Source organism: Hemitrygon akajei, chromosome 5 (assembly GCF_048418815.1).
Source record: "Hemitrygon akajei chromosome 5, sHemAka1.3, whole genome shotgun sequence".
NCBI lineage: Eukaryota > Metazoa > Chordata > Chondrichthyes > Myliobatiformes > Dasyatidae > Hemitrygon > Hemitrygon akajei.
The window spans coordinates 144,811,322-144,883,410 of record NC_133128.1 but is presented as its reverse complement, the minus strand read 5'-3'; the positions used below and the strand labels follow the sequence as shown (position 1 = coordinate 144,883,410).

At 40.9% G+C, this 72,089-nt stretch overlaps 2 protein-coding genes and 1 pseudogene across 4 annotated transcripts; all 3 read left to right on the top strand.

Annotated features, from left to right (window-relative positions):
• Positions 1–2,091: 2,091 nt before the first annotated feature.
• Positions 2,092–8,870, top strand: LOC140727384 (secreted phosphoprotein 24-like; annotated as a pseudogene).
• Positions 8,871–16,794: 7,924 nt separating this feature from the next.
• LOC140728264 (secreted phosphoprotein 24-like) lies at positions 16,795–58,989 on the top strand. 3 transcript variants are annotated; one of them, XM_073046756.1, is made up of 10 exons: positions 16,795–16,958; positions 17,108–17,211; positions 17,909–18,037; positions 18,250–18,381; positions 18,496–18,540; positions 20,877–20,921; positions 21,742–21,786; positions 22,411–22,455; positions 23,056–23,100; positions 23,223–23,488. In XM_073046756.1, the coding sequence occupies exons 1-10, from the start codon at positions 16,907–16,909 to the stop codon at positions 23,253–23,255; spliced, it is 675 nt and encodes a 224-aa protein (XP_072902857.1). In that variant the 5' UTR covers positions 16,795–16,906; the 3' UTR covers positions 23,256–23,488. The 3 variants fall into 3 exon arrangements, with proteins under 3 accessions (XP_072902857.1, XP_072902858.1, XP_072902856.1); XM_073046755.1 differs by lacking the exons at positions 17,909–18,037; positions 18,250–18,381; positions 18,496–18,540; ... (3 more) ...; positions 23,056–23,100; positions 23,223–23,488 and adding exons at positions 54,581–54,709; positions 54,914–55,045; positions 55,160–55,204; ... (3 more) ...; positions 58,549–58,593; positions 58,716–58,989 and having other exon boundaries at positions 16,797–16,958; XM_073046757.1 differs by lacking the exon at positions 20,877–20,921.
• LOC140728265 (secreted phosphoprotein 24-like) lies at positions 33,370–39,283 on the top strand. The gene is made up of 10 exons (XM_073046758.1): positions 33,370–33,517; positions 33,667–33,770; positions 34,457–34,585; positions 34,798–34,929; positions 35,044–35,088; positions 35,661–35,705; positions 36,517–36,561; positions 37,202–37,246; positions 38,831–38,875; positions 38,998–39,283. The coding sequence occupies exons 1-10, from the start codon at positions 33,466–33,468 to the stop codon at positions 39,028–39,030; spliced, it is 675 nt and encodes a 224-aa protein (XP_072902859.1). The 5' UTR covers positions 33,370–33,465; the 3' UTR covers positions 39,031–39,283.
• Positions 58,990–72,089: the final 13,100 nt, after the last annotated feature.

Genomic DNA, 72,089 nt, shown 5'->3' with positions numbered 1-72,089 from the left:
CCAAACTCCTTGCATCCCCGTACCGATCCAAACTTGTCTTAAACGTTGAAATCAAAATCACATCCATTGCTTCTTCTATGAACACCCTCTGAGTGAAGAATATTCATCTCATATAACCATTAAATATTTCACCTTTTATCTTTAACCCATATTCTCTGGTTGTAGTCTCACCAACCTCATTGGAAAAAGCCTGCTTGAATTTACCCCATCGATACCCCTCACAATTTTGTATACCTCCAGCTATTCTAATTTATTCAATCATTCCTTATATCTCAAGTTCTTCAGTACCAGCAACATCCTTGTAAATTTTATCAGTACTCTTTCAATTATACTTTCATCTTTCCTGTAGTAAGTGCAAATTAGTCCTCAATAACAACTTCAACATAGCATCCCAACTCCTGTACACAATACTTTGATTTATGAAGGCCAACATGCCAAAACTTTCTTTCCGAGCCCATCTATCTGTGACACCACGTTCAATGAGTTACGGACCTGTATTCCCAGATCGTTTTCTTCTACTGCATTCCTCAGGGCCCCACTGCTCACTGTGTAAGATCCTCCCAAAGCGCAAAACGTTACATTTGTGTGCATTGAATTCCATCTGACATTTTCCATCCCTTTTTGTTTTCAGCTGTTCCAGATTCCACTGGAAGAAGTGGAACAAGTGGTGGATATGATTTCGATTTCAGTGTTTAAGAGAGGTTTGGATAGGTACATGGATGTGAGGAGTTTGGAGGGCTATGGTCGGGGTGATGGAACAAGGTAAATTGAATGGTTCACCATAGACTAGATGGGCCAAAGTGCCTGTATCTTTGAAGTAGTTTTCTTTGATAGTCTTTTTTGTTGTCACTACACTCTCAATCTTGTTGTCATCTGCAAATTTGGTGATCCAGTTAACAACTTTTTCATCCAGACCATTGATACAGATGGTAAACATCAAAAGACCCAGCACCGATCCCTGATAGTCTGTGAACCTCTGCTGAGGAGGTCAAAGCCTGGTGCTTGTACTGGGTTTAAAGGAGGGTACATGTGCCTGGGTGGGAGAGGGGAACAGGGCTTGTTTTTGCTTGTTGTGTTTTGTATTGTTCTGCTGAGTACTGTGGGCCTGCTAAACTGATGCTGGAATGTGTGGAGAAACTTGGGGGCTGCTCCCAGCAGAGCCTCAAGTGTGTTAGACAATTCGATGTACACATGTGAAATCAACTTAAATGTATTTGAATCCATATTGTGACAACCAGAACTGACAACAATATTTGAAGTGTGATCGAAGTGTGAGGGGTTTTTTGAGCATTACCTCATGGCTCTTGACCTCAATTCACCAGCTGATAAAGGCCAACACACCAAGAGCTTTCTTAACAACTTTGTCAACTTTTACTGCAACTTTGAGGTAATCCTTGGGCATGGATTCAAGATTCCTCTGTTCCACCACACTTCTAAGAATCCTGCCATTATTACTGTAATTTGCGTTGGAATTCGCCTTTCCAAAGTCAGTTACTTTTCAATTGTACACTCAGTTTGAAGATATTAACTCTGACTGGTGGATACTTCTGGAGCAGTCATTGCACAACTTCTCCCAACTACGCACAGAGATTCTTTACCTTAATGATGTCATCAGTATTATATAGAAACATTGATAGAAAATGAAAAAGATAGAAGATTTCTCTAAACATACTTCGGATTTTTCACTCAGGTATCTTTCAGCAGTTTGCTGGTAATTCTATCACATTTCTTGAACATTGGATGTGCACTGGAGGTAAATCATCACGGAATTTAGTTTAACGGTATGTGGATGTTGTACAAGTTTGTGATGGTTGTTTCTCTGTAAATTTATTTTTTCATATTCCAAGAAATGAACATGATCTCACCCCATTTCCACCAAATCTAAACATGATGACGATACCGGGAGGAAGCTCTGCCCATAATTAGAGCCCACATTTCATCTGGTTCCGGTGCCCACGGTCAGCAAGCTGAGCAAACACAAGTCAGCGTTTGAATATGGTGGGGGTGCAGGATATAAAGACTGGAGGCAGCGAGGTGAAGGCAGATCAAGAGAGAGAGAAGCAGTTCCTTCACTGTGAGAAACTAGCTGATTCCACGCAAACCAGAATGAAAACATTCCTGCTTGCCATTGCTGCTGTGCAGATCCTCTACTGCTCAGGTAAGTACTGGGGAGAACGGAAAACCAGAAAGCAGAAAGTTGTTGGTACTGAGATTCAAGCAACAACATTTCACCCAGGTGTGAGAAGAATTCACAGTATATTTTTGGGATACCTTGTATGACTTCCCCTCTCTTTCTGCAGGAGTGCCAAGCACCAAGGAAGCTCTGAGGGCTTCAGTATAAAGTTGAATGAAATCTCCGAGATCACCAACCTCTGTGGAGTCACCAGGGGGAGGTGTGACAAATGTAAGTGTGCCTTTGGCTAATTCTGTTTCACAAACTATGGATGTGTCTGAGTGCAGGTCAGGTTGGCTCTAAAAACTTACCCTACGAGTAGTTTAAACAGCAAAAAAACAAATCAAAGGAAAGACAATGTTATGTGATAGGGAGAATAAGTTGCAACATTATGGGGATTTTGATGTGAGGGAGAGTGGGATTGATTGGATTGGTTTGCTGGGAGCCAGTATAGGCCTGAGGCTGAGTGGCCTCAAACTTGATAATTCTAAGTAAGAGATATATTTTAAGATAAGATGAAGTCTTAAGTGTTCGACATGAGCTGAATATTATATCATGTACAGAGTGGTCTGCTATTTAACTCGCCATCAGTATTTGAGTTGTGGAACTTTGATTGGACCAAAGCTTTGGAATTAAGCTTGGAAGTTCAATCAGTCTTTGATTTGGAAGTCTCTGAATGCTTTCCCAATTTTATTTGCTAATTTCCTCCAATAATTAAGTGTTCCTGAAAACTATGTAACTATCATGATGGTTTAAATGGTAATTTTATCATTGGGAAAATTAACTGCTTTGTCCATTTTGGTTGATTGCTCAGACACTATCCATGTCATAATTTGCTGGAAATAAAGCCCTGTGTAACTCTAAGTTTTATCAATCACTGTAAGAACACCAGACATGATAATTCACCAATAATCTTATTTCCTTTCTTCAGACATATCGCACGGGTAAACTGTCCTACAGCATGGATTTAACATTCTCTGTGAAAGAAACTGTCTGCTCCAAGAATTCTGGACAGGAATTTGATGATCCCAGTTGCTCCTTCCGCCCTAAAAACATTGCGGTGAGTCCAGAGTTATATTAGATCTTGCAAGTGTTTGTATACTGTAGCATCAAAACACAGGCTTTAATTACAACCTTTTTCATAAAAATGACCATACATATGCAGTTATATCAAAGTAAAGGCTAGGAATTGAGTTAAATCATAATCATGTTGGTTTTGTGTCTTGCTTGGAATCATGAATAATTTCCATTCATTATGCTTCATTCTAACAGGAGAAAGGGTTTTGCAAAAGCCATGTGGAATTTTTTGCTGATAAGGTAGCTGACGTTGATGTGGAGTGTGAAGGTCTGAAGACAGTTGACAGCGACAGTGACTCGACAGAATCGAGTGAAACCAGTATTGAGGTAACTGCATTCATACAATTCAGGACAATTGAATTTCTAACAGAAGATCCTTTACTGAACATTGCACTGTTTATGTATGTTGAAGATCTAAAAATAAATATCTTAATCTTACAGGCACAAAGCAAATCAAAAGAAACATTGCCTGAGGAAACCTCAAATGTGAGTATTAATCAGTAATTTATCAGTCTTTTTTCTTGTTGATCTCAATTGTTCGTGATGAGGTGATTATAACTGCAATGAAATGTTAAGTTCTCCATTAGGAATAGTGGATGAGACAGCTAGTCTGATGTTTATTACATTTCAGTGCATGATGAGATTGTTCTCTACTGAAGATGAACTGAGCATCAGCAGAACAGGACTACAGGAGAAGTGTCTGTCAAATTCTCATCACTGAGAGTCATTAAATACCAATCCTTCCATGGATTCAATAAAAAGATGGCATGATGCCTGCGCCACCTATTGTAGGAATATCCATTCACTCTGCTCCAAGCATTTACTGTAGCCAGGCACTTTTTTTGAATAGCAGTTTACTAGATAGATAGATAGATAGATAGATACTTTATTCATCCCCATGGGGAAATTCAACATTTTTTCCAATGTCCCATACACTTGTTGTAGCAAAAACTCATTACATACAATACTTAACTCAGTAATAATATGATATGCATCTAAATCACTAACTCAAAAAGCATTAATAATAGCTTTAAAAAAAGTTCTTAAGTCCTGGCAGTTGAATTGTAAAGCCTAATGGCATTGGGGAGTATTGACCTCTTCATCCTGTCTGAGGAGCATTGCATCGACAGTAACCTGTCGCTGAAACTGCTTCTCTGTCTCTGGATGGTGCTATGTAGAGGATGTTCAGGGTTTTCCATAATTGACCGTAGCCTACTCAGCGCCCTTCGCTCAGCTACCGATGTTAAACTCTCCAGTACTTTGCCCACGACAGAGCCCGCCTTCCTTATCAGCTTATTAAGACGTGAGGCGTCCTTCTTCTTAATGCTTCCTCCCCAACACGCCACCACAAAGAAGAGGGCGCTCTCAACAACTGACCTATAGAACATCTTCAGCATCTCACTGCAGACATTGAATGACGCCAACCTTCTAAGGAAGTACAGTCGACTCTGTGCCTTCCTGCACAAGGCATCTGTGTTGGCAGTCCAGTCTAGCTTCTCGTCCAACTGTACTCCCAGATATATTGTACTATTGAGGGTAGTCCTTTTTATTGAAGCCTCTGCAATCTAATGCTAAGTAATGGGATCATCATTCAGAAATGTCAAGATCAATAATTCCTCATTCATAATTTAGCATTCTGGTGTTAATTGCTGGTCTGGTATCTTCAGTTTCTCAATAAGATGTGAAACCTAGGTTGATCTGTCTAGGCCTGTTCCAGACAGTGGGGCTGAGAAGACAGAGAATATTGAATATTAGCTCATGCCCACCTCAAGCTACTTTCCTATAGTAAAACTGTAAGCCTTGATTCCCTTAACATCCAACAATCCACCAATCCCTGTCTTGAATGAACTCATGACTGAGCCTTCACAGCTCTCTGGGATAGAGAATTCCAAAGATTCACCATCTGAGTTTCAACTCATTCCTCATTGGACAAGCACCTATTTTGAGACTGTGAGCCAATCTCTCAATGCCTTAGACTGACAGAAACATATCTACATTACCAACCAAACCCTCTGATAATCTTGCTCGTGGTCAGGCAATCATCTCTCATTGTTTTAACCTGTAATGATTATCCAATTTATCCAACACAATTCATCCAACTTAATCTCTTCTCATGTGGCATATGCATCTTCCCAGGAAACTATACCATTGCTGTATCCACTGCCTCATGCAGATCCTTTTTCAGAGAGCAGACCAAAACTACACAATACAGGGATCAATACAATTGTAGTATCCCTCTTTTCAAATCCTCCTGCAATAAATGCAATATGCCTTCCCAATGGCCTGCTGTATTTGTTGCTGAAATGCCCAGAGAGAACAAAAACTCCTTGATAATTCAATATTTAATACTTTACTTTTATTGTCACCAGACAATTGATACTAGAGCATACAATCATCACAGTGATATTTGATTCTGCATTTCGTGCTCCCTGAAGTACAAATTGAAGTAAATATAATAAAAATTTAAATTATAAATCATAATTAGAAAATAGAAAAGGGAAAGTAAAGTAGTGCAAGTCAGGTCCGGATATTTGGAAGGTACGGCCCAGATCCGGGCCAGGATCCGTTCAGCAGTCTTATCACAGTTGGAAAGAAGCTGTTCCCAAATCTGGCCGTACGAATCTTCAAGCTCCTGAACCTTCTCCCGGAGGGAAGAGGGACAAAAAGTGTGTTGGCTGGGTGGGTCGTGTCCTTGATTATCCCGGCAGCACTGCTCTGACAGCATGTGGTGTAAAGTGAGTCCAAGAATGGAAGATTGGTTTGTGTGATGTGCTGGGCTATGTTCATGATCTTCTGCGGCTTCTTCCGGTCTTGGACAGGACAACTTCCATACCAGGTTGTGATGCACCCTAGAAGAATGCTTTCTACAGTGCACCTATAAAAATTAGTGAGGGTTTTAGGGGACAGGCCAAATTTCTTCAGCTTTCTCAGGAAGTAAAGGCAAACTGGGGATTTTTACTTGTGCAAACTGGGGATTTTTCCATTTATATGTTATCAAAATTCTTCACTGTCCTGTACTAAACATAAAAATATTATTTCCATACAGGAAAAAGACAAATCAAAAGAGACATCTCTTGAAGACTCAGCTGATGTGAGTATAAATGGGAAAAAATTCAGATGATCTTTTCGATCTACGTCAAAAAGATGCCACGTAAATATGTTAAACATCTTAGATTTAATTATGCCAGAATAGAGGGAGAGTGGGCGATTTAGACTATAAGATATAGGAGTAGAATTAGGACACTTGGCCCATTGAAACTGCCCCACTTACTCTAGGTCAGTGCATTGTGAAAGGTATTGTGAAGTTTGATTCCTGTGGGGAAGTTTGACTGAGGGGCTCCAATACAGAGAATGAGCTTGCTTCCCCTCTAGGATAAAGTATCGACAAGTGATATCGACAAGATTGGGTGCTGGATATGAAGGCAATGTCTGTAACACTCACCAGTTACAGGGACCAAGTGTTGACGCAGAGCAGCTTCAATATATCCAGTGCCAATTAATGGATTGAGAGTGACATTTTCCCCAAATTATCTACTGATCCCCACACCTCACATTACCTAGGCAATGTTGATTATTGTACGGAATGTAATCATTGTGGTGAACACTTCTCCACTGCAATACTGAAGCACAAATTGTGATAAATCTAGGTTTACATGTAATTAAATCATTAAAGGCTTTGTTCAAAGGTTACTGTACAAATTTTCATTGATTAACATGCTGAGCATATAAATATTGATATTTTCGTGCAGGTAAAGAGCAAGTCAAAAGAGACATCAGCAGAAGAGTCTTCCAATGTAAGTCTAATCATGGAATTTTTATCCATTGATTTTCAACCAAAATACATGGTGAAACCTAATTTGGGCAAACATAATTAAATGACTACCTAGAGCAGGGAGAGGATGGCATATTAATGCACAAATTCTCCAAAACATTCTCTATTCATTTCCTGAGGATGACCAACTTCACCCTGAATGTGAGTTAGTTCTTCACTTTATTTTGAAATAGAATTTGAAAGGGCGCTGTTACCTGGGGTCAATCATGGTTTGTGGGAAGACATAACTGGTGTTTTCATGAAAGGGGGATCCATTGCATTTTCCTAATTTAATTGAATAATTACTGGCTCAGTGTCCATATATGTATGGTGCAGGAAATATCAGAACTGAGGATGTCTGTTGGTCAGGGTCGACTATGAAAGTTACGTCCCAGTTGTCTATGTGTTAAACAAGCCAATACACAAGCCAAGGCAGTATGATATGGAGAGCAGACTGTTGTCCATGTAGCAGGCTCATCCTCCTCACGCAGTTGATGAATCAAAAGAAAAGGACGGCGGAGACTGATACAGATTGGCACCATTGGTGTTGCAGGAGTTGCTAGCCAGCTTTGAACTCAACATAGGATTTCCTTAGAGACTGCAGCTCCAAAGCTTTTCTTGTGGTTTATTCCCGCACCCTGTCCTGTGAGTCGCTATAACCACAAAGCAGTGGAGGTTTGAGGTCAGAGATTTCCTTCTCCAAGATAAGCTGCCAAGCACAGCTGACATGCCCCATCTGGCCAAAGGACTTATTTCAAGGTACCAGTAAACCACCTTTGCCCCTTCTCCTGTCAGTAGAAACGGTTCCACTGGGCTTAGTAGCTAAGGCACGCATGAAGGCCAGGAGCTGAACTTGGTTGTCAGAACTATTTGAGATGCACACCATTAGTAGCATTTAATAGGTAGTGGGAGCTTGTCTCTATTATACGCTCCATTATCCAGCTATAACAATCAAAAAGAACCGATGTTAGCACATCACGAGCCACTGAAGGAATAAATCATGTGTCTTAGATTAATAGAGTCATAGAGTTATACAATGCAGAAACAGTTCCTCTTGCACTCCATGGAAACAACACCTCACCTATCCAGCCTCTCCTTATAACAAACACTGCAGTACAAGTAATACATTTATAATTTTTATTGGCACCTTCTCCAAGATGATGACGTCCTTTGTAATAATCTATCTTAGAGTCTTATTATACTAACATTTTGCTGAAATTCAGACTGATTGTATGATAAGGATCTCTCAGTGCTGTGCAATTCTGATTTTAAAGTGGTTCTACTTAATAATTTACAAACTAAATCTCATTGAACTGTGCATCTGGAAACGTTCTAAAATGCAAAATTTCTTCTTGTAAAACAGATGAAAAGCAAATCAATGGAATTATCGCTGGAGGAGCCTTCAAATGTAAGTATAAACTGAAGTTTTGTGTCTGACGTGATCATCATTAAAACTAATGACAGAACATTGACGTCAGAGTGAGCTCAGTCCAGCTGAAAATTACAAATCTGTCACCTTTCCATTTCAGGAACAAAATGAGGACTCGAGATCCCGTCACTGACTATGAATGAAACTCCACAGAGTCTGAACTCAATATGAACACAAGAAGACCTCATTCAGAATCTACAAGATGTTAACAATTGTACTGTACTCACTCATATTCAATACTGAGGGGCCTGGAGCTCCTGACTGTACATTTTGTTGTAAATTGGGGATTTGATTGTTTGTAAATGTTCTGTCCTTTGCTGTATATTATTGTTTAATGTAGTGTGGATCAAAATAAAGTAATAAATACTGTATGGTATATTCATGGAACTGCTTCTGGAAGTTGTTTTGTTTGTCACTGACCTACGGAGTTCATCCAGTTATTATGCTCAGGTTCACCTGTCCCTTGCCGATAGTGTATCTGCTTTGGTGGGACCTCCTGATGTGGGGCCACCTGCTGGTGCAGATACTTTGTCTGGTGGGACCTCCAGATGTGGGATCTCCTGGTGATGTATCTCCTTTATCTGTTGGAATCTCCTGACATGTTGGCTAGTTTGCTGCTTTAAGATTAAGGTCAGGCACTGAATGAGTTGGCATGCATCCTGGGCTGCTTATTTCAACTGCAACAAATCTGAAATCTTTGGAATGTTCAAATTGTTTTTTGTTTATTCTGGTTAATTCTCCAATTAAAGGAATGAGACTGTGGGTTCCATGAGATTGTTTAGACATATTTTGAAATGAGATATAATTGAAATGAACTCTTACCTCATTACAGCAGCTCTAATGTTAATAAACAAGAAATTCTGCAGATGCTGGAAATCCAAGCGACACACACAAAAATATTAGAGTAAGGCATCTTCTATGGAAATCATTAATCTGTTGCTGTTTACCAGTTACACTTTTTCTGGACTGGAAAGGAAATGGGAAGTTGCTAGAATGAAAGGTGGGGGGAGGGGGGAAGGAAGTGATAAGCGAAAGCAGGTGGGTTGGAAAGGGAAGGGCTGGAGAGGCAGGAATCTGAAAGGAGAAGAGAGTGGGCCACAAGAGCAAGGGAAGGTGTAGGGCACTCAGGGGGAGGTGATAGGTAGGTGAGAAGAGGTATGAGCCAGAGTGGGGAATAGAAGAAAAGTGAAGGGAGGGAGCAATTTATTTTTTTCTTGTTTGGTGGGTAAATATCCAAAAGTGTACAGTTGAGTATATCTCTTCAGGTTCCTGTACCTCCTCCCCAATTTCAGAAATTAAAGGACAGCAGATGTCAGATGGTTAGGGTCTTTTTGAAGGATGCCACCATCTTGAGGCCCTGCCTCTTGAAGATGTCCTTGGCAATGTGAGGGATGTTCCTGTGATGGAGCTTTCTGGGCTTACAACTCTATGCAGCATCTTTCAATCCTGTGCCTTGGAGCCCTCATGCTAGGTGCCAATGCAACCATTTCAAAAGCTTGTCTTTCTAGATCTGTAGAAATTCACAAAAATCTTTGGTGACGTACCAAATCTTCTCAAACCACTAATGAATTGGAGCTGCTGGAGTGCCTTTCTAATTGCATTAATGTGTTGGGACCAAGATAGATCCTCTGAGATGTTGATGCTCAGGACCTTGAATCTGCTCACCTTTTCCACCACTAACACCTGAATGAGGACTGGTGTGTGTTTTCCCGTCTTCCCCTTCCTGAAGTTAACAATCAGTTCCTTGATCCCGATGATGCTGAATGTCAGTTTGCTGTTGTGGGACCATTTAACCAGCTGATCTATCACAAAGTCACAGAGTCTTAGAAAAGTACAGCATAGAAACAGGTCCTCATTCTATCTAGACAGAGCCAATCATTTAAACTATATACTCCCATTGACATACATTGGGACCATAGTACTCCATACCCCTACTTATCTAATCTTCCCTTGATTGTTGAAATTTAGCTTGCTTGTCCCATTTCTTCTGGCAACTTGTTCCACACACTGATGACACTCTGAGTGAAGAAGTTTTCCCTCATGTTCCCTTAAAATTTTCACCTTTCACCCTTAACCCACGACCTCCGGTTGTTGTCCCACTCAACCTTAGTGGAAAAAGCTTGCTTTCATTTACTCTATTGATACCCCTCATAATTTTGTATACAGGTGTCCTCCGCTTTATTAATGTTTGCTTTACGCCACTTCGCTTTTACAAAAGACCTAGATTAGTAACCTGTTTTCGCATTACAAAGAGGATTTTCACTTTTACAACAATATTTCCCATATAAATTAATGGTTCTTCACTTTACGCCATTTCAGTTTAAGAAAGGTTTCATAGGAATGCTCTACCTATGTAAAGGAGGGGACACCTGTACCTCTATCAAATCTCCTCTCTATCTTTTCCATGCCAAGTAATTAAAACCTAATCTATACCATCTTTCCTTATAGCTCAGGTCTTCCAGATATTGAAAAATCCTTGTAAATTTTCTTTGTTCTTTTTCAATCTTAATTACATCTTTCCTGTAGGTTGGTGACCAAAATTGCACACAATACTTCATATCAGGCCTCACCAATATCTTATACAACTTCAACATAATATATGAAGATCAATGTGCCAAAAGCTTTCTTTATGACCCTATCTACCTGTGATGCCACTTTCAATGAATTATGGACCTGTATTCCCAGATCCCTTTGTTCTATCACACTCCTCAGTGCCCTACTGTTCACTGTGTAAGGCCTATCCTGGTTGGTCCTACCGAAGTACAACACCACACACTTGTTTGCATTAAGCTCCATTAACCATTTTTCAGCACATTTTCCATCTGGTTCAGATCCCACTGCCAGCCATGACAGCCTTCCTCACTCTTCACTGTATCCCCAAACTTGGTGTCATCAGCAATTTTTTTGATCTAATTAACCACATTATCATCCAGATTATTGATAGAAATGACAAACAATAATGGACCCAGAACTGCTCCCTGTGGCACACCACTAGCCACAGGCCTCTAGTCAGAGAGGCAATCATCTACTGAACTCTTTGACTTCTCGCATAAAGCCAATGTCTAATCCAATTTACTACCTCATCTTGAATGAAAAAGGCTGAAAATCCTTGATCACTTTCCCATGTGAGACCTTGCTAAAGCCCATGTAGACAATATCTACTGCCTTGTCTTCATAAACTTTCCTGCTAACTTCCTCAGAAAACTTCATAAGGTTAGTTAGATAGTTAGTGTGTTAGATAGTTAGTTAAATTAGATAGGTAGCTAGTGTGTGATCTACCACACATGAAGCCATGTTGACTGTCCTTAATCTATCCAAATACTGATATATCTGGTCCCTCAGACTACCTTCTAATGTCAGGTTTATCGGCCTGCAATTTCCTGGTTTATTTTTACAACCTTTCTTGAACAGCGGAACCACATTAGCTACCCTCCAATCCTCTGGCATGTCACCTGTCACTAAGGATGATTTGAATATGTCTGCTAGGGCTGCAGGTGGGGCCACAGGGTCCGCAGGAACACCTTGTCACACCCAGAGGATTTATCCACTCTAATTTACCTCAGGACAGCAAACACCTCCTCCTCTGTAATCTGTATAGAGTCCATGAAGTTGATGTTGCATTCCCTCACTTAGATAGAATCTGTGTCCATCTCCTGAGTAAATATCAATGCAAAAGAAATTATTTAAGATCTCCCCCATCTCTTTTGGCTCCACACATGGATCTTCCAGAGGACCAATTTTATCCCTTGCAATCCTTTTGATCTTAACATATCTGTAGAATCCCTTAGGATTCCCCTTCAACTTGTCGGCTAGAACAACTTCACGCCTTCTTTTAGTCCTTCTGCTTTAAGTGTTTTCGTGCATTCTTATACTCCGTAAGTACCCCATTGGTTCCACCTGCCTATACCTGTTATGCACCTCCATTTTTTCTTAAACCTGTATTTCAGTATTTAAAGAGCACCTGAATGGAGGTTCAGTGCTCAGTCACAAACCCAGCTTTGGTTATTGTCTGGTGTCTTGTTTAATGTTCTTTTTCCACATGAGCTCTGGTGTCAGCATGCAGCCCAGAAGCCAGGACCCTGACCACAGCTTTCATGACCACGGTCAGCAACTCCCAGTCCAAAACAACATCCTGGGTGAAGTGCCCATGCTCAGAGAACTAAATAGCTTCTGCTATCAGGAACATATTGCAGAGAAATCTTTGTAATGGGGTTGATCCTTTATTCAGACACTAATCTGTAGTAATACTACAATAATATGAATGCAATATGTGTAGAGGCAGCTGGTAGATATGAAATAGTACCTTTATTCACCAAAATGAGACACAGCAGGCATTATATTTACAGCCTTTCAGAAGAGAAGGTCTGCTCGACCCAACATTACATGACATTTTATATGTTAAATATTAAAGGACAATTCTATATTTATGATGTATCTACAATACTTCCTTTGAATTACATATATCTTCCACACCTCCTTCTCTTCATCCACACTACAGACACCCAAATGAAAGTTAATTCAGCAATATTTGGTTTTCCAATTAACTGTGGTTCACAGCTCTTTGGAACCCATTGCCCAGCGCTGCATTTTAAGTTTAATTTACAGTTCATATACAGATCTGAACTTTGGTGGCTACAGTTAGATGATGAAGTTAGTAGTTAATGTTTTTCCATATTTGTCCTAACCCCAAAAATGCCCAAGCAGTGGTTTGAGGAACTACTCCACACATTGTGGATCAATGCATGACTACGGTCAGAACTGTCCCACAGACCTGTGATTCAAACTCTGAGGTAAAGTGAACTCAGGACCATAAACATATTAGCTGTTTACTGCACTATTGCTATTGTTGACACAAGGTGGTATGAACAGAATGACACATTCTGATATCACTTTCTCAGGAACTTCATTGGGGTTTTGCAGCATCTTGTTTGCCTGCCACAGTGTGAATGCTTCAGTTTCTGGGTGCTGGATTACTCATAATCCTTGATTACTGTTTATCAGCACGTTTGTTAATTTATTTATCAGCAAACTGGATTCTTGGGAGTGAAATGGGGAATTTATCCCACACAAACTTGGCCGGTAGATAAAGAGACCATCAGCTTACGAGCTTCCCGCAAAACCATGCTGGACGTGCCCAACGTGTGCACACTGCCCCTGCATCAGTGAACTGGTACTCCCACACACGGCACAGTGGATCACCTCAACGGTCAGTGCTGCTCAGAAATACTCAACTGTGGGAAATCGTCATTCTGTTTACAGATCTGATTAACCAAACACTGACATGTTTGCTCCAAGTTTAACCCATTGAAAATGAAAGAGTTAAGGTTAGTGTTACTGGAATGATGCCTGGAAAATTGCGGCAGGGCTAAGAGATGTGCAGTGCACCACAAATTGGAGTTGAATGTTATCGAATGCTCTTACGTCAGAACTCTGCAGATGATGGAGCGGAACGATATTGCTTCAGGTCTGTGTTCTTCTCTCAGACCTCACCCTTGACGTTGCCTTCCGGTTGGTGACCAAGTAAGCACTGGATTGGTGATGCCAGGAAATGATCTCAACAGCAATAAACCTATTGAATAGCCATGTGTCACTGGCTCCTGCAATATCTTGTGTTGGGCTCTGCTGGTATCAAGAAATCAAACTACCAGAGTGGGAGAAAGGACATTGAAACTACAACAAGTGGATCGAATGGAATTTCCGGCATGTTAGGAATGATAAGAAAATGCAGTTAGGAAATTTGAGATTTCAAAACAATTTTCATTGGAGCGGAAAAGGATTACTTTAATAGGAGGTTAACAGATCAATTCAGAAATTTGTTGCAGTCAAAGGAGAGTATCAGTTTCTAAAAGTGAAGAGAAGGGTGTGGTCCATTGATTTAAACCTGTCACAAAGCAAATGAGAGTGAAGTGAAATCAGACAATATTGGAAAAAAATACCAGGTCAGGCTATGGAGAAACAGTTGACATTTCAGTTTGATTACCAGTTAATAAGAGCATTACCAACAAGGGACGTCCCTTTAGGTCATAAATGAGGAAGATTTCTTCAGGCAGAAGATGGTGAATCTGTGGAATTCATTGCTACAGACAAATACGGAGGCCAAGTATTGGGTATATTTAAAGTGAAGGTTGATTGGTTCTTGATTTGTAACAGTGTCAAAGGTTACTGGGTGAAGGCAGGAGAATGCATTTGAGAAGGATAATGAATCAGCCATGATGGAATACGGAGCAGACTTGAGATACCTAATGGCCTAATTTTGCTCCTATGCCTTATGGTCTTATGGGACAGCAACAGCAACTGTCTGTCTCTATTTCTCCCTCCCTCCCCCTCTCTCTGTCTCTGTCCCCCTCCTCTCTCTTTCTTTCCCTCCCTCTCTCCCCGTCTCTTTCTCTCCCTCTCTCTCCCCTTTCTCTTTCTCTCCCCCTCTCTCTCTGCAGATGCTGCCTGATCCACTGACTTTCTCTCATATTTTCTGTTTTTATTTCATATTTCCAGCACCTATATGGGAATTCTTGTTTTCGTCTTGTGAGAAGTGGGGGGGGTTGGAGACATTCCTTCATGTGGAGCAATTGGAACATTCATTGTATTGCCAGTTTAAAGATCTATATACTTTAAAGTAAAGATTTAAAAGCAATAAAGGAAATTAAATAATTCTAATAATGATTAAACCAGGCTGTAGTGGGGTAGCCTGTCAGCTCTTGCTCCGCTTTCATCACTTTTTATACTATGTCCTCTCTTTATTTCCAGCCCAGATGAAGAGACTTAAACTGAAATCTTGTCTATCCATTTCCCACCATAGATGCTGTGTGGTAGTCCAGATTTCTACCATCCACAGACTCTTGTGTCTTCAAAATTAGAACACAGTACATCAGAGCTCAGTACCAGCCTTTTGGCCCACAATGTTGTGTTGACCATCTAATATACTGTAAGATCAATCTAACCCTTCTCTTTATTTTCTATCCTCTATTTTTCAATCATCAATGTGCTTTTATCAGTGTTGCTTAAATATCCCTGATGTAACTGCCTCTACCACCATCCCTGGCAGGCCTTTCCATGGATCCATCACTTTCTTTATAAAAAAAACTTACCTCTGACATCCCCCTTATACATTCTTATACATTCATCACCTTAAATCTATGTCCACTCATTTTTTGCCATTTCCATCCTGGGAAAAATGTTTGTGGCTACCCACTCGATCAATACCTCTTATTGTGTACATCTCTATCACTTCATGTCTAATCCTCCTTCAATCCATACAGAAAAGAGGAACAGGGCTTGCTTTTGCTGTTGCTGTTTTTTGATTATTGTGTTCTGTATTGTTTTGCTGAGTACTGAGGGCCTGCTAAGCTGATGCTGGAATGTGTGGCGACACTGTGGGCTGCTCCCAGCAGAGCCTCAGGTGTGTTGGTTGTTCATGAAAGACGTATCTCATTATACAAACTTTGTATGTTTCAATATACATGTGCCAAATTAACTCAAATCTATTTGAAATCTATTTGAATCCAGATTGACTCAACCAGTACTGAAATCAATATTTGAAGGATAGTATGATCAGGGACTTACTTCACTGCAAAATTACCTCTTGACTCTTGAAATCAGTTCCCCCAGACACTAAGTGCCTTCCTAACAAACTGATCAACTTTCATGGCATCTTAGAGGAAATCTACAGACATAGCACCAGGATACCTCTGTTCTTCCAACACTGTTAAGATTCCTGCCATTAACACCACATTTGCCTTCAAATTTGACTTTCCAAAGTCAAATATTTCACAATCAAGTTGAAGATGCTAACTGATGAGAGATATTCCTGGAGCAGTCATGACACAAACTCTCCCTACTGCCCACAAAACTCCTTTACCTCTAATAATGTCATCAATATCACTGTACATAGAAACGTTGATAGAACATGGAAAAATACAAGATTTCTCTCAACATACTTTGGATTTATCACTCAGATCTTGCAGCAGTGTGCTGGTAATTCCAACACATTCTTGGACCACTGGTGGTAAATCATCACTGAATTTAGTTTAAATGCACAGTGATTCTGTACAAGTTTGAGATGATTGTGTCTTCTCCTCTGAACATTTATTATTTCATATTCAAAGGAATGAAACATGATCTCACTCAATGCTTCACCAAATCTAAACATGATGACGATACCGGGAGGAAGCTCTGCCCATAATTAGAACCCACCTTTCATCTGGTTCCGGTGCCCACGGTCAGCGAGCTGAGCAAACACGAGTCAGTGTTTGAATGTGGTGGGGGTGCAGGATATAAAGACCGAAGGTAGCCTGGTGAATGTAGAATGAGAGAGAGAGAGAGAGAGAGAGAGAGAGAGAGAGAGAGAGAGAGAGAGAGAGAGAGAGAGAGAGAAGCAGTTCTTTACTGTGAGAAACTAGCTGATTCCACGTGAACCAGAATGAAAATTTTCCTACTTGTCGTCGTTGCTGTGCAGATCCTCTACTGCTCAGGTAAGTACTGGGGAGAACAGAAAATCAGAGAGCAGAATGTTGTTGGTACTGAAGTTGTTGGTTCAGTCAGCAATATTTCACCCAGGTGTGAGAAGAATTCACAGAGTTTTTTTGGGATACCTTGTATGACTTCCCCTCTCTCTCTGCAGGAGTGCCAAGCACCAAGGAAGCTCTGAGAGCCTCAGCTATAAAGCTGAATGAAATCACCGAGATCCCCAACCTCTGTGGTATCACCAGGAGAGGCGTGACAAATGTAAGTGTGCCATTGGCTAATTGTGTTTCACAAACTATGGATATGTCTGAGTGCAGGGTAACTGTCCACTTAAGCCCACCCTAAGAGCAGTTTAACATCAAAAAACAAATCAAAGGAGAGATGACATTTTGTAATAGGGAGAATAAGTTGTAATATTATGGGGATTTGATGAGAAGGAGAGAGGGATTGATGGGATTTTTCAGCTGAGAGCCAGTATAAGCCTGAAGAGCTCAGTGGCCATGAACTGCATATATCTTATTGTGAGATGCATTTGAAGATAAGATAGAATCTAGGTATTCAACAGGAGCTGAATTTCATATTATGTACAGTGTTCAGCAATTTAGTACTCAATCAGTGTTTGAGTTGTGGAACTTTGATTGGACCAAAGTTTCAGAATTAAGGTTGGAAGTTCTACCAGTCTTTGATTTGCAAGTCACTGAAAATTTTCCCAAATTTGTTAGTTAATTTCCTTCAGTAATTATGGATTCATGCAAACTTAGCATCCCTATCATGATAGCTTAAGTGACAGTTTTACCATTGGGCAAAGTAATTCTCTTGTCCATTTTGGTTGATTACTCAGACACGACCAGTGTAACCATCAGCTGGAAATAGAGCCTCCATAACTCTGAGTTTTCTCAGTTCAGTGGAAGAATACCAGATGCAGCAATTCACCAATGATCTCTTTTCCTTCCTTCAGACATACCATACGGGTAAACTGTCCTACAGCGTGGATTTAACGTTCTCTGTGAAAGAAACTGTCTGCTCCAAGAATTCTGGACAAGAATTTGATGATCCCGGTTGCTCTTTCCTCCCTAAAAACATTGCGGTGAGTCCAGAGTTATATTAGATCTTGCAAGTCCGTGTATGTTCTAACATCAAAATACAGTCTTTAATTACAGCCTATTTCATAGAAATGACTATACATACGTAGTTATATCAAAGGAAAGGCTAAGAATTGGGTTAGATGCTAATCATGTTGATTTATTGTCTTGCTTGGAATCATGAATAATTTCCATTCATTATGCTTCATTCTAACAGGGGAAAGGGTTTTGCAAAAGCCATGTGGAATTTTTTGCTGATAAGGTAGCTGACGTTGATGTGGAGTGTGACGGTCTGAAGACAGTTGACAGTGAGAGTGACTCGACAGAATCGAATGAATACAGTATTGAGGTAAATTCATTCATACAATTCAGCGCAATTGAATTTCTAACAGAAGATCTTTTACTGAACATTTCATTGTTTATGTATGTTGAAGATCTAAAAATAAATGTCTTTCTCTTACAGGCGCAAAGCAAATCAAAAGAAACATCACTTGAGGAAACCTCAAATGTGAGTATTAATCAGTAATTTATCAGATTTTTTTCTTGTTGATCTCAATTGTTCACGATGAAATGATTATAATTCTTAGCAATGAAATTTTACTTTCTCCATTAGGAATTGTGACAGCATGTTATGGTAGTCATGGGAGATTTTAACATGTAGGTCGACTGGGAAAATCAAGTTGGTAATGGATCTCAGGAGAGTGAGTTTGTTGAATGCCTAAAAGAAAGCTTTTTAGAGCAGTTTGTTGTTGAGCCTGCTAGGGGATCAGCTATACTGGATTGGGTGTTATGTAAAGAACCAGAGGTGATTTGGGAGCTTAAAGTAAAAGAACCCTTAGGAACCGGTGATCACAATATGATTGTGTTCAACTTGAAATTTGATAATGGGAAAGTAAAGTCTGATGTAGCACTATTTCAGTGAAGTAAGGGAAATTACAGTGGTATGAGAGAGGAGATGGCCAAAGTAAATTGGAAGGAGCTGCTGTCAGAGATGTCAGTAGAATTGCAGTGGTGTGCGTTTCTGGGAAAAATGAGGAAGGTGCAAGACATGTGTATTCCAAAAATGAAGAAATACTCAAATGGTAAAATAGTACAACTGTGGCTGACATGGGAAGTCAAAACTATTGTAAAAGCAAATGAAAGGGCATATAACAAAGCAAAACTTAGTCATAAAATAGAGGATTGGGAAGTTTTTAAAAATCTACAGAGAACAACTAAAAAAATCATTAGAAGGGAACAGATGAAATATGAAAGCAAGCTAGCAAATAATATCAAAGTGGATAGTAAAAGATTTTTCAAGTTAAAAATAAAGGAGAAATGTGAGTGGATATAGGATCACTAGAAAATGAGGCAGGAGAAATAATAACGGGGGACAAGGAGATGGCTGCTGAACTAAATGAGTATTTTGCATCAGTCTTCACTGTGGAAGACACCAGCAGTGTGCCTGATGTTGTAGTGTGTGAAGGAAGAGAAGTGGGTGCAGTTACTATTACAAGGGAGAAGGTGCTCAAAAAGTTGGAAAACCTAAAGACATATAAATCACCCGGACCAGATGAACTGCATCCTAAGGTCTGAAAGAGGTAGCGTTAGAGATTGTGGTGACATTAGAAATGATCTTTCAAAAATCATTGGACTCTGGCATGGTGCCAGTGGACTGGAAAATTGCAAATGTCACTCCACTCTTTAAGAAAGGAGGAAGGCAGCAGAAAAGAAATTATAGACCAGTTAGCCTGACCTCAGTGGTTGGGAAGATCTTAGAGTTAGTTGGTAAGGATGAGGTGATGGAGTACTTGGTAACACAGGACAAGATAATACAAAGTCAGCATGGTTTCCTTCAGGGAAAATCCTGCCTGATGAACCTGTTGGAATTCTTTGAAGAGATTACAGTAGGATAGATAAAGGGAATTTTGTGTATTTGGACTTTCAGAAGGTCTTTGACAAGGTGCCGCACATGAGGCTGCTTACCAAGTTAAGAGCCCATGTTACTACAGGGAAGTTATTAACACGGTTAGAGCATTGGCTGATTGGTAGGAGGCAGCAAGTGGGAATAAAAGGATCCTTTTCTGGTTGGCTGCCAGTGGTGTTCCGCAGGGGTTGGTGTTGGGACTAGATCTTTTTATGCTGTATATAAATGATTTAGATGATGAAATATTTGGCTTCGATGGTGAATGTGGAATTTATTGCCACTTGCAGCTGTGGAGGCCAGGTTGTTGGGTGTACTTAAGGCAGAGATTGATAGGTTCTTGATTGGATGTGGCATCAAAGGTTACGGGGAGAAGGCTGGGAACTGGGGTTGAGGAGATAGAAAAAAGGATCAGGCTTGATTGAATGGCAGAGCAGACTCGATAGGCTAGAAGGCCTAATTCTGCTCCTATGTCTTATGATCTTATAGTCTATGGTCTTATCCCAGTCTGATGTGTAGGGAGGGGATCCTAATATTAGATTTCAGTGTGTGATGAGTTTATTCTCTGCTGGAGATGAACTGAGCATCAGCAGAACAGGACTACAGGAGAAGTGTCTGTCAAATTCTCATCACTGAGAGTCATTAAGTACCAATCCTTCCATGGATTCAATAAAACAAACGGTAATGATGCCTGTTTCACTTATTGTCAGAATATCCATTCAATCTGCTGCTGACATTTTTTTTGAATATCAGTGTAGTGTAGAGAGAATTTTTATTGAAGCTTCTGCAATCTAATGCTAGTTCATGTGATTATCATTCAGAAATGTCAGGATTAATAGCTCCATCCATAATTTGGCATTCTGGTCTATTATTTGGTGATAATGCTTTAGATTTACTAAATATACCTTGCCCTAATGCTATAAATGTACATTTTTATATAGGCAAAAAGCAAATCAGAAGAAACTTCACTGGAATTATTAGCAAATGTAAGTCTAATTTGGGAGTTGATATCTTCAGTTTCTCAATAAGTTGTGATACCTAGATTGATTTGTCAGAATAGAGTCTAGGGATCTTAATTCATTCTTGGCCTGTTCCAGACAGTGGGGGTGAGAAGACAGAGAGAATATTGAATATTAGCTAGTGCCCACCTCAAACCATTTTCTTATAGTAAAACTGTAAGCCTTGATTCCCTTAATATCTTACAATCCACCAATCCCTATTTTGAATGAACTTGCAACTGAGCCTCCACAGCTCTCTGGGGGGTAGCAAATTCCAAAGATTCACCATTTGAGTTTCACCTCATTCCACATTGGCCAAGCTATTATTTTGAGACTGTAAGCCAAGCTGTCAACTCCTTAGACAGGTGAAAACCCTTCCCCTGATATCCAATCAAACCCTCTTATAATTTTGCTTATGGTTAGGCAATCATTCGTCCTATCTGTAATGAATAGTCTATCATAGTTAATCTCTCCTCATGCGACAGATCCACGTTCATGGGCACTATACTAGTATAACTTTGCAATATCCTCTGTCTCAAGCATATCCTTCTTCAGATAAGCAACCATTTACACAATCCTCACAGGGCTCGATACAATTGTTGTACTCTTCTTTCCAAGTCCTCTTGCTATAAAAATAATCTGCTTTCCTAATGGCCTGCTGCATTTGCTGCTGAAATGCCCAGAGTGAACAAAGTCTCCATTATATTTCAATATTTGATACTTGAGCAAATTGGGGATTTTTCAGTTTATATATTATCAAAGTTCTTCACTGTCCTGTAGTAAACATAAAAATATTATTTCCGTACAGGAAAAAGACAAATCAAAAGAGACATCTCTTGAAAACTCAGCTGATGTGAGTATAACTGGAAAAAAATTCGGATGATCTTTTTGATCTTGTCGTTAAGTAAACACGTTAAACATATTCGATTCAGCTTTGTCAGAATAGAAGGAGAGAGGGCAATTTAGACCATAAGATACAAGACAAATGAGCAGAAATAGGCCATTTTGCCCATCAAATCTGCTCCACTAACTTTAGGTCAGTGCATTGAGAAAGGGATTATGTTGTTTGATTTCTGTTAGGAAGTTTGACTGAGGGGCTCCAATACAGAGAATGAGTTTGCTTCCCCTCAAGGATAAAGTGAGCTGGAAATCAACAGGATTGGGTACTAGGCGTGAGGGCAAAGTCTCTAACACTCACCAATTACAGAGTTGAAGTGATGGTGCAGAGCAGCTTCAATACACCAATGTGATTAATTGTGTGAGAGTGACATTTTCCCCAATTTATATGCAGACACCCCACACCTCACATTATTTAGGCTATGTTGATCATTATACGGAATGTAATTGTTCTGGAGAGGACTTCTCCAGTGCAGTAATAAATTAAAAATTGTGATATTCCTAGTTTTGTTCAAAGGTTACCCCACAAACTTTCATAACTTAACATGCTAAGCATATAAATATTGATCTTTTCATGCAGGTCAAGAGCAAGTCAAAAGAGACATCAGTCGAGGAGTCTTCTAATGTAAGTCTAATCTCTGAAATTTTATCTATTAATTTTTAAACATAATGTACAGATAAAACCTAATTTGGGCAAACATAATTAAATGACTACGTAGATCAGGAAGAGGATGGCATATTAATGCACAAATTCTCTGTGGATGCCCTGAGGATGCCCATCATTAGCCTGAGTGTGAGTTTGTTCTTCACTAAGTTTTGAAATAGAATTTGAAAAGTCTATTGGGGACAATCATGGTCTGTGGATTGATATTTCTGGTAGTTTCATGAAAGGAGGATCCATTACATTTCTCTCATTTAACTGAGTTTAACTACGAGCTCAGGGTCTAGAAGTGTATGGCGTAGATGTCAACACTGAGACCTTCGTTCATCGGGTTGAACAGGGACCAACTTGTGTCCCAGCTGTCTATGTGTTATGCAAGGCAATACTAAGTCAGGGCATATCACTTAAAAATCTTTCTTATCTATGGAACTGGCCAAATGCATTTTAAATGTCACATTTCAACCTGTCTCTACCAATTCTATTGGCTGTTCCTTCCATAAGTTGTAAAGTTTTTGATGTGGATCTATCACTGATGTGAAAATCTGATTTTATCTCATAAAACAGATGAAAAGCAAATCAATGGAATTATCACTGGAGGAACCTTCAAATGTAAGTATAAACTGAAGCTTTGTGACTGATGTGATCATCATTAAAACTAATGACAAGACATTGACGTCAGAGTGAGCTCAGTCCAGCTGAAAATTACAAACCTGTTCATCTTTCCATTCCAGGAACAAAATGAGGACTCGAGAGCCCAGCACTGACCATGAATGAAACTCCACAGAGTCTGAACTCACTGTGAACACAAGAAGACCTCATTCAGAATCTACAAGATGTTAACAATTGTACTGTACTCACTCATGTCCAAGTCTGAGGAGCCTGGAGCTCCTGACTGTACGTTTTGTTGTAAATGGGAGATTCGATTGTTTGTAAATGTTCTGTCCTTTGTATATTATTGTTTAATGCATTGTGGATCAAAATAAATTAATAAGTACAATATGGTATATTCACGGAACTGCTTCTGGAAGTTGTTTTGTTTGTCACTGACCTACGGGAGTTCATCCAGTTATTATGCTCAGGTTCACCCATCCCTTGCTGATAGTGTATCTTCTTTGTCTGGTGGGACCTCCAGAGGTCTGATCTCCTGGTGATGTATCTCCTTTTTCTGTTGGAATCTCCTGTTACATTATCTAATTTGCTGCCTTAAGATCAGCATCAAGCATTGAATGATTTGCAGCCAGTTTAAAGTCCTTAGATTGTTCAATTCTACCTTTTAAATTTTGTTAAAATCTCCCAGTGGTAATGTTTTGAAGGAATGAGACTTTGGGGCCCAGGAGACATTTTAGACGTAATTAGGAATGAGGTCTCAATGAAATGAACATCTGCTTCATTGCAGCAGCTCTAATATTTATAAACACAAGAAATTCTGCAAATGCTGGAAATCGAAGCAACACACACAAAATGCTGGAAGAACTCAGCAGGTTAGGCAGCTTCTATGGAAATTAATAAACTGTTGAAGTTTCTGGCCAAGGCCCTTTATCTGAGCTGGAAAGGAAGTGGGTAGATGCCGGAATAAAAAAGGTGGGGAGTGGGGAAGGAGCTGACACGTGAAGGCAGGTGGGTTGTAATGGGAAGGTCTGCAGAGGAAGGAATCTGATAGGAGAGGAGAGTGGACCACAGGAGCAAGGGAAGGCAGAGGGGACCCAGGGTTGGGGGGAGGGTGGGGTAATCAGCAGGTGAGAAGAGATAAGAGGCTAGAGTGAGAAATAGAAAAAAAGTGGAGGGGAGGGAAATGTATTTTTCTCTTATTCAGTGGTTAATTATCCAAACATGTACTGTTGTGCGTACGTCTTCAGGTTCCTGTGCTTCCTCCCAAATTTCAGTAACTAGTTGACAGTATGTGTCAGATGGTTAGGGTCTTTTGTGAAGGATCCCGACTTCTTTAGGACCTGCCTCTCAAAGATGTGTTTGGTGGTGTGAGGGATGTTCCTGTGATGGGCCTACAACTCTCTGCAGTCTCTTTCAATCCTGTGCCTTGGAGCCTTCATACCAGCTGCCAATGTAACCATTTAGAAAGCTCGTCACTCTACATCTGTAGAAATTCACAAGAATCTTTGGTGACATACCAAATCTTCTCAAACTACGAATGAAGTAGAGCTGCTGGGATGTGCCTCCTTTGTAGTTGCATCAATGTATTCGGGCCAAGGTAGATTCTCTGAGATGTTGACACTCAGGAAATTGAAACTGCTCACCTTTTCCACCAGTAACACCCAAATGAGCACTGGTGTGTGTTATCCCGACTTCCCCTTCCTGAAGTTAATCATTTCCTTGATCTTGTTGACTCTGAATGAGAGTTTAATGTTGGGGCACCATTTAACGATCTGATCTATCACAGAGTCATAGAGTTATAGAAAAGTACAGCACAGAAATGGTTCCCTCCAGACTGAACCATTTAAACTGCCTACTCCCAGCGAACTGCATTGGGATCATGGTCATCCATACCCCTACCTGTCCAAACTTCTCTTGAGTTTGGATGCCCCATTTGTGCTGACAGCTTGTTCCACACTCTCACGGATCTCTGAATGAAAAGATTCCCTATCTATACCCCTCATAATTTTGTACACCACTGTCAAATCTCCTCTCAATCTTCTACATGCCAAGGAATAAAATCCTCATGTAGTCAATCTTTCCTTATAGTACAGGTACTCCAGATCTGGCAATGTCCTTGTAAATTTTCTCTGTACTCTTTTAACCTTACTGACATCTTTCTGGTAGGTAGATAACCAGAACTGCGCACAATACTCCAAATAAGGCCTCACCAATACTTTGTACGTCTTCAATATAACAACCCGTCTCCTGCACTCAATACTTTGACAGGCAAACATCTACTACCATTTTCTGGCTCTTGCTCAAAGCAAAGTCTAATACAATTTATTATGTCATCTTGAATGCTGAGAGACTGAAACCTCTCATGTTGGACCTTGTCAAAGGCCTTACTAAAGTTCATGTATACGACATTCAGTGCCTTGCCTTCTTGAACTTTCCTGCTAACTTCCTTGGAAAATTCCATAAGATTGGTTAGACATGATTTAGCACACACAACGCCATTCTGACTACCTTAACCAGTCTATGTCCATCCAAACACTTATATATCTGGTCCCTCAGAATCAGAATCAGGTTAATTATCACTGATACACGTCATGAAATCTGTTGATTTGAGGCGGTAGTACTGAACAACACATTAAAAATAACAACAATTGTAATTGGAAATATATTTAAAAAAACAAGAAGTGTAAGAAGAGAGCAAAACGTGGGGCAATGTTTATGATTCATTCTGAAATCTGATGGCTGAGAGAATGAATCTATGGATACTATCCAGTTGAAGCATTGCCTTTCAATATGTCCTTGATGGTGAGGAGACTAGTGCCCATGAAGGAGATGTAGATGGTGATGCAACCAGACAGGATGCTTTTGATGGTACATCTGTAGAAATTTGTAAGAGTATTTGGTGTCATGCCAAATCTCCTCAAACTGTATGAAATATAGTTCTTGTTGTCTCTTCTTCATAATTGCATCAATATGTTAGGTGCAGGATAGATCTTCAGAGATGCTGACAACCCGGAGCTAGAAGCTGCTCTCCCTTTACACTGCTGGCCACTCGATGAGGACTGGTATGTGTTTTCCCAATGGCCCCTTCCTGAAATCCACAATAAATTCTTTGGTCTTTCTGATATTAAGTGCAATGTTGTTCTTGTGGCACCACTCAACTAGTTGATGTCTCATGGTTGTATGCCTCTTCATCATCATCCGAGATTCTGCCAACAACAGTTGTGTCACCAGTGAATTGAGAGACGGCATTCTGGTTTTCCTCCAGATTCAATCCACCTTATATAATGCATAGAATGTAAATTGCTCATACTTGGTTTTCTCTGCAAATGCCAATCACCAAACCTTTCTTGGGATGCCATCCTTCTTAGAAAGCAGGGTCTGCACTATCACATACAGCTACAGGAAAGTGGATTGGGAAAACCAGGTCAGTACTGGACCTCAAGAGAGAGAATATGCAGAATGTCTAACAGATGGCGTTTTGGAGCAGCTTGTTGTTGAGCCCACGAGGGGATTGGCTGTGCTGGATTGGGTGTTGTGCAATGATCTGGAGGTGATAAGAGAGCTTAAGGTTAAGGAAACCTTAGGGAACAGTGATCACACTATGATCCAGTTCACATTGCAATTTGAGAGGGAAAAAATAAAATCCAATGTGTCGGTGTTTCAGTGGAATACAGGAAATTACAACGGCATGAGAGGAGAACTGGCTGAAATTGACTGGAAAGGGAAATTTGCAGGAAGGACAGCAGAGCAGCAATGGCTGGAGTTTTTGCGAAAAATGAGGGAAGTGCAAGACAGACATATTCCAAATAAGAAGAAATTTTCTAAGCGAAGAAGGACACTACCGTTGCTGACAAGTGAAGTCAGAGGCAAAGTAAAAGCAAAAGAGAGGACATACAAGGAAGCCAAAGCTAGTGGGAAGATAGAGGAATGGGAAGCTTTTAAAAACTTGCAGAAAGAAACTAAGAATGTCATTTAGAAGGAAAAGATGAATTATGAAAGGAGGCTGGTGACTAATATCAAAGAAGATACTAAAAGCTTTTTTAAGTATATAAAGGGTAAAAAAAGAGTCGAGGATAGATATAGGACCAATACAAAATGACACTGGAGATAGTGTAATGAGAGATGGCAGAGAAAATGAATGCATATTTTGCATCAGTCTTCACAGTGGAAGATGTCTGCAGTATACTGGACATTCAAGAGTGTCAGGGGAGTGAAGTAAGTGCAGTGAAAATTGTGACCAAGAAGGTGCACAAGAAGCTTACTGGTCTGAGGGTGGATAAATCTCCTAGACCTGATGAAATGCACCCTTAGGTTCTGAAGGAAGTAGCTAGAGAGATTGTGGAGGCATTAACAATGATCTTTCAAGAATTGATAGATTCTGGCATTGTACCGGATGACTGGAAAATTGCAAATGTTACTCCACTTTTTAAGAAGGGTGGGAGGCAGCAGAAAGGAAACGATAGACCTGTTGGCCTGAAATAAGTGGTTGGGAAGTTGCTGGAATCAATTGTTAGAGATGATATTATGGAGAACCTGGAGGCACATGACAAGATAGGGCCAAAGCCAGCATAGTTTCCTGAAAGGAAGATTCTGCCTGACAAACCTACTGCAATTCTTTGAGGAAATTATAAGCAGAGTAGACAAAAGAGATGCAGCAGACGTGGTGTACTTGGATTTTCAGAAGCTCGTTGACCAGGTGCCACACATGAGGCTGCTTAGCAAGGTGAGAACCTATGGAATTACAGGGAAGTTACTAGAGTGGGTGGAGCATTGGCTGGTCGGCAGAAAACATTGAGTGGGAATAAAGAGATCCTATTCTGGCTGGCTGCTGGTTACCAGTGGAGTTCCACAGGGGTCGTTGTTGGGACCGCTGCTTTTTACGATGTATGTCAATGATTTGGGCCAAGGTATTGATGGATTTGTGGCTATATATGTTGATGATACAAAGATAGGTGGAGAAGCGGGTAGTGTTGAGGAAACAGAGAGCCTGCAGAGAGACTTAGATAGTTTAGGGGAATGGGCAAAGAAATTGCAAATGAAATACAATGTTGGAAAGTATATGGTCATGCACTTTGATGTAAGAAATAAATGGGCAGACTGTTACTTAGATGGGGAGAGAATTCAAAATGCAGAGATCCAAGGAGACTTGGGAGTCCTTGTGCAAGATACACTAAAGGTTAACCTCCAGGTTGAGTCAGTTGTGAAGAAGGGGAATGCAATGTTGGCATTCATTTCTAGAGGTATAGAATATAAGAGCAGGGATGTAATGTTGGGGCGCTATAAGGCACTCGTGAGACCACATTTGGAATATTGTGTGCAGTTTTGGGCTCCTTATTTTAGAAAGAATATACTGACATTAGAGAGGGTTCAGAGAAGATTCACGACAATGATTCCAGGAATGAAAAGGTTACCGTATGAGGAATGTCTGTCAGCTCTTGCACTGTATTCCCTGGACTTCAGGAGAATGAGGGGTGATGTCATAGAAACATTCCGAATGTTAAAAGGCCTGAACAGCTTAGACATGGCAAATTTATTTTCCATGGTAGGGGATTCTAGGACAAGAGGGCACAAATTCAGGATTGAAGGACATCCTTTTAGAACTGATATGCAGAGAAATTACTTTAGTCAGAGTTTGATAAATCTGTGAAATTTGTTGCTACAAGAGGCTGTGGAGGCCAAATCATTGGTTGTATTTAAGACAGAGATAGATAGGTTCTTGATTAGCCAGGGCACTAAAGGGTATGGGGTGAAAGCAGGGGAGTGGGGATGACCGGAAGAATTGGATCAGCAAATGATTGAATGGCGGAGCAGACTCGATGGACCGAAGGGCCTACTTCTGCTCCTATATCTTATGGTCATTTGGCTTTATTATTGACTGAAACTTTGCTTCAATGAGCAACATGAAGATGAAACACCAGCCACAACTAATGAATCTAGGCATGAAAAGGGTTAACTTAAATGCACTGCCCTGTAAAAACTGGGGATAAATAGACTTCTTACAAGATAACTTAATTCAGATTTTCCTACTTTAAAAACATTAACCCTAACCCACCTGGACAAAAAAGACACGTATGTTTGAATGCTGATCATAGACTTCAGTTCAGCATTCAACACAATCATCCCTCAGAAACTAATCGGAAAGCTGAGCCTATTGGGCCTGAACACCTCCCTCTGCAACTGGATACTAGACTTCCAGACTGGCATCATCATCAGACAGGCAGCATCTCCAACACCATCACACAGGGGCCCCCCAGGGCTGTGTGCTCAGTCCACTGCTGTTCACTCTGCTGACCCATGACTGTGCTGCAACACACAGCTCGAACCACATCATCAAGTTCGCCGATGACATGACCGTGGTGGGTCTCATCAGCAAGAACGACGAATCAGCTTACAGAGAGGAGGTGCAGTGGCTAACGGACTGGTGCAGAGCCAACAACCTGTCTCTGAATGTGAACAAAACAAAAGAGATGGTTGTTGACTTCAGGAGGGCATGGAGCGACCACTCCCCGCTGAGCATCGACGGCTCCTCGGTAGAGATCGTTAAGAGCACCGAATTACTTGGTGTTCACCTGACGGAAAATGTCACCTGGTCCCTCAACACCAGCTCCATAGCAAAGAAAGTCCGGCAGTGTCTCTACTTTCTGCAAAGGCTGATGAAAGTCCATCTCCCACCTCCCATCCTCATCACATTCTACAGGGGTTGTATTGAGAGCATCCTGAGCAACTGCATCACTGCCTGGTTTGGAAATTGCACCATCTCGGATCGCAAGACCCTGCAGCAGATAGTGAGGTCAGCTGAGAAGATCGTCAGGGTCTCTCTTCCCGCCATTACAGACATTTACACTACACGCTACATCCGCAAAGCAAACAGCATTAGGAAGGACCCCACGAACCCCTCATACAAACTCTTCTCCCTCCTGCCATCTGGGAAAAGGCACCAGAGCATTCGGGCTCTCACGACCAGACTATGTAACAGTTTCTTCCCCCAAGCTATCAGACTCCTCAATACCCAGAGGATGGACTGATACCAACTTACTCCCCTCCACTGTCCCTATTGTCTTGTCTATTATTTATTGTAATGCCTGCACTGTTTTGTGCACTTTATACAGTCCTGGGTAGGTCTGTAGTCTAGTGTAGTTTTTTTTCTGTGTTGTTTTCACGTAGTTCAGTGTAGTTTTTGTACTGTTTCATGTTGCACCATGGTCCTGAAAAACATTGTCTCATTTTCACTGTGTACTGCGCCAGCAGTTATGGTTGAAATGACAATAAAAAGTGTCTTGACTTATTTTGCAAGTCTTTATGATGAAAAGATGAGAGCCTAGTTCTGTTCAAAATAGGACTGATATTGACACATGTTTTACAGGCAGGTGCTGACTTGTTTTCTTTTCCTGAGCTGTTTACCTGCACTAATTAATTTTCTGTTTTCTCTTTCACTCTCCCCTTCCCCTCCTACATGAACTCTGAGGTCAGCATACAGCCCAGGAGCCAGGAACCCTGACCTCAGCTTTCATGACCACTGTCAACAACTCCCGGTCCAAAACAAAGCCCTGGGTGAAGTACCCATGCTCAGAGTACTAAACAGCTTCTGTCGTCAGGAACAAATTGCAGTGAAATCCTTGTAATGGGTTGATCCTTTATTCAGACACTAATCTGTAGTAATACTACAGTATTATGAACTCAATGTGTGCAGAGGCAGCTGGTAGATATGAAGTAGTGTCTTTATTTGACAAAATGAAACACAGAGGGCATCATATTGATACCCTTTCGGAGCAAGAGACCTACTCAACCCAACATTACATGACATTTTATATGCTAAAGATCAAAGGTCAATTCTATACTTATGATGTATCTGCAATACTTCCTTTGAATTGCATATATCTTTCACACATCCTTCTTTGTACCCACACTACAGACACCCAAATGAATGTTAAATCAGCATTGTCTGGTTTTTGAATTAATTGCAGCTCACAGCTCTTTGGAACCCATTGGCCAGAGCTGAATTTTAAGTTTAATCTACAGTCCATATTCAGATCTGGAGCCTGGCGGGAGCAGTTAGTAGCTGAAGTTAACAGTTAATATTTCGCCATAAAGAGGTTTGAGCAAATACTCCACACATTGAAGATCAATGTATGACCACGGTCAAAACTGCCCCAAGAACCTGTGATTCAAATCTATGAGCTTTAATACTGGGGTAAATGGAAACACAGGGCCAGTAACACATTCGGTGTTTACTGCACTATTGCTATTGTTGAGACTAGGTGACTGGAACAGAACGATACATTCTAATATCCCTTTCTCAGAGACTACACTGGGGCATTGCAGCATCTTGTTGTCTGTTGCAGTGTGAATGCTTCAGTTTCTGGGTGCTGGATTACTCATAATCCTTGATTACTGTTTATCTGCATGTTTGTTAGTTTATTTATCAGCAAACTGGATTCTTGGGAGTGAAATGGGGAATTTATCCCGCACAAACTTGGCTGGTAGATAAAGAGACCATCAGTTTATGAGCTTCCCACAAAACCATGCTGGACGTGCCCAACGTGTGCACACTGCCCCTGCATCAGTGAACTGGTACTCCCACACACGGCACAGTGGATCACCTCAACGGTCAGTGCTGCTCAGAAATACTCAACTGTGGGAAATCGTCATTCTGTTTACAGATCTGATTAACCAAACACTGACATGTTTGTTCCAAGTTTAACCCATTGAAAACGAATGAGTTAAGGTTAGTGTTACTGGAATGATGCCTGGAAAACCAAAATCAGAGTCAGAAACAGATTTAACAGATTTATCACAGCAAGGCTAAGGGATGCACAGTGGAACACAAGACAAATTGGAGCTGAATGTTACAGAATGCCCTTACATCAGAACTTGATGATGGAGTGGAATGATGTTCCTTTGAGTCTGTGTTCTTCTCTCAGACTTCACCCTTGATGCTACCTTCTGGTTGGTGACCACATAAGCCCTGGATTGATGATCCCAAGAAATAGTCTTAACAGCAATAAAACTGTTGAACTAGCCACCTGTCACTGGCTCAGTTAACATCCTGTGTTGGGCTCTGCTGGTACAAAGGAATCAACCTGCCAGAGAGGGAGAAAGGATGTTTGAACTCACAACAAGTGGATAGGATAGAATTTCTGGCATATTAGGAATGATATGAGACTGCAGTTAGGAAATTTTAGATTTCAAGACAATTTTCATTGGATCAGAAAAGGATTAATTTAATAGGAAGTTAATAGAACAATTCAGAAAGTTGTTGTGGTGAATGGAAATGATCAATTCCTAAGAACGAACAACAGGTTGTGAGGGCCATTTATTTAAACCTGTCACCTAGAGAGCGAGAGTGAAGTTCAGATTTCCAGCAACTGTGGGTATTTTGCTTTTCAAATGTTAGATGTGACATTTACATAAATTTCTTCATGTGGAGCAATTAGAACATTCATTGCACTGTTGTTTTAAAGATCTGTACACTTAAAAAAGGCAAAAAAGCAATGCAGGAATGAAATAATCCTAATAATGAATAAACCAGGCTACAGTGTGTTACGCTGTCAAATCTTGCTCCACCACTTTCTTCACTTTTCTACTACCTCCTCTCTTTACTTCCAGTCCAGGTGAGAGACTTAAACCAAAATATTGCCTGTCCATTTCCCGCCATAGATCCTGCCTGACTTGCTGAGTATGTTAGTTTAGATTTCTACCATCTGCAGTCTCCTGTGTCTCCAAAATTACATTAGAGCACATTACGGGCCTTCTGGCCAACAATGTTGAGTTAACCTTTTTAATTTCTTTATTTTCTATCTTCGATTTTTCAATCATCCAGTCACACGGACTCTCCCAACTGCTCACAAAACTCATTTACCTCTAATAATGTCATCAATATTACTGCAAATGTTGATAGAACATGAAAAACATACAAGATTTCTCTTAACATTCTTTGGATTTATCACTAAGATTTCTTGTAGCAGTGTGCTGGAAATTTCAGCACATTCCCGAAACACTGGAGGTAAATCATCACGGAATTTAGTTCAAGTGTTAAGTGAATTTGTACAAGTTTGAGAGGATTGTTTCTTCACCCCTGTAAATTTTATTATTTCATATTCCAAGAAATGAAACATAATCTCACTCAATTCTTCACCAAATCTAAACATGATGACGATACCGGGAGGAAGCTCTGCCCATAATTAGAGCCCACCTTTCATCTGGTTCCGGTGCCCACGGTCAGCGAGCTGAGCAAACACGAGTCAGTGTTTGAATGTGGTGGGGGTGCAGGATATAAAGACCAAAGGCAGCGCGGTGAAGGCAGATCAAGAGAGAGAGAAGCAGTTCCTTCACTGTGAGAAACTGGCTGATTCCACGCAAACCAGAATGAAAACTTTCCTGCTTGCCATTGCTGCTGTGCAGATCCTCTACTGCTCAGGTAAGTACTGGGGAGAACGGAAAACCAGAAAGCAGAATGTTGTTGGTACTGAAGTTGTTGGTTCAGTCAGCAATATTTTACCCAGGTGTGAGAAGAATTCACAGAGTTTTTTTGGGATACCTTGTATGACTTCCGCTCTCTCTCTGCAGGAGTGCCAAGCACTAAGGAAGCTCTGAGAGCCTCAGTTATAAAGCTGAATGAAATCACTGAGATCACCAACCTCTGTGGTATCACCAGGAGAGGTGTGACAAATGTAAGTGTGCCATTGGCTAATTGTGTTTCACAAACTATGGATATGTCTGAGTGCAGGGTAACTGTCCACTTAAGCCTACCCTAAGAGTAGTTTAACAACAACAAAAAATCAAAGGATAGATGATGTTTTGTAATAGGGAGAATAAGTTGCAACATTATGGGGATTTGATGAGAGAGAGAGTGGGATTGATGGGATTGGTCTGCTGGGAGCCCATATAACCTGAAGGGCTGATTAGCCTCAAACTGCATAATTCAAACTATGAGATAAATTTTAAGATAAGATGGAATCTAAGTATTCAACAGGAGCTGAATATTATATTGTGTATAGAATGGTCAGCTTTTTAATTCTTTATCAGTGTTTGAGTTGTGCAACTTTGATTGGACCAAAACTTTGGAATTAAGTTTGGAAGTTCAACCAATCTTTGATTTGGAAGTCACTAAAAGTTTTTCCAAATACGTTAGTTAATTTCCTCCAATAATTATGGATTCATGCAAATTGAGTATCCCTATCGTGATGGTTTAAGTGACAGTTTTACCATCGGGCAAAGTAATTCTCTTGTCCATTTTGGTTGATTGTTGTTGTAACCACTGGTTGGAATTAAAGTCTCTGTAACTCTGAGTTTTATCAGGCCAGTGGAAAAACACCAAAGGTAATAATTCACCAATTATCCTTCTCCCTTTCTTAAGACATACCGTACGGGTAAACTGTCCTACAGTGTGGATTTAACATTCTCTGTGAAAGAAACTGACTGCTCCAAGAATTCTGGACAAGAATTTGATGATCCCAGTTGTTCTTTCCGCCCTAAAAACATTGCGGTGAGTCCAGAGTTATATAAAATCTTGCAAGTCTGTGTATGTTTTAACATCAAAATACAGGCTTTAATTACAGCCTGGTTGATAGAAATGGCCATACATATGCAGTTATATCAAAGTAAAGGCTAAGAATTGAGTTAGATCATAATCATGTTGATTTATTGTCTTGCTTGGAATCCTGAATAATTTCCATTCCTTATGCTTCATTCTAACAGGGGAAAGGGTTTTGCAAAAGCCATGTGGAATTTTTTGCTGATAAGGTAGCTGACGTTGATGTGGAGTGTGACGGTCTGAAGACAGTTGACAGCGAGAGTGACTCGACAGAATCGAGTGAAACCAGTATTGAGGTAACAGCATTCATACAATTCAGGACAAAGGAATTTCTAACACAAGATCCTTTACTGAACATTTCATTGCTTATTTATGCTGAAGATCTAAAAATAAGTATCTTTATCTTACAGGCACAAAGCAAATCAAAAGAAAAATCACTTGAGGAAATCTCAGATGTGAGTATTAATCAGTAATTTATCAGATTTTTTTCTTGTTGATCTCAATTGTTCATGATGGGGTGATTATAATTGTTTGCAATGAAATATTAAGTTCTCCATTAGGAATAGTGGATAAGACAGCATGTTATCCTAGTCTGATGTGTAGGGAGGGGATCCTAATGTTAGATTTCAGTGTGTGATGAGTTTGTTCTCTGCTGAAGATGAACTGAGCATCAGCAGAACAGGACTACAGGAGAAGTGTCTGTCAAACTCTCATCACTGAGATTCACCAAGTACCAATCCTTCCATGGATTCAATAAAACAGATGGCAATGATGCCTATAGCAACTGTGGCAGGAATATCCATTCACTCTGCTCCTGACAGTTTTTTAAAATCAGTGTAGTATAGAGAGATTTTTCTTTGAAGCTTCTGCAATCTAACACTAATTCGTAGAATTATCATTCAGATATGTTAGGATTAATAACTAGCCATTGATAATTCAACATTCTGGTCTATTATTTGGTAATAATGTTTTAGATTTACTAAATATACCTTGTACTAATGATATAATTGTACATGTTTTTATATAGGTGAGAAGCAGATCAGAAGAAACTTCACCGGAAATATCTTCAAATGTAAGTTTAATTTAGGATTTGATATCCAGTTTCTCAATAAGATATGAAACCTAGGTTGATCTGTCAGAATAGAGTCTGAGGATCTTACGTCATTCTTGGCCTGTTCTAGATGGTGGGTGTGACAGACAGTGAGAACATTGAATATTAGCTTCTACCTCAAAGCATTTTCCTGTCGTAACACTGTAAGCTTTGATTCCCTTAAAATCAAACAATTCTTCCAATCCCTGTTTTGAACGAACTTGCGATTGAGACTCCCCAGCTCTCCGGGGTAGCGAATTCCAAAGATTCACCATTTGAGTTTCACCTCATTCCTCATTGACCAAGCTCTTATTTTGAGACTATGAGCCAGGGTCTCAACTCCTTAGATTAGTAAAAACCCTTTCCCTGATAAGCAATCAAGCCCTCTCATAATTCTGTTCACCTCTCATTCTTTTAACCTGTAATGAGTAGAGTCTATCACACTTAATCTCTCTTCATGTGGCAGATGTATTTTCATGGGTAGTATACTTGTATAACTTTGTTGTATCCTCTGTCTGAAGCATATCCTTCTTCAGGTAAGCAGACCAAAACCACACAGTCCTCACCAAGGCTCAATACAATTACAGTATTCTTTTTTTCAAGTCCTCTTGCAATAAAGATAATTTGTCTTCCCAATGGCCTGCTGCAGTTGCTGCTGTAATGCCCAGAGTGAACGAAGACTCCGTTATATTTCAATATTTAATACTTGTGCAAACTGGGAATTTTTCAGTTTATATGTTTTCAAAATTCCTCACTGCCCTGTACTAAATATATAAATATTATTTCCATACAGGAAGAAGACAAATCAAAAGAGACATCTCTTGAGGATTCAGTTGATGTGAGTATAAATGGAAAAAAAGGTGATCTTTTTGATCTTGATGCTAAGTAAATATGTTAAACATATTGGATTCAACTATGTCAGAGTAGACGGAGAAAGGGCCATTTAGACCATAAAATATAAGATATAGGAGCAGAATAAGGCCATTTGGCCATCTAGTCTGCACCGCTTTCTTTAGGTCAGTCTACTGAGATAGGTATTGCGATGTTTGATACCTGTGGGGAAGTTTGACTGAGGGGCTCCAATACAGAGAATGAGTTTGCTTCCCCTCAAGGATAAAGTATCGACAAGATTGGATGCTGGATACGAGGGCAAAGTCCGTAACAATCACCAATTACAGAGACCAAGTGATGGTGAAGATCAGCTTCAACACACCAATACCAATTAATTGGGTGAGAGTGACAATTTCCCCAAATTATCTACAGACCCCTCACACTTCACATTATCCAGGTGATATGATTATTTTTGCAGAATGTAGTTGTTCTGGTGAGCACTTCTCCACTGCAGTAATAAATTTAAAAAGGGGATATTTCTAGGTTTATAAATAATTGAATCTTTGAAGGGTTTGTTCTCAGGTTAAACTTCATAAACTTTCATAAATTAAAATGCTAAGCATATAAATATTGATCTTTTCATGCAGGTAATGAGCAAGTCAAAAGAGACATCAGTCGAGGAGTCTTCTGATGTAAGTCTAATCTTGGAATTTTTACCTATTGATTTTCGCCCATAATATACTGACGAAACTTAATTTGGGCAAACATAATTAAATGACTACGTAGACCAGGGAGAGCATGGCATATTAATGCACAAATTCTCTGTGGATGCCCTGAGGATGCCCATCATTAGCCTGAGTGTGAGTTTGTTCTTCACTAAATTTTGAAATAGAATTTGAAAGGACACTCTCTCCTGGGGACAATCATGGTCTGTGGATTGATATTTCTGGTAGTTTCATGAAAGGAGGATCCCCTCATTTAAATCACTGTAACTATTGGCTCTGAGTCTACAAGTGTATGGTGCAGGGAGATGTCAGCACTGAGGCTTTCCACTGGTCAGGTCAACCGTGGACTTTGTGTCCCAGCTGTCTATGTGGCACACAAGCTGGTACATAAGCCAAGGCAGTATGATATGGAGAGCAAGCTGTTGTCTATGTAGCAGGTTCACCCTCTCCATGTAGCTGATGAATCCAAAGGATGGCAGAGACTGATACAGGTTGGCACCAGTGGTGTTACAGGAGTTGCCAGTCAGCTTTGAACTCAACATAGGACTGCCTTAGGGACTGCAGATCCAGAGTTTTCCTTGTGGGTTATTCCGAAAGCCATTCCCATGGGTGGCTGTAGACGCAATGCAGTGGAGGTTTGAGATCAGAGTATTCATTCTCCAAGATGAACTGCTAACCACAGCTGATGAGCCCCATGTGCCTGAAGCAACTAGTTTTAAAGTTCCAGTAAACCATCTTTGCTCCTCCATCCTTCAGTAGCAACCGTTCCATTGGCTTAGTAACTAAGGTACACGTGGAGGCCTGGAGCTTGGTTTGATTGTCAGAGGCTATTTGAAATGTATGCTACTGGGAGCATTTAATAGGTAGTGGGAGATTATCCCCACTACAACGCTGCCTATAACAACCTTAAGCAATCAAAGTCAGCACAGTGGAGAACAAATGAAGGAATCAATCACCCCTGTTAGATTAATAGAACCATCGAGTAATACAATGCAGGAGCTGGTCCTCTGTCCAATTCATCTGTGCTGAACAAGTTTTCTACATTTGGCCCATATCTCTTAAATATCTTTCGTTATCTATGGACTGCCCAAATGCATTTTATATGTCACATTTCTACTGGCCATTCATGCCATAAAACCACCATCTTTATTTGAAAAAGTTGCCCCTCACCTCACTTTTGAATCTTCCCCCTTGTACTTTAAATCTATGTTCTCTCACTTTAGACTCCTCTACCCTGAGGAAATTACTTTGGCTATTCACCTTATCTATTCCTCTCCAAATTTTATTAACCTGTACAGTATTACATCTTCACCTACTTTCTTGTACTTCAGAGAATCAGCTCCTCACCTATCCAGCCTTTCCTTACGCAACAAACCCTCCAGTCTTGGTAATATCTTCACAATTCTTGTTTACATCTTCTTCAAGAAAGTGACATTCTTTGTAATTGAGTCCATTATGTTAATATTTTGCTGAAATTCAGATTAATTGTGAAGTGGTTTTTGATGTGGATCTATCACTGATATGCAAATCTGATTTTATCTTGTAAAACAGATGAAAAGCAAGTCAACAGAATTATCATCGGAGGAGCCTTCAAATGTAAGTATAAACTGAAACTTTGTGTCTGATATGATCATCCTTAAAACTAATGACAGAACATTGACATCAGAGTGAGTTCAGTCCAGCTGAAAATTACAAATCTGTTCATCTTTCCATTCCAGGAACAAAATGAGGACTCGCGATCCCGTCACTAACCATGAATGGAACTCCACAGAGTCTGAACTCAATGTGAACACAAGAAGACCTCATTCAGAATCTACAAGATGTTAACAATTATACTGAATTTACTGATTACAAGACTAAGGGGCCTGGAGTTCCTGATTGTAAATTTTATTGTAAATGGGAATTTGATTGTTTGTAAAATGTTCTGTCCTTTGTTGTATATTATTGTTTAATGTATTGTGGATCAAAATAAATTAATAAATACTGTATTGTATATTCTCAGAATTGCATCTGGAAGTTCTTTTGTTTTTTCACTGACCTACAGGAATTCATCCAGTTATTATGCTCAGGTTCACCCGTCCCTTGCTGATAGTGTATCTCCTTTGTCTGGTGGGACCTCCTGATGTGGGGCCACCTGCTGGTTCAGATGCTTTGTCTAGTGGACTTCCAGATATGGGATCTCCTGGTGATGTATCTCCTTTTTCTATTGGAATCTCCGGCTATGTTGCCTAATTTGCTGTCTTAATATTGGCATCAGGCACTGAACGAGATGCTGTGCATCCTGGACTGCTTATTCTAATTGCAGCAAGCCTGAAGTCTTTGGATTGTTTAATTTTGCCTTTTTTAATTTTGGTTAAAATCTCCAAAAGTTACATTTTGAAGGAAATGAGACCTTGGGGCCATTGAGACATTTTATACATAATTAGGAATGAGGTATCAATGAAATGAACATCTGCCTCATTGCAACAGCTCTTTTATAAACACAAGAAAGTCTGCAGATGCTGGAAATCGAAGCAACACACACAAAATGCTAGAGGAACTCAGCACGTCAGGCAGCATCTATGGAAAGAAATAAACTCTTTGTGTTTCGGGCCGGGACCCTTTTTCTGAACTAAAAAGGGATTGGGAAAATGCCAGAATAACAGCTGGGGAGGGGGGGAAGGAGGTGATAGGTGAAAGCAGGTGGATTGGAGAGGGAAGGGCTGGAGAGGAACAAATCTGATAGTACAGGAGTATGGACCATAGGGGTAAGGGAAGGCAGAGGGGACTAGGGGTGGGGTGTAATGTGTAACAGGCAGGTTAGAAGAGGTATGAGGCCAAAGATGGGAATTGAAAAAAAGCAGAGGGTGAGGGAAATTTTTTTCTCTTTTGTTCAATGGGTAAATATCCACAATTGTCCTGATGTGTGTACATCTTCAGGATCCTGTACCTCTTCCCCAATATCAGTAACTGAAGGACTGCATGAGTCAGATGATCAGGGTCTTTTTGAAGGATGCCACCTTCTTGAGGCCCTAACTCTTGAAGATATCCTTGGCAGTGTGGGAGATGTTCCTGTGATGGAGCTTTCTGGGCTTACAACTCTCCGTAGCCTCTTTCAATCCCGTGCTTTGGAACCTTCATACCAGGTGCCAATGCAACCATTTCAAAAGCTTGTCGTTCTACATCTGTAGAAATTCACAAGAATCTTTGGTGACATACCAAATCTGTTTAAACTGCTAAAGAATTACAGCTGCTGGAGTGTCTTCTTTGTGTAACACCCTGGGAAAGGTTTCACTACTAATGTCATGGTCTTTCTCTAGAAGCAGTGCTTGGCTTATGATTAGGGATAATGGGTGCTTTGGAATGTGAGCTGGGTCCTTTGTTCATCGGCAGGTGAAGAGAGAAGACACTGGACAGAACTGGTAGTGGGATTCAACCCAGTGGGGGTCCATGATTTGATGGAGCAAGTAGCCAATTTCGACTGTGGGTGGGTGAATATTTATGACCTTTGTAAGAGCTGAGCTGAAGGCACACACTCAGCGATCCAGGAGCAGCTTCTTCCCCTCTGCCATCCGATTCCTAAATGGACATTAAATCTTTGGACACTACCTCACTGTTTTTTTAATATGCAGTATTTCTGTTTTTGCACATTTTTAAAATCTATTCAATATATGTAATTGGTTTACTTGTCTATTTATTATTTTTTCTCTCTGCTAGATTATGTACTGCATTGAACTGCTGCTGCTAAGTTAACAAATTTCACGTCACACGCCGGTGATAATAAACCTGATTCTGATACTTGTGCACATTTGACTGTTTAATTATAACGGGCCCTTTTTGATTTTTTTCTTTCTTTTCTTAACTAACCCTTTAGTTAAGATTCATAAATATAATTCATTTAATCGTATGCAGTGTGCTGTCTGTTATTTCTTGGCCCTGAGTTGTAACAGGGTAGCAAATTACGCAGCATCCACACAAACCAGCATTTGGGGTGGGATAGCAGTCTCAGTCTCGCAGGTTTGTTGGGACAGGAGTGTGTATTCCCTAGACTCACACAGCCAAGGAAACCAGTGAGATTTCAATTGTAATTGCATCAAAGTGCTGGGACCAAGATAGATCCTTCTAGTTGTTGACACTCAGGAACTTGAAACTGCTCACCTTTTCCAACAGTAACCCCTCAGTGAGGACTGGTGTGTATTCTCACGCTTCCCCGTTCTGAAGTTAACTATTGGTTCCTTGATCTTGATGACTCTGAATGAGAGTTTGTTGTTGCCGCATCATTTAATGATCTGATCTATCACAGAGTCATTGAGTCACAGAAAAGTACAGCACAGAAACAGGCCCTTCAACCTATCTAAACCGCATTGAACCATTTAAACTGCCTACTCCCATCGACCAGCATCTGGACCATAGTCCTCCATACTCCAGCCTATCCAAATTTCTCTTGAATGTTGAAGTCGAACTTGCATGTTTCATTTGTGCTGGAAGCTCGGTCCACACTCTCATGACCCTCTGAGTGAAAAAGTTGCCCGCATGTTCACCTTCAACTTTTCACCTTTCACCCTTAACCCATGACCTCTGGTTGTTGTCATTGGAAAAAGCCTGCTTGCACTTCCCCCCTTGATACCCCTCATAAATTTGTACACCTCTATCAAATCTCCTCTCAATCTTCCACATGCCAAGAAATAAAGTCCTAATGTATTCAATCTTTCCTTATAGCTCAGGTCTTCCAGACCCAGCAACATCCTTGTAACTTTTCTCTGTCCTCTGTCAACCTTATTTACATCTTTCCTGTAGGTAGATGACAAAAACTGCACACATTACTACAAATACAGCCTCACTAGTGTCTTATACAACTTCAACATAACATCCCATCTCCTTTACTCAATACTTTGATTTATGAAGGCCATTGTGCCAAAAGCTTTCTTTATGACCCCATCTACCTGTAATGTTACTTTCAATGAATTATGGATCTGTATTCCCAGATCCCATTGTTCTACTGCACACCTCAGGGCCCTACCATTCACTGTGTAAGGCCTACCCTGTTTGGTCCTACCAAAGTGCAACATCTCACACTTGTCAATATCATTTCTATAGACTCAGTGTCCATCTCCTGATTAAATATTGACACAAAAAATTATTTAAGATCTCCCCATCTCTTGTGGCTCCACTCATGAATTACCATTCTGACTTTCCAGTTTTGTCCCTTGTAAATCCTTTTGCTCTTAACGTATCTATGGCATCCCTTAGGATTCTCCTTCACCTTGTAAGCTAGGGCAAACTCATGCCTTCTTTTAGCCCTTCTGATTTCTTTCTTCAATGTTCTCTTTCATTTCTTATACCCCATTAGTACCCCATGTGTTCCTACCTGCCTACAACTGCTATGCACCCCCTTTTTTCGTGTGGGGTCCTGGATAATGGTGAGAGAAAATAGAGGCCTGCCATTGTATAAGAGACCATTGTACGTGTAGATCTGTACAGACTTTGGGGAACACCACTGCAAATGCCTGTCTACCCAAAAAAACTCTGCTCCTCCTGACTCTGCTCCTGTCCTTACTCAGGCTCTGCTACTTTCATTCCATTTGCTTTAGTTCTGATGACAAGTTCGCTCTGGCTGCTTTATCAGGCACTCATCGAAAGTTCATTGAAGCACCTCCAGCACATTGTTTGACGAAAAATCTCAATCATTGATCAGTTGTAATTTGCTTCTCACAATCAATGCAAACTGCTTGACTTATCCATTGGAATGATGAATAATCTTGCGGAACACGCACTAACAGCTGGAAAAACTCATCAGGTCAAGCAGCATCTATGCAGATGTTTACCCGGAAGGCACTGTTTTCTTCCGTCACGTTGGTACTCAAAGGTGTCAGAATCAAGTCATTAAGTGGCACAGATCGGGAAAAGCAATCTGTGAATTTTTTAAATGCAGAAGAAATGTTTTGTCTTGTCTCAGGTATAGAAAATGTCTAGAGTGATTTGAATAGGGTTCATTCTTAATTGAAATAATGTGTCAATATGATTGAAAGAGAAGAGTTCACTTCATGAAGATATAAAAGCATGAGGTAAAGTATGGCCATTGTGGAGTCAAGATACAATTTCTCAAGCATTGCTGTAACCTGAAACTGCCTTGCTAGAAGGCAGGAACTGATTGAACAACTTACAGCTTTATGAAAGATGCAGATGGATTTCATCGATGTTGTTACATAAAGGTGTCAAAATCAAGTGATTAGTTGGCACAGATCAGCCACAATGTTACTGAATATTCAAGGCCCATTCAGGATCAGAATCAGATTTATTATCACTGAAATAGGTCATGAAATTTGTTGTTTTGTGGCAGCAGTACAGAACAATACATAAAATATTACTATAAATTACAGTAGGAAATATAAAAATAAATATGTAGTTCAAAAAGAGAGCAAAAAGTGTGATAGTGTTTATGGGCTCACGATCCATTCTGAAATCTGATGGCTGAGAGAACAAAACTGTTTAAGCATTGCCTTTTGATATGTCCTTGATGGTGGGAAGTCTGGTGGCCTTGATGGAGATGTAGATGGTGATGCTCTCCCTTTCCACTACTCAATAAGGAATGGTATGTGTGTTCTCCCAACTTCCCCTTCCTGAAATCCACAGTAAATTCCTTGGTCTTGCTGATACTGAGTGCATAGTTTTTGTTGTGACACCACCCAACTAGCTGCTGTCTTGCTGTCGTATGCCTCTTTGTCACCATCTGAGATTCTGCCAACGGCAGTTGTGTCATTGGTGAATAGATGGCATTCTGGGCTCCCCAGGTCCAATCCACCTTGCATAATGCATAGAGGGTAAACTTGCTCATACCTACTTAGTTTCCTCTGCAAATGCCAATCACCAAAGCTTTCTTGGCATGCTATCATCCTTTGAAAGCAGGGTCTACAGTACCTCATACAGCTGCATTATTGACAGAAACTTTGCTTCAATGAGCAACATGAAAATGGAACACCAGCCACAACTAATGAACTTTATCATCAAAAGGGTTAACTTAAATGTACTACCCAGTAAAAATTGGGGATAAATGGAGTTCTCACAAGATAACAGGATTCAAATCTTCCTGCTTTTACAGAAGCCTGAAGGCATACACTCAGCTATTCAGGAATAACTTCTCCCCTGCCATCCAATTTCTAAATGGATATTAAAATGGATATTTTATATATACACTTAATGTAACTCAATTTTTTCTCTATATTTATTAATCATGTATTGCCTTGTATGCTGCTGTAACAAATTTCATGGCGTATGCCGGTGATAATAAATCTGAATCTGATTCTTTTAAAACATTTTGCAAGTCTTTATGGTGAAAAGATGTGAGCCTGGTTCTGTTAAAATATGATTGATATTTAATGCAATTGTTGACACGATTCCCAGCAAATGTTGACTTGTTACCTTTCTTGAACTGTTTACCTGCACTAATTAATTTTCTGTTTTCACTTTCACTCTCCCCTTCCACTCCCACGTGAACTCTGATGTCAGCATACAGCCCAGGAGCCAGGAACATTCTGATATCACTTTCTCAGAGACTGCACTGGGGCTTTTCAGCATCGTATTTGCCTTCTACAGTGTGAATGCTTCAGTTTCTGGGTGCTGGATTACTCATAATCCTTGATTACTGTTTATCTGCATGTTTGTTAGTTTATTTACCAGCAAATTGGATTCTCGGGAGTGAAATGGGGAATTTATCCCACACAAACTTGGCCAGTAGATAAAGAGACCATCAGTTCATGAGCTTCCCACAAAACCATGCTGGACGTGCCCAACGTGTGCACACTGCCCCTGCATCAGTGAACTGGTACTCCCACACACGGCACAGTGGATCACCTCAACGGTCAGTGCTGCTCAGAAATACTCAACTGTGGGAAATCGTCATTCTGTTTACAGATCTGATTAACCAAACACTGACATGTTTGCTCCAAGTTTAACCCATTGAAAATGAATGAGTTAAGGTTAGTGTTACTGGAATGATGCCTGGAAAATCAAAATCAGAGTCAGAAGCAGATTTAACAGATTTAAGTGTGCCTCAGGGATCTGTTCTGGGAACCCTACTCCTGTGATTTTTATAAATGACCTGGATGAGGAAGTGGAGGGATGGGTTAGTAAATCTTCTGATGACACAAAGATTGGGGATGTTGTGGACAGTGTGGAGGGCTGTCAGAGGTTACAACAAGACATTGATAGGATGCAAAACTGGGCTGAGAAGTGGCAGATGGAGTTCAACTCAGATAAGTGTGAGATGGTTCATTTTGGTAGATCAAATATGATGACAGAATATAGCATTAATGATAAGACTCTTGACAGTGTGGAGTATCAGAGGGATTTTGGGGTTCTAGTCCATAGGACACTCAAAGCTGCCACTCGGTGTTTAAGAGGGCATATGGTGCATTAGCCTTCATCAATCGTGGGATTGAGTTCAAGTGCCAAGAGGTAATGTTGCAGCTATATAGGACCCTGGTCAGACCCCGCTTGGAGTACTGTGCTCAGTTCTGGTCAGGAAGGACATGGAAACCATAGAAAGGGTGCAAAGGAGATTTACAAGGATGTTGCCTGGATTGGGGAGCATGCCCTATGAGAATAGGTTGAGTGAACTCGGCCTTTTCTCCTTGGAGCGATGGAGGATGAGATGTGACCTGATAGAGGTGTAGAAGATAATGAGAGGATAGTCAGAGGCTTTTCCCCAGGGCTGAAATGGCTAATACGAGAGGGCATATTTTTAAGAGGGGATGTCAGGGGTAAGTTTTTTACGTAGAGAGTGTTGAGTGCGGGGAATAGGCTGCCAGCGGCGGTGGTGGAGGCGGAACCGATAGGGTCTTTTAAGAGAATCCTGGATGGCTACATGGAGCTTAGAAAAATAGGGGGCAATGCGTAAAGCCTAGGTAGTTCTAAGGTAGGGATATGTTCGGCACAGCTTTGTGGGCCGAAGGGCCTGTATTGTGCTGTATGTTTTCTATGTTCTATGTTAACAACACTGGCATATATTGTGAAATCTGTTAACTTTTTGTCAGCGGTACAATGAATTTCATGATAAATAAATATAGGGGAAAAACTGAGTTATGTTAAGGATATATATGTATATTAACTAGTTAAGTCAAAACAAGGTGTGCAAAATAACAGAAATAAAAAAGTGGTGAGGTGGTGTTCATGGGTTCAACGTCCATTTAGAAAATGGATGGCAGAGGGGAAGAAGAGAGAAAAGAACTTCCTGAAATCTCGTCAGGGCTGAGAGATGTGCAGCGCACCACAAGCCAACTCTGAGCAGGATGTTACTGAATGCCCCTACGTAGGAACTTTGGTGGTGATGGAGTGGAACGATTTTGCTTCAGGTCAGTAGCCTTCTCTCAGATATCACCCTTGACGTTGCCTACCAGTTGGTGCCACATCCGTGATGACAAGAAATGGTCTCAGCAGCAAAAGGCCTGTTGAACTAGCCACGTGTCTCCGGCTCCTGTAGTGTCCTGTGGTGGGCTCTGCTGGCACCAAGAAATTGATCTGCCACAGAGGGAGAAAAAGACATTGAACCCACAGCCAGTGGATAGGATGGAATTACTGGCATGCTACAAATAATAACAAACTGCAGTTAGGAAATTTGAGATTTCAAGACAATTTTCATTGGTGCAGAGAAGAATTATTTTAATAGGAAGTTATTACAAAAATTCAGAAATTTGTTGCGGTCAATGGAAATGATCAATTCCTGTGAATAAAGAACAGGTTGTGAGGGCCATTGATTTAAACCTGTTACCATGAGAATGAGAGTAAAGTGAAATCAGACAATACTGGAAATAATTACCCAGTCAGGCAGTGTTATGGAACTATTGTAGAGAAACCGTTGACATTTCAGGTTGGTCCCTTTTGAGCAGAAGTGAGGAGAAATTTATTTCGGCAGAAGTTGGTGAATCTGTGGAATTCATTAACAAAAGAAAATCTGTAGATGCTGGAAATCTGAGCAACACACACAAAATGCCGGAGGATCTCAGCAGGCCAGGCAGCATTTGGCCCGAAATGTCGACTGTACTTTTTTCCACAGATGCTGCCTGGTCTGCTGAGTTCCTCCAGCATTTTGTGTGTGTTACAATGGATTTCATTGCCACCTACAGGTGTAAAAGCCAATTATTAGGTATATTTAAAGTGGAGTTTGATGGGTTCTTGATTAGTAAGGCAGGAGACTACACTTGAGAGGGATAATGAGTCAAAATTGATGGACTGGTGGAGAAGACACAATGGGCCAAATTGCCTAATTCTGCCCCTATGTCTTATGGAATGACAACAGAAGAAATCTCTCTCTCTCTCTCTCTCTCTCTCTCTCAGATACTTCTTCATGTTAAGCAATTAGAGCACTCATTGACATGCAACTTGAAAAATCTGTACAGTTTAAAGAAAGGGTATAAGAGCAATAAAAGTTCAAAGTGTTTTTATTATAAGAGTACATATATGTCACTAAATACTGCTCAGAGATTCATTTTCTTGCAGGCATTCATATTGGAAGAAAGAAATACAGGAAAATCAATGAAAAGCTGCTCACAAGCAAACTCTGACAAGCAAGCAATGTGTAAAAGATGACAACTGCAAAAACAAAATGAATAAATAGATAGATAGATAGATAATTAAATAATACTGAAAAAATGAGTCCTTGAGAGTGAGTCTGTAGGTTGTGTTCAGTAATCAGTTCAGTGTTGTGTCGAGTGAAATTTTCCACACTGGTTCAGGAAAAGAAATAATTCTAATAATGTTTAAACCTAGGCAACAGTGTTGTACCTTGTCCATTTGTGCTCCACCCCTTCTCTTCCCCTTTATTTACTATTAATCTTCCTGCTTTATTTTCAGCCCAAGTAAAGGGACTCAAGCCAAAGCATTGCCTATCCTTTTCACACTATAAATGCTGCCTGACCTATAGAGTTCTTCCAACTTTTTTGACTGTTACTGCAGAATTCTACCAAGTACTTTACGTCTCCAGAATTAGAACATAGAACATTACAGCACAGTTCACAATCTGGTGCTAACCTTTTAACCTACTCTAATATCATCTGATCCAGTAGTTCCCAAAATGGATGATGTCAAGCCCCTGGGGACAGTGGGAGCTTCTAAGGGGGCAATAAAATTAAAGGGTTGTGATGTCTCTCAGTAGCAAGGGGAGCAGCAGAAGGATTACAGGCTTAATTTAAGAAATGAATTACTTATTATAAGCATTTAACCACAGCTTTATAATTGATTAGAATGATCACATAATCACCTCATCTCTTGGTAACCCACCATTCCTTTAAACTTTGCTCAAAGTGCATTATAGTTCTTAAAAAGCAATGAGACACTTCTGTATTTGGCATGACAAGAGAAATCTGGACTGAAGAAATGGTGTTATTTCTGGGCACGCCCCCCATGCATTATTGCCATTCACTTACTGTAGTACACAGTTAGCTAATATGATTCTATACTCTAATCATGCAGTGACGTAATTCCTGTAAATTAGACTATGGCATTCAGTGGCATGGTTCAGAATCTCCTTTTTCAAATGATTCTGACTGCATTTCTCTAGACCAAACCCAACGTAGATATTGCTGCTCCAGTTTAAATACCTTCAGGCAGAAAGTCGGGTTTGGCCTGCGCTATAATGATATCATAACTTAACCCTTCATTGATCACAATAGTTGAGGTTAGTCTTAAACAATAGGCAATTGACTGTGGTCATTAATCCATAACAAAAATGTCAGAAGCAGAGCAAGTGAAAGAGAAGTGTAGACACTATCTTATGAAGTATCTGAAATATAGATTTATACCAGCATCATGCAACCAACAGCAGCCAATGAGCCTGATGTGTGAAAAAGTTTCTTTTTCAAATGAGACAATGAAATAGTCCAGGCTCCTTGAACATTTGAAGAGAATACACTTATTTTCAGTCAGTCCGAGAAAACTTTCAAAGGATCTTTTCTTGTTCAAGTATGCATGTACAACATAACCCTGATATTCGTTTTTCCAGATAGTCATGAAATACAGAAGAAACATGGGAGCTGTTGAAAGAAAAGACAGCAACTCTCCACCCCCGAACCCCAGCACAAAAAAGAAAAATAAATAAAACTCGCAAGCCCTAAAATCCCCTACCCCCTTCCTCACACAAAAAACTAACAGATCACCCACATGGCAAACGGCAGCTGGAACATCAAAAAGAACAACCCCCCCACCCCCTCCCTTGCAAAAAAAAACAGCAACGATAACATGAAACCCTCAAATCCTTCCCTTGCAAATAAAAACAAGAATACATGCAATGATACACTTCAAAACATGTTTGCCAGCACCTCATAACAAAACAGTGATGGTCTGTGTGCTTTAATCAACATTTCATTGCTCATTGCTAAATCTGGAAAGTTCTGGAGAAGAACTGATTCTGCCAGCAGTATACTTGATCATCATTTGGTATTCTCTCTCTCTTCCAACTCAGAGTAAGTTACTGGACCAAATAATTAAAGTGATTCCACTCAGCCACATCTTTATTCAAAGACGAATAAACTAAACGTCTGGGGATGTGAAAGACATTTGCGTAACATGCAAAGGACAACAACATTTCCCTGCGGTTGGATGAGCCAACGTTGTCAGGCAACAAATCTTTGCTTCTTGGTTATGTTTGTTTCATAAAGGATGAAAGCATGGTTCAAGAGTTATTTGCAAGGGAACTAGAAACAGATACAAAGGGGGAACCAATATTTTGGGTTGATGTGCAATTTTTCAAAGGGAAGGACGTTCTGCTCACCAATATCATGCTTGTGGAAAAGATGAGCACCATCAATGACAGGATGCCACTAGGGGGTTATTACTTTCTTGAAAAAGCTGTACCTAACACATTTATCATTTATTGTGTAATTAACAGACAATGCTTTGTTGCAAAAAGAGACGTAAGTGATCGTCTGCATAAATCATTAAATACTGTTAACACTGCGGTAAATAAAATCAGGTCCCATGCATTCAGTTCTCGACTACTTCGAGAGCTTTTGTATTGAGAATGATGTACACAGAAGTCAGATGGCTCTCCAAAGGAAACAGCCTGGGATAGTTTCTTGTGCTTTTAAAAACTGTGATAAAATTATTTGAAAACTCGAATGCTTCATCCAGTAATCAGCTCAAGAATATTAAGCATGACACTGCTTGTTTGTCAGAATAATCTTCAATTGCAAGGAAATGATGTGCATCTTATCAAAGTCAAATTAGTCGTCTCCATATTTCTGTCCAAGTTAACTCTATTTAATTGCAACATTGGTCTTCGCCACCTTTTCCAGTTTCCAAGCCTCTCTGAGTTGGAAGAAAATGAAAGGTTACCAGATGATGATTTTCAAGTATATTGTGGATGAGCTGCATAAAGACATGTCAGATAGAATTCAGGATCTTCTCTCAGACTGGGTACTAAATCCATTTCTGAACACTTGTAATGAGAAATTAGCAGGAACAATAGAGGAAGGACTTTGAGCTGAAATCGAGGTTCAAAAATAAAATCAAGACCATCGTTTGCAGAAAGAAATCTCTGAATGCTATCCTGCACTGTAGATAAAGTTCAAGATATTCTCTTTAGCCTTTCCAATATCACATTTAATGGAGTGCTATTTTAGTGCAGTCGTCCAGCTTGTTTCAAAACAATGAAACAGACTGCAAATTACTGAACGTAGGGATCTGAGACTTCTTCTCAGAGACATTCAGCCTGATGTTGCGAAGCTGATATTACTGTACAAACTCATCCATCTGACTGAAAGGCGAGAAAGCAATGAATAATTGGACTACTAATAAATACTTTAAATTTGCTGATGAAATTTGTTCAAATTGTAATTAAATAAAGACATAATTTTATTTGTAGCTTTAAATAGATTTGAATAATTTTTGCAATTATTTGTCACTGCTTTGAATTTGCAGATCCCATTTCTTTTCATTGTGCATCATAAATCAAAATTCTTTATAGCTTTTATGTAATAACACAATCAGACATAGGAGCAGAATTAGGCCACTCTGCTTATCTACTCTGCTCTGCCATTACATCATGGCTGATTTAGTATCCCTCTCAACTCCATTCTGCTGTCTTTTCTCCATAACCTTTGACACCCCAAGGACCAATCAACCTCTGATTTAAATATATCCAATGAATTGGCCTCCACAGGCATCTGTGGCAATGATTCCACAGATTCATCACCCTCTTCCTTTCCTCCTTATCTCTGTTCTAAATTTAAGTCCCTCTATTCTGAGGCTGTCCCCCCGGTCCTAGAGTCACCCTCTATAGGAACCACCCTCTCCACATCCACTCTATGTTGGCCTTTCAATATTCAATAGATTTCTGTGAGATTCCTCCTGTACACTTCTAAGCTACAGTGAGTACAGGCTCAGAGTCACAATCACCAGAAAGAGTGTGCTGGGAATGTGATCTGGGAGTCAAGGGGGAATAACCCAAACAGAGCTTGGGAACCACTGATCTAACGCTTTCTTCTATTTTTCTGTCCTCTATATTTTCATCATCTATGTGCCACTTAAATATTCCTAATGTATCTATCACCTTCCCTGGCAGGGCATTCCATGCACCCACCACCCACTGTATAAAAAACCATTCTTCTGACATGCCCTTTATACCTTTCTCCAATCACCTGAAAATTATCTTCCCTCATTTTAGACATTTCCACCCTGGGAAAGAGTCTTTGGCTGCGACTCAATCTATGCTTCTTATCATCTTGTAGACCTTTGTCGAGTCACCTCTAATCCTCCTTCACTCTAAAGTGAAAAGCCCTAGTTCACTGAACCTATCCTTATAAGACCTGCTTTCCAGGCCATGCAGTGAATCTCCTCTGCACCCTCTCTAAAGCTTCTGCATTCTCCCAAAATTTTCCAGCATGGCACCAAGCTGCCACCTCTGTTGAGTAGCAGCTCAGATTTAGTTGTTTTTAATTGTTTAATTGTTTTTTAGGTTTGTAAGCATGTTTTTGGGGATAGAGAAGGCAGTTATGGGTCAAGATGGGTTAAGGAACGGGGATGTGGGGTCAGGCCAGAGGTTAAGTCGTTGATCCACATTCAAAGACCAACAATGTGGATGTGGAACATCTGTGATCAGATATCCGATGTCAGATGTTGGACTTGCAGAGAGTGGATGAGAACCCCGTCCACCAGGTCAGTAAGTTGTCAATGGGTTCTAGTGTGTGACCTGGGGTTGAAGGACTGTGCATGTGCTTCGGTAGAAGGGAGGAAGGTGGCTTGATGTTGCTGCTGTAGTTTGTTCCTTGTTGTATTCTACGTTGTTCTACTAAGCATTGTGGGCCTGCTACGTTGCCTCTGGTGTCAGGGTCACATTTGCAGGCTGATGCTAGCATAGCTTTCTGTTTGTTAGTTATTCATTCAAATGATGCATTTCACTATATGTTTCAATGTACATGTGACAAACTAACTTAAATCTACTTGGAATCTAGAACCGATCACAATATTCAAAGTGTGGTCTAACCAAGGTTTCATAGAGCTGCAACATTACTATACCTCATGGCTCTTGAGCTCAATATCTCAACTAATGACAGCAATCACACCATACACCTTCTTAACAACTCTATCAACTTTCACAGTAATCTTGAGGGAGTCTGTGGATGTGAAACCAAGATCCCTCTGTTTCTCCACACTGCTAATAATCCTGCTATTAATGCCATATTCTACCTTCAAAATTCGTTTTCCAAAGTCAATTACTTCACAATTAATTGCATCCTTGAATTAAAGATGCTAACTCTGTTTGGAGATACTCCTGAAGAAGTCATCATGAACTCTCCCATCTGACAACGAAGTTTCTTTCCCTCTAATAATGTCATCAATATTACTCAGAAGTATTGATAGAGAATGAAGAAATACAGGATTTCTCTAAACATACTTAGGATTTATCTATTACGTTTCTTACAACAGTGTCCTGTAAATTCCAACACAGTCCTTGAACAGGAGGTGCATCGCAAGGAATCCATCACGGAATTTAGGTTGTACAAATTAGAGATGATGTTTCTTCCCCTCTGAACTTTATTATTTCATATTTTGAGGAATGAAACCTCATCTCATTCCACTTTCCACCAAATCTAAACATGATGACGATACCAGGAGGAAGCTCTGCCCATAAATGGAGCCCACCTTTCATCTGGTTCCGGTGACCACATTCAGCAAGCTGTGCAAACACGAGTCAGTGTTTGAATGTGGTGGAGGTGCAGGATATAAAAACTGAAGCAGCTAAGTGAAAGCAGATTGAGAGAGAGAGGAGAGAAGCAATTCTTCACTCTGAGAAACCAGCTGATCCCACACGAGGCAGAATGAAAACTTGCCTGCTCGCCATCATTGCCGTACAGATCTTCTACTGCTCAGGCAAGTACTGGGGAGAGAGGGACCCCAGAGAGCAATAAGTTATTGGTGCTGAGCTTCAGTCAGTGATATTTCACCCATGTTTAAGAAAAATTCGCTGAAGTTGGTTAGAATGTCTTTTAGAACTTTTTCTCTCTCTCTCCCTCTGCAGGAGTGCCAAGCACTAAGGAAGCTCTGAGAGCCTCGGTTATAAAGCTGAATGAAATCACTGAGATCATCAACCTCTGTGGTATCACCAGGAGAGGCATGACAAATGTAAGTGTGTCCTTGGAGAATTGTGTTTCACGGTCCATGGATGCATCAGAGTATAGATTAATAGGCTACTAAAAGTTAGCCTGAGAGTAGGTTAACAGCAAAAAAAAATCAAAGGGGAGATGCTGATGTGGTTGGGACAATAACTTACAGTATTATGGGTATTTGAGGGAAGGGGAATAGGATTGATGGATTGTTTTGCTGAGAGCTAGTGTAGGCTTGAAGGGCTGAGTGGCCTCAAACTGTACAATTTTAAGTATAAGGTATATTTAGGATATGATGGTGACCAAGGACTAAACTGGAGCTGAATATTACATTATATGCAGAACTTACACTGAATATTAGATCAGGAACATAAATTCTCAATCAGTATTTGAGTTGTGAATCTCTGATTGGACCAATGTTTTGGAATTAAGATTGGATGTTCTACCATTTGTTCATCTGGAAGTCCCTGAAAGGTTTTCAAATTTTGTTTGTAATTTTCCACCAATAATTAGGAGTTCCTGCAAACCGATATTCCTATCCTGATGGTTTAAGTTGCCATTTTACTATCGGGCAATTTAAATCTCTTGTCTATTTTGGCTGATGACTCAGACGCTGTCAGTGTAACTATCTGGTGGAAAAAAGCCCTGTGTAGCTCTGCTCTTTGTCAGACCAGTGGAAGAACACCAGAGATAACAAAGTACTAATAAACTCTTCTCCTTCCTTCAGACATATCGCACAGGCAAACTTTCCTACAGTGTGGATTTAACGTTCTCTGTGAAAGAAACTGTCTGCTCCAAGAATTCTGGACAGGAATTTGATGATCCCAGCTGCTCCTTCCGCCCTAAAAGCATTGCGGTGAGTCCAGAGTTATATCTTAGATCATACAAGTCCGTGTATGTATTAGCATTAAAACACAAGCTTTAGTTACAACCTATTTCATAGAAATGAGCATAGATATGGACAGAAAGGCTAAGAATTGGGTTAGATCATAATCACTTTGATTTACATTCTTGCTTGGAGTCATCAATTATTTCCATGCATTATGCTTCATCCCAACAGGAGAAAGGGTTTTGCAAAAGCCATGTGGAATTTTTTGCTGATAAGGTAGCTGACGTTGATGTGGAGTGTGACGGTCTGAAGACAGTTGACAGCGAGAGTGACTCGACAGAATCGATTGAAACCAGTATTGAGGTACAGAATCTGCAATCTGGTCAATGGGATTTCTAACACAAGATATTCACTAAACATTAGAGTTTATTAGTGTGGTATGCTGAAGATCTAAATATAAATATCTTTATCTTACAGGCCCAAACCAAATCAAAAGAGACATCACTAGAGGAAACCTCAAATGTGAGTATTACTTAATAATTCATCAGATGTTTTTTCGTGCTGATCTCAGCTGTTAGTAACGGAGTGATTATAATTGCTAGCAATGAAATGTTAAGCTCTTCATTAGAATTAGTGGGTGAGATGGCATATTATCCTAGTCTGGTGTGCAGGGAGGGGATTCTAACATTTGACTTCAGTGCATGCTGAGTTTGTTCTCCAGTAAAGATGAACTGACCACCAGCAGAACAGGACTGAAAGAGGAGTGTCTATAAAACCCACACCAATGGGAGTAACGTTTTATTGATTCCTGGAGGGGAATCATGGATTCAGTAAAAAAAGATGCTAATCGGAGCTGTGCCACCTATTGTAGGAATATCCATTGACCCTACACCAGACATTTAGCCAGGCACTTTTCTGAACATTGGTGTACGGTAGAGACTGGGGATTTTATTGAGGCTTGTGCAATTTTATGATCGGTCATAGGATCTTCATTCGGCAATGTCAGGATTGACAATCATTTATTTAGCATTAAGTATGCAAGTCTGCTCTTTGGAGGAAAACTATTAATGTTTTCTATTTATTGGAGGTCACCTATTAATGCTTTCTGTCCTATTGTGTTAATATTAGAATGTTGATGTTTTTTATGTAGGTCGAAAACAAGTCAGAAGAAACTTCAGTGGAAGAAGAATCTCTAAACGTAAGTTTAATTTGGAAAATATTACCTTCAGATTCTCAGTAAGATGTGAAACCTTGACTGATCTGTCAGAATACCGAGGATCTTGTTTTATAGTGGGCTTGTTCCAGACTGTGTGTGAGAGAGAGAGAAGACGGAGAAAATATTGAATATTAACTTCTACCTCAAACCATTTTCCTATGGTAACACTGTAATTCTTGATTCCCTTAATATCCATCAATCCACCAATTACTGTTTTGAATTAACTCAGTGAATGAGCCTCCACAGCTCTCTGGGGTAGCAAGTTCCAAAGATTCACCATCTTGGTGAAGAGATTGCATCTCACCTCATTTCTAATTGGTCAATCTCTTATTCTGCCACTGCAACCCAAGCTCTCAACTCCTTAGATAGGCAAAATATCCCACCTTTCTAACCAGTCAAGACCTCTCATAATTTTGTTCACTGTAAGGCAATTACCTCTCATTCTTCCAAGCTGGAAATAATAAATGTGCCATATGCACCATCCCAGACTCTACCCAGGTGGAACTATGCTTCATCCTTCTTCACAAGCATATCATTTTTCAGATCAACCGACCAAAACTACGCAATCCTCACCAGAGCTTGATACAACTGTCATACTCTTGTTCTTAAGCCTTCTTGCAATAAAGGCAATTTGCCTTCCCAATGGCCTGCTGCATTTGCTGCTGAAAAGCCTAGAAATAACGCAGACTCCGTTATATTTCAATATTTAATACTCGTGCAAGCTGGGAATTTTTCAGTTTATGTGTTTTCAAAATTTCTCACTGCCCTGTACTAAACATATAAATATTATTTCCATACAGGTAAAAGACAAATCAAAAGAGACATCTCTTGAAGATTCAGCTGATGTGAGTATAGGTGGAAAAAAATGCTGATGATCTATTTGATCTTGGTTGCAAGTTAAAATGTTTAACATCTTGGACTTGACCATGTTAGAAGAGAGGAAAAGAGAACCATTTATTTTGATCAGTGCATCGAGAAATACATTCTGTGATTTGATTCCTGTGGGGAAATTGGGCTGAGAGGCAAATTGAGACTCCAATACAGAGAGTGAGTTTGTTCCCTCAAGGATAAAGTGACCTAGATATTAACCAGATTGTGTGTTAGACATGAGGGCGGCGTCTGTAACATTCACCAATTACAGACCAAATGTTGGTGGGATTGACACTGTTTCCTGAATTATCTTCTGACCCCACCTCCGCCCAAACCTCACAATATCCAAGCTACGTTGATTGCTGTTGCAGATATTAATTGCTTTGGTGAGCAATTATCCACTGCTGTACTGAATCTCAAAGCCTGATATATTTATGGTCATTTCTAATTCAATCATTAAAGATTTGTTCAAAGATTACTCCACAAATCTTTATTAATAAACATGCTAAGCATATAAATATTGATTTTTTTTTTCATGCAGGTAGACAGCAAGTCAAAAGAGACATCAGTCGAGGAGTCTTCAATTGTAAGTCTAATCTTGGAATTTTTATCTATTGATTTTCAACCATAATATAGTGATGAAACCTAATTTGAGTAAACTTTATTAATGACTATCTAAAGCAGGGGTTCCCAACCTGAGGCCCACGGTCTCCTTGCATTATAGTACTGGTCCATGGCATAAAAAAGGTAGGGAACCCTGGATCTAGAGATCAATAGAGGTGCATATAAATGCACAAACTCGATAAAATATTCTCCATTCAATTCCTGATGATGCCCAACTTCAGCCTGAATATGAGTTTGATCTTCACTTAATATTGAAATAGAATTAGGAAGGGCACTCTCTCTAGGGGACAATCATGGTCTGTGGAAAGATATACTGTAACTGTGGCTTCATGAAAGGAGCATCCCTTAAATTTCCTCATTTAATTGTATATAATTACTGGCACAGAGGCTAGAAGTGTATGGTGCCGAGATATGTCAGCCCAGTCAAGACCAATTGGTGAAAGAATCATCTCTCCGAGCTTCATAGGGCCACAGGGTTATACAATGCAGTAACAGATCACTTGATTCAATTCATCAGTGCTGACCAAGTTGCCTAAGTCAGCTCATCCCATTTCCCTGCATTTGGCCCATATCCCTTGAAACTTTTCCCATCTACTGAGCTGTCCAAATGCATTATAAATGCCATCATTGTACCTTCCTCTACCAATTCCTCTGGCAGATCATTCCATAAATCCACCATCACTGTGAAAAAATATTCCCCTCTGATCACTTTTAAATCTCTCCTCTCTGATGTTAAACTTGCACTCTCCAATTTTAGAGTCTCCTACCCTCTGGAAAATACTTTGGCTCTCTGTTTTATAATTTTATAAACCTAAATTACATCTTTATCCATCTTCCTATGGTCAACGGAAACAACTCCAGGTTTATCCATCTTCTCCTTATAACCAAAGACCTCCAGACTTAGTAGCAGATCCATATATCTTTTGTGCTCCCTCTCCAATATAATGCCATCCTTTGTAACATTCAATCTTAGAGTCCCATTGCCTTTATAGTTTGCTGAAATTAAAATTGATAGTGGTGTTTGCTGTGGATTTCTCACTAACCTAACAGTTCTGAAATTAAAGTGATTTCACACACCCAATTACAAACTGAACCTCATTTGACTTTGTATCCAGAAATGATTTCTAATATTGCAAAATTTTATCTTATAAAACAGATGAAAAGCAAATCAACAGAATTATCATTGGAGGAGCCTTCAAAGGTAAGTATAAACTGCGACTTTGTGTCTGATATGATCATTATTAAAACTAATGAGAAAACATTGACGTCAGAGTGAGCTCAGTCCAGCTGAAAGTTACAAATCTGTTCATCTTTCCATTCCAGGAACAAAATGAGGACTCGCGATCCCGTCACTAACCATGAATGAAACTCCACAGAGTCTGAACTCACTGTGAACACAAGAAGACCTCATTCAGAATATACAAGATGTTAACAATTGTACTGTTCTCATCCTGTCTGAGACTGAGGGGCCTGGAGCTCCTGTCCGTATATTTTGTTGTAAATGGGAGATTCGATTGTAAATGTTCTGTCCTTTGTTGTATATTATTGTTTAATATATTATGGAGCAAATTATAGTAATAAAATATACTGTACTGTATATTCACGGAACGGCTTCTAGAAGTTATTGTGGTTGTCACTGATCTATGGGAGTTCATCCAGTTATTATACTCTGGTCAGCTTGTCCCTTACTGTAAATGGTATCTCCTTTGCCTGGTGCATTCTCCTGACATGTTGGGCAATTTGCTGCTTTAAAATTAATGTCAGAAACTAGATAAGTTGCCATGCATCCTGGACTGCTTAGTTCAATCACAGCAAGGTTGAAGCCTTTGTGTTGTTCAAATTTGCCATCAGCTTTTTCTTGAAACTCATTATCACAATCTGCGATAGTGATATTTTGAAGGAATGAGTCTTTGGGGAACCATGAGATTGTTCAGACATTATTAGGAATGAGATATCATTGAAATGATTATGTGCTTCATTGCCCTTGTACTGTAGGTGAATATCCAACAGTGTACAGTTGAGGATGGGTTTCCATGGTCCTGGACCTCCTCCCCATTGATAGTATAAAGAAGATGGCATAAGATGGCATGTCCCAAATAGAGAGGATCCTTAAAGAGTTGATGTGACCTTTTTGAGGAACTACTTCTTGATGGTGGGAGGGATGTTCCTGTGATGGGACTGACTGAGTCTATAACCTTCTTCAATCTGTGCTTTGGAATCTTCATACTAGGCTATGATTCAACCAGTTAGAATTATCTCTGCTCTATATCTTAGAAATTTGCAAGAATCTTTGTTGACATACAAAGAATCTCTGTTGTCTCAAACTCTTACAGAAGTAGAGATGCTGGTGTGTCTTATTCATGATTACCTCAGTGTGTTGGGCCCAAGATAGATCCTCCAAGATGTTGATGCCCAGGACTTAAAACTGTCACCTTTTCCCCCACTGACCTCTCTATCAGGACTGGTGTGTGTTCTTCTGACTTTTCCTTCCTGAAGTTAACAATCACTTCCTTGGTCTGTTGACGTTGAGTGCGAGGATGTTTTTGCAACATCACTAAACCAGGTGATCCATCATCTTTTTAAAATTATTTGAACTATTTTCCCTATTTAAAGTTAGTGCAAACAGCTTTTGATAGAACAATCCATCAGCAGAGCTTTTCCTACCACCATCTGTGTGGTCTGGCTCCTGGTCATGGAATGACTGAGGCTGGAAGATCTTAGGACTCAAAAGATTAGTGCAGCCATAGGTTGGGGTAAGGCAAATGCTGTGTGAGACAATGCCGTGGTCTGCATGGGATGTAATCCACTAATGCTTCAGGCTGTGAATAGATGAAACAACTTATACGATGCAGACAAAAATGGGAGAGAAGGGCAAAACAAATGAAATAGTGATAGAGTGGAAGCCAGTAGAAACTAAAGAATAAAAAGAGTGAAAGCTGAAGGAAAAAGATGGTGCTGGTTAAACAAACAGAGTAATAAAAGAAAATTGAATGTAGACACAGAAATTCTGAAGATGCTGGAAATCTAGAGGAATGCACACTAAATGATAGAGGAACTCAGCAGGTCAGACAACATCCACGGAGAGAAATGAACAGTCAGTGTTTAAGCTGAGAACTGTCATCAGTCTTGACTCTTCATAGATGCTGCCCAACTTCCTGTTCATAGGCGTTCATCCAGCATTTATGTGTGTTAAGTCTGAACATGCAACAGCAATGTGGAAGGGATTCCGGAAATTTGGATTAAACATGCTGGAAATTCTGAGTACGGAAACTGTTGGCTGCAGTGCTGAGTCAGGAAGACCCAATATTGAAGTAAGTGTCTCCTCCGTGGTTGGTGGGGATTTGCTCGTTTAAGGAGCATAGCTTCCGTCTAGTTGATGATGTCATGGCGCTGGTAGAGTTTAAATCTAGCGTATACTCTCTCCAGTTCACCCTGGACCAGGTGGTCGAAGTGCCATAGTAACAGTAAACGGTAGGGGTGTGCTGCAGTAAAGTGGGCCTGGGTGCACACTTTAGATGAGTAATTGCCACTGTGTGTATGTTTAGTGTCTGTTTTGTCCTGCCACTTCAGGTTCTCCGTTTAGATAAGTATCTGTAGATGAGTTTAGCTTTGAAGGGTTTACTGAATATTTAATGTCTGTCTTGTCTTATAAATAAATAGTAAATCTACTTGTCAGTAGTGGGTCTCTTCTGTCCTCACTTACTGAACACGTGAACTTGACTTCACACAATTGGCACAGTAAAGCAGGGTTTGTTCATTGAACAGAAGATGAATATCTTTAAAAGGAAAAATAAGAGAGGGAACCACCCTCCATCCCACCTCTGTGTGAGGAATGTTGAGCTCTGGGGTGGATTGACAACAGTGCTGGATTTGGAAGTCCTGCCAACTTACTGCTGGACTATGACCTGTAGACTGGTCAAAAAGTTTTACTCCCATGGGGTGAAAATGGGACATCACATCATGTCTGTACTAAATGAGGGATCCTTAAGAGGATAAGGAGCTAGAGGGGTGCTTCCTGGATATTGGTAGCCACAGTATGAGACAATTTCATAGAGGAGATGAGTTACCATGGATTGGGGAGCTGCAACATCAGCATAGACTTCGGCTAAAGAGCTAGAGGATAAGAGTACAGAGAGGTCCAGTTGGCTAGTAAAGTTGCAGCAGTTAAAGGCTACCTGCAGGGAACCCCATTAAGGGCCAATGTTGTGGGGAGGCGACCCATACACATGGATGAGGGATGGGGACGTTTGGTTAGAAGGTGAGAATGGAGATGAGAGATTAAAAGAGACCATTGGGGCTCCTCCTCTAAGTGTATGCCCTTTGCCGCCCCTATGCAGCTGCACCAATGCAAACCAGACCAGTAGCCACGTGGTCCCAGACCCAGAAAAGAGGCCACTGGCCCATATCGGCCACCGGCCTCCATGGAACAAGGTGAGGAAGAACAGCAACCTGGGGGAGAGGAACAGCATGAGGGAGAGGGTCGTGGGGAGGATAACTCTGTCAGCCTCACTGAGACAACTACCAACAAGGACTTCTTCACTAAGGAACTGGCAGAGTTGGGAGACAAGTATAGCCAGGGGAGCCTGGCTATATTAACTTTTGTGTGGATGCCGTTGTCCCTGTTAGAACTGTTCGCTGCTATCCCAATAATAAGCCCTGGATCACTAGTCACATCAAAGGCCTCCTAAACCAGAAGAAGAGGGCCTTTAAAGATGGTGATCGGTTGGAGCTTAAAAGAGTTCAGAAGGAACTCAGAGTACAGATAAGGGGGGCAAAGGAGCAGTATAGGAGGAAGCTAGAACAAAAGCTGCAGAAAAAAAGCATGAAGGAGGTGTGGGATGGGATGAAGATCATCACCAGATGCGGTGCAAAGCGGGGGGCGAACATAAGTGGAGATGTGGAGAAAGCGAACCAGCTGAACAACTTCTTCAACAGGTTCGACAGCTCAATCTCATCCTCACCGCAGAAATCCACACCAGGCTTACTTCCCTCACAGGAAAATAGCCACTCACAGGAGACCTTGCCCACGCCCAGGATTACGGCTGAACAGGTGGAAGGTCAACTGAGGAAGATCTGTACCAGCAAGGCCGCTGGACCGGATGGAGTTTCCCCACGATTACTGAGGGCCTGTGCGACTGAGCTGGGAGAACCACTACAGCGCATCTTCAACATGAGCCTGGAGCAGAGAAGAGTACCCAGACAGTGGAAAACATCCTGTATTGTCCCGGTACCGAAGAAACCACAACCAAAGGAGTTGAACGACTTCAGACCTGTTGCCTTGACGTCGCACGTGATGAAGACCATGGAGCAGCTGATAATACAGAATCTGAGGCCACAAACCAGGCACGCCCAGGATCCTCTTCAGTTTGCGTATAAGGAGAAGGTGGGAGTGGAGGATGCTATCACGTATTTGCTGCACAAATCACTCTCTCACCTAGATGGGGTCAGTTGTGCTGTGAGGATTACATTCCTTGACTTCTCTAGTGCCTTTAACACCATCCAGCCCAAGATCTTAAGGCACAAACTAACGGAGATGGGAGTAGACTCTCACATGGTGGATTGGATAGTGGACTACTTGACAGATAGACCTCAGTATGTGCGGTTGGGAGACTGTAGGTCTGACACGGTGGTCAGCAGCACAGGAGCGCCGCAGGGAACTGTACTCTCTCCGGTCCTGTTCACCCTGTACACATCAGACTTCCAATATAACTCGGAGTCCTGCCATGTGCAGAAGTTCACTGATGACACGGCCATAGTGGGGTGTGTCAGGAATGGACAGGAGGAGGAGTATAGGAAACTGATACAGGACTTTGTGATATGGTGCAACTCAAACTACCTGCGTCTCAATATCACCAAAACCAAGGAGATGGTGGTGGACTTTAGGAGATCTAGGCTTCATATGGAGCCAGTGATCATTAATGGAGAATGTGTGGAGCAGGTTAAGACCTACAAGTATCTGGGAGTACAGTTAGACGAGAAGCTAGACTGGACTGCCAACACAGATGCCTTGTGCAGGAAGGCACAGAGTCGACTGTACTTCCTTAGAAGGTTGGCGTCATTCAATGTCTGTAGTGAGATGCTGAAGATGTTCTATAGGTCAGTTGTGGAGAGCGCCCTCTTCTTTGTGGTGGCGTGTTGGGGAGGAAGCATTAAGAAGAGGGACGCCTCACGTCTTAATAAGCTGGTAAGGAAGGCGGGCTCTGTCGTGGGCAAAGTACTGGAGAGTTTAACATCGGTAGCTGAGCGAAGGGCGCTGAGTAGGCTACGGTCAATTATGGATAACTCTGAACATCCTCTACATAGCACCATCCAGAGACAGAGAAGCAGTTTCAGCGACAGGTTACTATTGATGCAATGCTCCTCAGACAGGATGAAGAGGTCAATACTCCCCAATGCCATTAGGCTTTACAATTCTACCGCCAGGACTTAAGAACTTTTTAAAAGCTATTATTAATGCTTTTTGAGATAGTGATTTAGATGCATATCATATTTTTTACTGAGTTAAGTATTGTATGTAATTAGTTTTGCTACAACAAGTGTATGGGACATTGGAAAAAAGTTGAATTTCCCCATGGGGATGAATAAAGTATCTATCTATCTATCTATCTATCTGAGGATTTGGGATGTGGACTTGCTGGAGTGAGTTTATCCAACAGAGAGCAAGGTGGCTTGGGGGTAGTCTATCATCTCACCATGTAACTAACAACGTCCTGAGAGTGCCACCTGCTTCCCAAGAGGGTGAGGAATTGCTATGGGGCAGAACGATAGTGGCAGTAAAGATCAGATAGTCCTCACTCTTCGAGTGGGATTTGCAGTGGAACATAGCGGAAGAAGAGACCAGAGCCCTTTACCAATAGGCTCTGGACGCTGTGATCCCACTGGAGGGTCATAGCTTAACCTTGACCATGATGGGGTACTTAGTTAAAGCAGCAGCTCATGGTCTAAAGGGAGTTGTGGTGCCCTTATTGGGACTAGTGGTAAGGGGTACTGTAGATGCCACTATGAGATTACTGGAGGGATGAGAGTACATGGGGGAATGTCCACATAGCTGGGTGCTCAAATTAGACAAGCAGCCTGGGGGGTGGAGGACCCTGCGTAACCCACAAGGAAATGTTTTTGGTGTTACTCAGTGTCAAAGTCCCTAAGGAGCAGATAACTGTGGTTCCCACTCCCGCCCTCTACACCATGATGAGGGAGCTCTACTGGAGAAGAGAAGCAAAGAGACCTTTAAGGGAGAAGGGTCAATGTGCAAGCCCTCCCAAGAATCCCTTGCATTCCATCCAGAGTTCTTTATATCCCTTACTGGAACACCATTGGATCATCAGTGGCAGCAGGTGTTGAGTGAATGGGTGGTGAGGTCCCATAAGCCTACTCGGACAATGGCTCACATGGTGCAGGGGTCAAAGTCCAGCGGTGGGCTGTGGAGTCCAACATTCTGTGGGTGTTCCACATCCCCTACTACTCATAGGCAGGGGGTCTGATCGAGTGAATGAACAGGCTGTTGAAACAGCAGATCAAGTTTTTAACCCCCACCCCACCGGGAGCAGCTGAGTGTGCTGTAGAAGACGGTGGATAACCTGAATTCTCAGCCAGTGGGCCTAGGAGAGTTCCCGATGTCCTGGCTCTTGGCGGTATCAAATCCTCCAAAGATAGGAGAGGTGGAGTTGCAGGAGGAATCAGAGAAGGTTTAGGTGTATCAACCACTGAAGCACCCAAGGTAGGGGGAGATTGTGGCAGGCAAACCAAGGAATATGAGATAGGTGGCATTACCAGTGGAAAGGGGGATAGTCTGCCCAGGTACCCAGCAACTAACCAGGAGGGAGGAAGTTTTTTTGTCTCTTTACACTACAGAATGGCAAAGCAGTAAATGTTGACAGGGGTGGTGGGTGTGACATACTAAAACAAATTTCTACGATGGCATACAAGTGTGCAATCCACAACAATGTTTCACACTGTTGTGTCTGCATGCGGGTTCCATTCCACACTGCAGAAAGGGTGCTGCTGATACTGATACCCTTTAATGAAGTAGAACAAGACCTTTTAATGAAGAAGATCAGGACTGTAGGAGAACCTTGTCTAGACTCGCAGGTTTTGGTATTCTGCTTTGGGGAAATTGGGAGGGGATAGTCCCTTCCAGCCAACCTCACCCCATATTATGGGAATGGCCTTAAAGAACTTGAATCTCAGTAGCTCCCAGTGGAGTCAGTGTTTTCAGGACTGGTACTTGCTGACATATGATTTCTCAGAGAGGTAATCCCTTGGCCAACAGGGATGGTGCAGGTGGTACAATGAGCTCAGGTCCAAACAGTCAGTGGGGCACAACGAGTGTAAGGGGAAGCAGTATCCTGGGATGACTGTGTCAACACTGATTGATACTGTGAAGATGGGCACTCCCTGAAAGCTAAATTTTACGTACTGAATATGCACTGCCCAGGCCTACCCCTGGCTGCCTGCAGGATGGCACAGCTATCCTGCAGTGGTTCCATACATATGCCGCCTTAACTACCTGCCCATGAGGGGTGACACAGTAAGGGGCATATCACCAAGGCAGAAAAGTTCTGGATGATAGCCTTGCCCTGTATGGTACAGCTAGGCTGTCCTGGGAACAAATAAACATGGCCTCTGTGATGGGCAATGAGACGGGCACAGTGTTCAGGCATACAGAGGTTGCACTAACCAGAGTGTCAGCTGAGATGATGGCTATTCAAATGGTTACATGCAGAATTGGATGGCCTTAGACTACCTGGAGAAAGGTGGCATCTGTGCCGTGATTGGTCAGGAGTGCTGCACCTACGTCCCCAATGAGTCTGGGAACATCCCTCACCTGGCTGATCACACCCAACAGTCAGTAAATAAGATCAGGAAAGTAGTGGTTCAGCTCCATAACTACTACACCCCAGGGGAAAGGTGGTTGTCTTCTGGAGCACTTGGAGGCTGGTGGACTACTGTAATACATTGGGTAGCAACTGGCGAGCTAATAATTCTGGGGATTATTGTGTTATGCTTTGTATGCAGTTTAGCGGGGCATCCATGGGGGATTATACTAGTCTGCGGGCTGAGCGTCATGGCGTTGTGTCTTTTGAAGGGTGATACGTTGAAGTGTCTACTTTACATGCTCATCAAAAGCCACTCATCCCTGGGAGGTGGAGATTGGCCCATGTCAGGAGCACTGTAGCACCCTCCCACTAGCTTCTATTTAGCTGATGATGTCACAGCGCCAGTGGAGTTTAAATCTAGCATACAGTAACCACACAATCCCTTTTCACTCTCTGGGTTACCATGGACCAGGTAGTCGAGGGTGCCAAAGAAATGGTAAACAGTGGAGGGGTGTACAGTAAAGAGGGCACACTTTAATTAATTATTAGACACTGTGTTTAGTTTATGATGTCATAGTGCTGGTAGAGTTTAAATCTAGCATACATGCTCTCTGGGTCACCATGGACCAGGTAGTCAAAGCTGCCATAGTAACAGTAAATGGTAGGGGTGTGCTGCAGTAAAGTGGGCCTGGGTGCACACTTTAGATAAGCATTTGCCACTGCATGTATGTTTAGTGTCTGTTTTGTCCTGCCACTTCAGGTGCTCAGTTTAGATAAATATCAATAACTGAGTTTAGCTTGAAGGGTTTACTGAATATTCAGTGTCTGTCTTGTCTTGTAAATGGTTAATTTACTGCCAGCAGTGAGCCTCTTCTGTCCCCACTCACCGAATCCGTGAACCTGATTTCATGCAACACCGAGTGAGAAGATATTATGTTGTTCCTCAGACTTACACTCGAGATATGAGGTCAGAGGGTGAGCAAGACAGGAAATGAAGTGACTGGAAATCTGGCTTTGCACCGGGATAATGATCCCTTCACTGGTCTGTGAGCTTCAGAGCAGAACAAGTCCTGAGAAGAGATTGCAGGGCATTGACTGGAAAAAAGGATCATTAAGCATCATGGATCATCAAGACCAACTTTGTCTGTCATATATGTAATGCCCTGGGAAAGGTTTCATTGCTAATGTAATGGTTTTTCTGTAAAAGCACTGCTAATGCTATGGCTTTCTGTAGCATCAGTGTTTGGGTTATGGCTAGAGATAACGGGGGCTTTGGAATGTGCACCATCCAACGAAGGGAGTCCTTTTTCTTATTGTGTGCCTGAGAACGAGGTGATCTGGGTATTTTGTTCAGTGGAAGATGAAGAGAGAAGATGCCTGAAAGGAGTGGACTTGGAGGGGAGTCGATGAAGCCTGGGGAAAATCAATGGAGGACCACCAGAAGGGAAACGGTGAGCTCCAAACTGAACATTAGACCGTTTCATTAAAATGGGCCCTTTTCCTTTACTAACCCTCCAGTCAAATTACGAATTATAAAGCTAAATCATTTAATTGCATATGGCGTACTGTCTGTTATTTCATAGTACTGATTTGTAACAGGGTAACACATCACACAGCATCCTCACAAACAAGCGGTTTTGCACTTCAGATCTCACACGTTTGGCGGAACCATAGACTGCCTTCCCCAGACTCGTTGCTGGCCGAACCTGAGGTTCTTACAAGTACTAGGAGTTTGCTCTTCGCTGTTGGCTTTTAGTAAGACATACAACAAAAAATAACATTTATCAATTATAAAATATAAAGAACTATATGAAATATAAACAGAAGTTAAAATAAAAATATGTAATAAAATGTGCACAAATACCAGCATGTATTTACAACATAAACATCATTATAAAAAGTGGTTTAAGGAGTTTACAGTGTAGTGCAGTGACTAAGGTACTAGATAGAGGGGGATGGGGGATAAGTAGAATGCTTGGACAAGTGCAGGCAAAATGCTGCTCTGGGTAGAAGGACTGTGTGGTGTCTGGAGGATGGTTAGGAGACAGAGATTGGCTGTTGTATGAGAAGGGACTGCAGATGATCTGTGCAGTCCTTTGGGGAATATCACTCCATGCCTTCTATCTACCCAACAAACACTGCTCCCCTTGACTCTCTGACCCTGTCCTTACTCAGGCTCTTTCTACTCCTTTCATTCTGATGACAGGCTTGCTTTAGCCACTTCATCAAGCACTCTTCGAAAGTTCAAGGACAGCGTTTTGAACTGATTGTTTGATGAAACATCTCAATCACTGATCAAAGGTAATTTGTCTCTCACAATCAATGCTGGGTTTACTTTATTCATCCGTCTGAATGATTAATAATTTTGGGTACACTAAGTGATGGAGGAACTCAGCAGGTCAGGTAGCATCCATACAGATGTTTGCTTGGAAAGCACTGTTTTGGCAAGACCAGGAAAAGCTTCCCATGTGTCTGTTAAATACAAAAGAGATGTCCTGTGTTGTCTTGGATACAGAAAATGTATGAGCTGTTTGAATGGGATTCACTGAATTAAAATAATGCAGCAATATTGTTGAGGACAGAAACAGTTCACTTCATGAAGATATAAAAGCATGTGGTAAAACTTAGCCATTGCAGAGACCAATCAAAATACTATTTCCCAAAGGTTGCTGGAATCTGGAACTGCCTTGCTCAGAAGACTGGAGTTGATGGAGCAACTTAAGGCTTTATGAAGGGGGCAGATGGATTTCTGTGACATTGTTACCTAAAGGTTTCAGGGTCACATAATTAAATGGCACAGATCAGCCACAATACTACTGAATAGTCAAGGCCTACTCAGAATCAAGTTTATTATCACTGAAATTGCTGTGAAATGCGTTGGTTTGCAACAGCAGTATGTGCAACACATAAAAAATCTATAAGTTACAATAAAAAATATTTTAAGAATAAGTACTGCAAAAAGAGAGCTAAGTGTTCATAGGTTCATGGTCTCTTCAGAAATCTGATAGCAGAAGGAAAAAAACTATTCCTAAAATGTTGAGTGTGTGCCTTCAGGCTCTTGCACCTCCTCCCTATGGTGCCAATGAGAGGAGGACATGTTGTGGATGCTGAGGGTATTAATGATGGATGTTGCCTCCTTGAGGCATTGCCTTTTGAAGATAACCTCAATGGTGGGAAAGCTAACATCCATGATGGAGCTTGCTGAGCTTACAACCCTGTACAGCTTTTTCTGGTCCTGTGCATTGGCGCCTCCATATCAGATGGTAATGCATCAGAATGTCAGAATGCTTTCCATGGTGCATCTGTAGAAATTTGCAAGAGTCTTTGGTGACATACCAAATCTTCCCAAACGCCTAATGAAATGTAGTCACTGGTGTGCCTTCTTCATAATTGCATCAATATGTTGAGCTCAGAATAGAGCTTCAGATAATTTGAGACTTTGGAGCTAGAAACTGCTCACCCTTTCCACTGATGGCCCCTCAATGAGAACTGGTACTTTTTCTCCCAAATTTGCCTTCCTGAAAACCACAATCAGTTCCTTGGCCTTACCGACATTGAATGCAAAGATAGAAATGTAGAAACATAGAAAATAGGTGCAGGAGTAGGCCATTCGGCCCTTTGAGCCTGCACCACCATTCAGCATGATCATGGCTGATCATCCAACTCAGAACCCTGTACCTGCTTTCTCTCCATACCCCCTGATCCCTTTAGCCACAAGGGCCATATTGTTGTTATGACACCACTTAACCAGCCAACATCTCCCTTCTGTATGGCTGCTCATCACCATCTGAGATTCTACCAACAACAGTTGTGACATTGTCAAATTTATAGGCGGTGTTCTGGTGTTATTGCAGATCCAATTCACCTTTTAAAAATGTACAGAGTGTAAGGATGATGCTGCCAATACCAATCTTGACATTTCATTCCTTTTGGAAGAAGAGTTTGCAGAACCTCATATGGCTACAATATCGACTGAAACTTCGCTTCAATCAGCAACGTGATGAGGAAAAACCAGCCACAGCTATTGAATTTTGTCATGAAAATGATTAACTCAAATGCACTGCACAGCAAAAGCTTCTCACAAGGTAACTGGATTCAAATCTTCCTACTTCTAAAACAAATTGCAATTCACTAACATTGAAAAGATGACAACCTAGTTCTTGTTCAAAATACAATTCTTGTGCAGATGTTGACATCTGCTATAGGCAGCCATTTTTCTCTAAACTAATTATTTTGCCATTCTCATTTTTGCTCTCTACTCATTCCCCACAAACAGCACGCAGCCCAGGAGGTATAAAACCTGACTATAGGTTCAGCAACACTGTCAACAATTCCTCATCCAAAACAAATTCCTCAGAGAAGCACCCATGCTTGGAGTGTTCAATAGTTTCTGTTATTGGGAGCATGTTGCAGAGAAAGCTTTGAAATGGGGCTCAGAGTTTTTTCAGACTCTCCTCTGCTGTAAATGCTGCAACAAACTGAATTTATTGTATGAGCAAATGGGCAATCTGCACATCACAGTGAGGGTCAATCCATGACCATGGGCCAAACTGTCCCAAGGACCCGTGAGTCAAATATCTGAGCAGTAACACTGTGGTAAGTGCGACTACATGGCCGTGAGCATGTAAGGTGCTTCCCACACTATTAATTGCTTTGGCACAAGGTGACCTGAACAAAACAACACATTCTGATCTAACTTTCTCAGAGATCACACTGGGGCTTTGCAATATCTTGTTCTTGGAATCTTGTTTGCCTGTTTCAGAGTGAATGCTTCAGTTCCTGGCTGCTGGATTAGTCCTAACCCTTGCCATCAGTTTAACTGCACGTTTGATCACTTACATATGCGCAAACTGTGATGATGCATACTTCAGAGTGAACTGGGGAATGTATCCCACACAAAATTGGCCAGCATATAAAGAGGCCGTCTGTTCACGGGCTACCCACAAACCATCTTGGATGCGTTGAATATGATCCCACTGCTCCCAGTGAATGACTGATCTGTTACACCCGCACACAGCACAGTGGATCATCTGAATGGTCAGCTCTGCTCAGTAATGCTCAACTGTGTGAAATCATCAGCATGTGTTTACAGAGCAGACTAACCAAACACCGCCTGTTTCACCCACTGAAAATGAATGAGTTAAGGTTAACGTTACTGGAACGATGCCTGGGAAATCTTGGCAAGGCTGAGAGATGTGCAGCACACCACAAGATAACCTGTGCAGCTGATGTTTCTGAATGCCCTTTCGTCAGTACCTTGGAAAAGGTGGAGCGCTTCAGTTCTGTGTCCATCTCTCCAACGTCACGCTTAAAGTTACCTGCTCGTAGGTGACCAAGTAAGTGTTGGATTGGTGATGTCAAGAAACAGTCTTATGAACAATAAACCTATTGAACTAGCCACTTTTCAATGGCTCCAGTAACATCCTGTGTTAGGTGCAGCTGGCACCAAGGAATTGATCTACCAGAGTAGGAGAAATGATGTTAAAATCACAAAAAAAGATGATAGGATGGCATGTTAAGAATGATAAGAAACTGCAGTTAGGAAATTTGTGATTCTGATTCTAATTTAATAGGAACTGAATAGAATGGTTCAGGGTTTTGTTGTGGTCAATTGAGATGATCAACTCCTAAGAATGAAGAGCAGGTTGTGAGGTTTATTGATTTAAACTTGTCACCAAGGGGTGGCAATCCTGAGATCACAACCTTGGAGGTCCTGTCCTTTAACTTAGCACCTAACTCCATGAACATAGCAGAACATTGTTACTTTTCCTACGTAACTCGTGAATACCTAAACGGACCACGACCTCTGCTGCTGAGGACTTATCTGAGATCCTGGCACCCAAGAGGCTGCGTACCATCTAGGAATTTTGTTCTTGTCCAC

Coding starts and splice junctions, on each gene's coding strand:
- LOC140728264 (XM_073046755.1), top strand. CDS start 16,907: ATGAAAATTTTCCTACTTGTCGTCGTTGCTGTGCAGATCCTCTACTGC. Junction 16,959..17,107: donor GCAGATCCTCTACTGCTCAG/GTAAGTACTGGG, acceptor CTCTCTCTGCAG/GAGTGCCAAGCACCAAGGAA. Junction 57,355..58,548: donor CAGTCGAGGAGTCTTCAATT/GTAAGTCTAATC, acceptor CTTATAAAACAG/ATGAAAAGCAAATCAACAGA.
- LOC140728265 (XM_073046758.1), top strand. CDS start 33,466: ATGAAAACTTTCCTGCTTGCCATTGCTGCTGTGCAGATCCTCTACTGC. Junction 33,518..33,666: donor GCAGATCCTCTACTGCTCAG/GTAAGTACTGGG, acceptor CTCTCTCTGCAG/GAGTGCCAAGCACTAAGGAA. Junction 34,930..35,043: donor CGAGTGAAACCAGTATTGAG/GTAACAGCATTC, acceptor TTTATCTTACAG/GCACAAAGCAAATCAAAAGA.